At 42.0% G+C, this 69,841-nt stretch overlaps 10 protein-coding genes across 10 annotated transcripts; all 10 read left to right on the top strand.

Moving 5' to 3' along the window:
* The first annotated feature begins 4,910 nt into the window (after positions 1-4,910).
* On the top strand, positions 4,911-6,956 carry LOC116253937 (pectinesterase-like). The gene is made up of 2 exons (XM_031628938.2): positions 4,911-5,918; positions 6,043-6,956. Exons 1-2 carry the CDS (start codon positions 4,940-4,942, stop codon positions 6,711-6,713), a joined length of 1,650 nt encoding a protein of 549 aa, XP_031484798.1. The 5' UTR covers positions 4,911-4,939; the 3' UTR covers positions 6,714-6,956.
* Positions 6,957-10,202: 3,246 nt separating this feature from the next.
* LOC116253997 (pectinesterase-like) lies at positions 10,203-12,209 on the top strand. The gene is made up of 2 exons (XM_031629008.1): positions 10,203-11,275; positions 11,401-12,209. The coding sequence occupies exons 1-2, from the start codon at positions 10,297-10,299 to the stop codon at positions 12,069-12,071; spliced, it is 1,650 nt and encodes a 549-aa protein (XP_031484868.1). The 5' UTR covers positions 10,203-10,296; the 3' UTR covers positions 12,072-12,209.
* A 7,429-nt stretch (positions 12,210-19,638) lies between these two features.
* LOC116253916 (pectinesterase-like) lies at positions 19,639-21,675 on the top strand. Its single transcript, XM_031628909.1, has 2 exons — positions 19,639-20,653; positions 20,778-21,675. Exons 1-2 carry the CDS (start codon positions 19,675-19,677, stop codon positions 21,446-21,448), a joined length of 1,650 nt encoding a protein of 549 aa, XP_031484769.1. The 5' UTR covers positions 19,639-19,674; the 3' UTR covers positions 21,449-21,675.
* A 5,607-nt stretch (positions 21,676-27,282) lies between these two features.
* Positions 27,283-29,105, top strand: LOC116254530 (pectinesterase-like). Its single transcript, XM_031629973.1, has 2 exons — positions 27,283-28,281; positions 28,394-29,105. Exons 1-2 carry the CDS (start codon positions 27,303-27,305, stop codon positions 29,062-29,064), a joined length of 1,650 nt encoding a protein of 549 aa, XP_031485833.1. The 5' UTR covers positions 27,283-27,302; the 3' UTR covers positions 29,065-29,105.
* Positions 29,106-31,822: 2,717 nt separating this feature from the next.
* LOC116254531 (pectinesterase-like) lies at positions 31,823-33,800 on the top strand. The gene is made up of 2 exons (XM_031629974.1): positions 31,823-32,837; positions 32,956-33,800. The coding sequence occupies exons 1-2, from the start codon at positions 31,859-31,861 to the stop codon at positions 33,624-33,626; spliced, it is 1,650 nt and encodes a 549-aa protein (XP_031485834.1). The 5' UTR covers positions 31,823-31,858; the 3' UTR covers positions 33,627-33,800.
* Positions 33,801-37,012: 3,212 nt separating this feature from the next.
* LOC116254529 (pectinesterase-like) lies at positions 37,013-38,914 on the top strand. Its single transcript, XM_031629972.1, has 2 exons — positions 37,013-38,023; positions 38,145-38,914. Exons 1-2 carry the CDS (start codon positions 37,045-37,047, stop codon positions 38,813-38,815), a joined length of 1,650 nt encoding a protein of 549 aa, XP_031485832.1. The 5' UTR covers positions 37,013-37,044; the 3' UTR covers positions 38,816-38,914.
* Positions 38,915-42,513: 3,599 nt separating this feature from the next.
* On the top strand, positions 42,514-45,200 carry LOC116254091 (pectinesterase-like). Its single transcript, XM_031629169.1, has 2 exons — positions 42,514-43,489; positions 44,408-45,200. The coding sequence occupies exons 1-2, from the start codon at positions 42,538-42,540 to the stop codon at positions 45,088-45,090; spliced, it is 1,635 nt and encodes a 544-aa protein (XP_031485029.1). The 5' UTR covers positions 42,514-42,537; the 3' UTR covers positions 45,091-45,200.
* An 8,071-nt stretch (positions 45,201-53,271) lies between these two features.
* On the top strand, positions 53,272-55,331 carry LOC116253962 (pectinesterase-like). Its single transcript, XM_031628968.2, has 2 exons — positions 53,272-54,247; positions 54,355-55,331. Exons 1-2 carry the CDS (start codon positions 53,299-53,301, stop codon positions 55,032-55,034), a joined length of 1,629 nt encoding a protein of 542 aa, XP_031484828.1. The 5' UTR covers positions 53,272-53,298; the 3' UTR covers positions 55,035-55,331.
* Positions 55,332-57,600: 2,269 nt separating this feature from the next.
* LOC116254600 (pectinesterase-like) lies at positions 57,601-59,382 on the top strand. The gene is made up of 2 exons (XM_031630085.1): positions 57,601-58,561; positions 58,650-59,382. The coding sequence occupies exons 1-2, from the start codon at positions 57,619-57,621 to the stop codon at positions 59,324-59,326; spliced, it is 1,620 nt and encodes a 539-aa protein (XP_031485945.1). The 5' UTR covers positions 57,601-57,618; the 3' UTR covers positions 59,327-59,382.
* A 6,869-nt stretch (positions 59,383-66,251) lies between these two features.
* Positions 66,252-68,273, top strand: LOC116255149 (pectinesterase-like). The gene is made up of 2 exons (XM_031630914.2): positions 66,252-67,246; positions 67,333-68,273. Exons 1-2 carry the CDS (start codon positions 66,295-66,297, stop codon positions 68,010-68,012), a joined length of 1,632 nt encoding a protein of 543 aa, XP_031486774.1. The 5' UTR covers positions 66,252-66,294; the 3' UTR covers positions 68,013-68,273.
* Positions 68,274-69,841: the final 1,568 nt, after the last annotated feature.

The raw sequence follows: 69,841 nt of genomic DNA, 5'->3' as shown, positions 1-69,841 counted from the left end.
GATGTCTGGAGTTGTTCTAGATAGCCAAAGGGCTTGAGTAGAAAGCTGTCCTATATGGTGATCGAGAAGCGTATATATATATATACACACACACACAAAATACCCTAAATACAATTTTTGCTTGAATGAATAACTATGAACTATTTACTCGCATGTTTGACATCAGAAAAGTAATGAGAACGATTATTAAAGGTCAGTTTAAACATGTAAGTCTCTAAAAATAGCTAACCAACTAATTGCATAAATGAGAGAGAGGGTAAGGTGTACGAACTTAAGGATCAAGTAATTATAAGACTACGCCATCGTAACTATAGACTTTGTGAACAGGGAATATTTGATCATGTGCAAGTGGCAGTATGATGTTCATTTCTTCTACGACACCGAGTTATGAGAGACTTCCAACAATTTGATTGGTAGGATTCTGCCTTAATCCAAACCTACCCAAAAAGAAAAAAGGTAGCAACAACACATTGGCAAAAAAATGTTGAACAGGATGATAAACTTTAAGATTTTCTTATTGCCGCATCTGCTTTTGTAGTAAAAGGACTCAGCAAACTTACGTAATTAGTATTGACTACTTTCATCCCCTATGAAAACACTATATATTTGGGAGTACAACAGTACTTGCCACTTGGTGAAACCCGACCTATACATTATTATGCTACTACTGATAACGAGGAAGGGACCATATACGTACCTTTCTTTCTGTCATATATAATATCTAAGATATAAAGAATCTCAAAAGATTTAGAATAAAATCAATTAATAATACAAGGCGTGCTTGCTTTCCCACTGCTCCCATTCTCATGGTCTCATGCAAATTGGGTTGCTAAGTAGAGCCCACACCAGCTCCTGAAAATCTTATATTGTGATTAAGTTAGATTTAGGTTCAGCCTCATGTGGTGCTTACACGGACTTGACTCAGTGCCCTCCAATCACTCATTCTCTTAAGTGAGAGATAAATTAGTGCCCCTCAATCAAAATTTTCTGACTCCACCACAACTACTGATACTGAAAACTGAAAAGGCTTTCCATATGAATCAGTAGCAGGGGGAGTGAATTGTTAGGCTCGTAATTCTCAAAGAATGTTCAAGGATATTTCAGTTATGGGTTCTAAGTTTTTTAACTACCAAGATATGTGTGAAATTGGTGCCTTTCTTTGTGGACAATGACTAATTAGTACAAAAGGAGAGGGAGAGAGAGAGAGAAGAGAGAGAAAGAGATGAGGGGAAGGGGATTGTAACCCCTCCTCACAATTCTCAATGCCATCCGCATAGTAGTATCCATGTTAATCAAACAAGACACATGTTCAAATATGCGTTGCTTTCTTGACCAGCTACGCTACATGCTATTTGGTCATAGAGATTCCGATGAAACTTCAAATTCAGATTTCGAGCTCGTTCTTGGGCCAAATCGAGCGTTCTTGGGCTCGTTTTGCTCAGAATTTCCTCAGCAATCTTCTGATTCATCAATCAACACATTTTGAACCTGCTGTAGGCTGGATTGCTCGCTGGAACACCTTGTGGTTGCAGAAAAGGAAGATGACCATGTCTGACTCTGATACCATAAAAGGGAAAGAGGCAAAACACCAAGACACAGAGAGTTTTAACGTGGTTCGACTCAGGATCGAGTCTACGTCCACGAACAAGAGGTTTCTCTCTCACACGCCTCAATCATTTGTGTGAAAGGTTCCATTAACATTTAAAGGAATACATGGGTCATTCATTTCCTGATTTCTAGGATCTTGATTGGCATCAATATCTTGAAGATATTGTTGGTTACACCTTTGATTTTCTTTCCTAATCTTTTGATCAACAGAAACAACAATACTAAAAAGGTGTCTGATTTAGTCACCAAACCAATCTTCAGTTGCATGGAGAAACCGTCGCTAAAGAGAAGAGACGGAAGTCATCATTCACTGACATAAGAGACCCTGATTAACCACCTTCAGGACCCGGATTATGTCTTCGGGTTTTAAACAATAATATGATTTGATCCGGTTCAAAAATTTCCTGTTCGGATTCAGTTCGTTCAAAAGTAGCAAACAGTGCTGGTCCGAGACCGGCATCATCCTTACGTGAACGAAGCTTGGACTCGGGCTGAGTCTTCAAATTGGATCTGGGTCCAGATTTGAATTGGGCGAGATAAGATGACATTGACATTCACTTGAACTTATTGCCTCCAACTACTTGAAATTCCTAGGCATCGTTTGTTTCCTCATGGGAAAATGAGAGAGAGGGTGGCTGGTGTTCGCGGTCAAACGGATGTCTTTTGGATCCAAACCCCTTGAAAACAGGCTTAGGACTTTGTAGGGTGTATTTTGGTCATTTGGCGCCCGAACACATAACAGGCAGTTCCAACAAGCTTCCAATTTCTGGGTTCTATTTTCTTCATGAGATAATGTTTTCCAGGTCTTCTTTCTTCCTATCTTTTTTTTTTTTTTTTTTAAAAGAAAAATCCGTGACTTGAAACAGCGACTAAGAAATTACATAGCTGATTCTACAAGCTGGTGCTGATAATGATGGATCGATATTGACACCTACCGGAACTGGGAAATACGATGCATTGCTTCCTCCTACTTCTATTGCAAGTAACCGTGGACATGATCAACACCAACCGCATGCTGCAAGATCACCAACCCGCCAAATGTTTTGACAAGCTTCTCTTTGATCAAGCATTCCTTATCCACTACGTTTGATTTTAGATTCTTTCATCTCATGTTTGGTTGTACATGGATAAGACATACCCGATTATGGATCCAATTTTGATCTGCTTAGCGCGGACCTGATGAAGAAATTCAGATTCGATTGCTGATTACATACAAGAAGGGCATACAGAACCAAATCTAAATCCAAATATGGGGCACATGTAAACGTGGTATCACATCAAACGAGGGACACAGAGAACCAGTGGGGCCGCCCTTACTTTTCATGCGTTCCTAGTTATGTATCTCTGTCTCTGCTCACGGAAATAGTGTACCAGAACGCCATAAAAAAATTCAGTTTGAGTTCTGGCGGCTAGAGTCGTAACGTATCATTTGCGCGTCATGTGAAAAGTCATCTCACGGAATGCGGCGGAACCCGAAGCCAATATGGATCACATTAAACAGTAACATGCCAATCAGGAACATTTGACCCTTCTAATGAAAGGGTCCACAGTATGTATATATATATATATATAAAAGGGATATATCGGCTCTGTATATGATCGACTTAGATTGCAGGACCAAGTCGTTGCTGACTAAGAGAAAGGAACAGCGTCTGACTATTAGCGCTTCGCATTCGACAGGCAAGGAAACTTGTGCATGCGGCAACTTCCTTCGTCTCTTCCATGGTGAAGGAGACTGAAGCCTATAGTCAAAGGTATCTCATATATTTGTATATAAAATCGTAAAGTCCACTTGATCTGCATATTTTATTATGTTCATTTTATTGAAAAGTATTAGATTGCTTTAACGACAGTGAAAGAGAAGTTTGCACACGCTAGGTAGGATTACTTGTTCAAACGTCGTGTGGTTCGACTCCTGTACCTGTTCTAATTCAGTGGTACTGCTAGCTCTATCGGCTACGTCTCCATGAGAAACATAACCTTCGCCATGCATGCTTATGGACTAACCCCACTTGTGAACACAAAATCCTGCTTAAGATCAACTCTCTCTCTCTCTCTCTCTCTATATATATATATATATATATATATATATATATATATATGTATATATATATATATATATATATCAAATATCTGATTTGATCATATTGAAATCAAAAGAATCACGGTTCGAATCAATTTCGCCAGTAAGAATGTGAGTTTCTCATGCACAACATAAAGCTTCCACAAAAAAGAATCACTTGCTTTTCAGCTGTGAATAAATTAATTTGCAATTACAAAGGACCAAAAAAGTCTAAAGTAACGAGAAAGTAAAAAGGGATGCAAGTGAAAAACTCAATTTCTATACCATATAAAATGAATTCCAAATTAATTAGCTAGCTTTCAGGCCTCATATTTGGACCCAAGTTTGGATCTACTGGAGTTTGACCCGCTGAGGACCGGAGCAACAAAATCCGCGACTTCACGAAACGTCATCCCGTCATCGTCGTTCATGACCATTATAACGTCATTTTCTTTGCTAACTCTACTTTAAATTCAACTTCCGTTACATCATCTTGATATTTCTGATGATTTTATCGCGACGTTGACCGCATCCGTATAAGTTCGACGTGTGTTTGGCATCTGAAGGGTGACGTCGCGGAACATTCTGTAACTTTTTCAAAGAAAGAAAAAACAATGCAAAAAAGTCAAAAGGTAACAAACGTCCACTTTCTGTATAAAAGTTTTCAAAAATGCACGCACCGCTTTCGAAAAATACCTGTAGCATCACACAACTCAATTCCGATTGAATCGGAGTCACATATTCGAATTAAAATACAAATAAAAAAGAAATAAATTATATGTACTTGAATTCAACTCTTAATTAATTCAAAATACGAATCCGGTCTTAATCCCGCTTTTATTTTTACATTTGAATTTCATGCAACTTTTAGATAATCGTATCTGCAGCACCCAAGTAATGACTCCAACATATAATCAGATTTGGCTGGTTGATTATCAACAAGTCATCTTTCCACAGGGTCGAGGAAAGTCCTTTCTAACATTAATTTCCATTGGAACTGATTAACGTTCAAAACCCATACTTTCCTGGTCGCTACATGGCTGTCTATCTTCAAGAACTTTCTTGCATTTGGATCTTTTGACTGCTCATTCGAAATAGGGATTTTGACCACTGAATATTATTGTCGACTGCTACTGGTCAAACTATAATCTTCAACTTGGCGGCGCCCGCCATGCAAATCGTTTATATAAATAGAGGTGCCTTCTCACCATCCCATCTCACCAACACAAGAGCATTGGATAGCTAATACAAGCTAAAACACCAACCAAGATGGTGGCCTCTGCAACGACCTTTACCATGAGTTTCATCCCTCTCATCTTCTTCACCCTCACCCTCCTCTTTCCTTCCTCCATTTCTCAAAACTTCAGCGCACCAGGCCCCGTCACTCCTGATCATGCCTGCACCTTTACTACCGATCCTTCCTTCTGTCAGTCCCTCTTGCCGAGTGAATCCCTATCCAACTTCTATGGCTACGGTCAGTACCTTATCAAGAAGTCCCTACAGCAGTCAGCCACATTCTCTTCTCTCATAAACGAGACCATAAGAGATAAGGCAGCCCTCAGCCCACGAGCAGCAGCGGCTCTCGAAGATTGCCTGCTACTCTCCGAACTCACCACCGATTTCTTGGTTAACTCCCTCTCCACCCTCGACTCCTGCGACTCCACCACCCTGGCCGAGGACCAGGCAGACCTGGTCCATACCCTCATGAGTGGCATCGTCACCAACCAGCGCACTTGCTTAGATGCCCTCTCCCAGGCGTCCTTCTTGCAGCGCGGTCATAAGTTGTATGCTCCGCTGATGAATGGGTCTCAGCTCTACAGTGTGTCGCTCGCCATGCTCACCAACTCCTGGGCATTCAAGCACAAGAAGGCAGTCGACCCTGGCAGGAAGTTGTTGGACGACCTGAGAGTCGGCAGCGATGGTGCCCCTCATTGGGTGAACCGGAATATCTTCCATTTCGCCGCCGGAAGGAGGATGGCGCTGCAGACAGTGGGCAGCGTGGTGGTGGCTCAGGATGGCAGCGGCAACTACCGCACCATCAGTGAAGCCATTGCTGCTGCTCCGGCCAACGACGGGAGCAAGGGTTACTATGTGATCAACGTGAAGGCAGGAGTCTACCAGGAATACGTCACCATACCCAAGACCAAGAAGTACATAATGATGGTCGGTGATGGAATGGGCAAGACCATCATCACCGGCAACCGTAACGTGGTCGATGGATCAACCACCTTCAATTCTGCAACCCTAGGTAGGATTTTTTTTATCTGAACCGACTAAATATAGGCTACAGAGCCCTTTCCACCTTCTTTAATTTGGTACGCTTATTATAATAAGCAGTGTTTTGATATGTTCAAATCTTTTCTTTGCCACAGCTGTACTTGGTGATGGTTTCGTGGCCACGGGAATCACGGTTAGGAACACGGCAGGGGCAGCCAAACAGCAGGCGGTCGCCATGAGAAGCGGTGCCGACCTCTCCACTTTTTACCAATGCAGCTTTGAAGGGTACCAAGACACTCTCTACACATACTCCATGCGTCAGTTCTTCAGAAACTGCAACATCTACGGCACCGTGGACTTCATCTTCGGGGACGCTGCCGTCGTCTTTCAAAGCTGCAACATGTACGTGAGGCAGCCGTCTTCTGGGCAGTTCAACACTGTCACGGCTCAAGGGAGAAGTGACCCCAACGAGAACACGGGCACCTCCATCATCAACTGCAACATCTTGGCTGCTTCTGCTCTCGGCGGTGCTAAGACTTATCTGGGCAGGCCATGGAGGCAGTACTCGAGGACCGTCGTGATGCAATCTAACCTTGGCAGCCTGATAGACCCTGCTGGTTGGGCGCCTTGGTCCGGCACTTTTGCTCTCAGCACTCTGTACTACGGGGAGTACAGCAACAGCGGTCCGGGCGCAGCCACCGGCGGCAGGGTGAAGTGGGCCGGCTTCCATTTGATGAGCGCAAGTGATGCTAGCCGCTTCACTGTTTCCAATTTCGTACAAGGAGGCAATTGGCTGCCGAAGACAGGCGTGCCATTCACAAAGTGATTGATTTTTGTTTGAGCCTGATATTTGCAGGCAATGGAGTGTTTAGTTAGGGTGTCAACATCTTCAGTTATTTCATTTTTTAGGATTTTGCATTAAGCCATGATACTCTTCATTTATTTATTCATCTGTATCTAAGAGGCAGTTGGCCTTCCTAAATCTAGGTAGCTTGCTCTTTCCGCATGGTACATAACTACATAAGCGATGGGCTTCTAAATATTGTACTACACATTCTGGATCTTGACAAAGTATATAAGAAAGTTCTGGTTCTTATTTTTTTAGTTTGTCTAATTCCTGCTTGAATATATTAAAGTTTGTATTTCCGTTCCCTTATTTTTGTTTAATTGCCATTCTTCGGATGGTAGGAAATAATGTAAGCGAGATTTTTCTCCACCAAATTGAAAGGGACGTGCACTTACCTTGAGCTCTGAGTCGGTACCCGTGACAAGCAGCCGTTCTGTGGGGAAAGTTTTAATTTCAATTAAACCAAGAAGTAACATGTCATGCATTTATCTCATATGTGGATCTTTCATATTAAATTTCATGAGATATATCAATTAATCAAACAAAGTGCAACTAATTTGACATTTCTCTGCATTTTTTAATCGGTCTAACGTTTTTCTTGTAATAGCACCGGTAGTATCATCTCCACTGACGCTTGCTTTTCATCTTTGAAAGCTTTTGTGACATCCTTTTCTCTGACGTTCAAGCTCGTATCATTGAAACGTCAGTAAGGACCCTCTTTTTCTCGCGACTCTCCAATTGAGCCTCAATAACAACAATTTTTTTTTTATAATAATCAGGATATTCTATTCCAAAAAATTAATACTACTTAAATTCAAGGTATGCAAACCTGAGACAAGCATGATCCGACAAAACTTTTACATATGCTTGGAAGAGGAAGCTCTGAGGCAGTGGCGGAGCCAGGACAGTCCAACCTCTGGATCCAGGTAGGGCCAAACTGAATTTAAATCTAAGATGGGTGACAGCAAGTTTGATCAGAAGATCCACACGCTGAAGGGAGAATACAAACTGGGTATGAGAAACTGATGCCCGATCCAAATCCGGACGGTCTGAAAATGTTTAACTGGTTCCAAGACGAACATATGGATCTAACCCGTGTACACATTACCAAACCCTGCCAAAGTTCAAAAGTGTTACTATGTGAACATATTAATTTGAAGCAGTTCAAAAGTGGGCTCTTCAATGTGTGGGTTGAGTGGAGGTAACTTGTACGCCTTCTTTGGGTTCAAACCAAACTGCGACAGCGTACCAAACGCTGCCAAAGCCCATTGAATCCAAGTTGATGCCTTAAGAGACGGGTCATGGCAGCCCTTTCGTAGTAGATGGACTAAAATCGACTCTAGAAAGAAGAAGATTCAAAAGAAAAGCACTTGCTCTCACTCACCCTTCATCTTTTTCCTTCCTGTTGGTTGATCTTAAGAGAAAAAAGAGTTCAAAATCAAGTCCTAAAATCAGAGTTCGATGACTTGACAGAGGGAGAACGACTCGATGGGAATTAGTCCTGGCAGGATAAGAACCTGGCGACTCCATCAGTGTTTCATTAGTGGTTGCTCAAGACCGCTGCTAAAGCTGAAATTTGCGACCAGAAAGGGTTTGGACTCACAAATATATTATTTATCCCTTCCTATCCACCAACTAAACAGTCCTCTACAAGAAAGCTGACAGTGATATGTATATATGAAAGAGATGCTCATGTATTGAATGTTTTTTAGTACAAACTGTTTAAATATTAGCCACCCTGAATCGGCACTTGGCAGGATTGGATAGATATATATACATATACAACAACTGAAATCTGTCACATGCAGATGTTACTTGATGACTAAAAATTAAAAACTAATATCATTGTAGTTTTATTGCATGTTTACAGAAAGACTATCAATTGTTATATATATGTAGGATACCAACATTGGCAATAGTTCAACCTGGGCGACCAACGTCTGTGTAGGTTACTTGCACGTCTAAGATACTGGTAGCTAACCTTTTAGGTGACCAACTTAGATCGATGCTTGAAAATTTTCAACATGCACACATTCCGCCTACTTTATCTAGCTAGTCGCAACATGTGACCAACTTAATTTTCGTCTTCATAAATCTGATTTAGACATGCATGAGAATACCGTTATTTCGCTCACATAGTTTTGGACGTCATGCCGCGTCTATTAATTATGCCAATGATTTTGACGTGGGGATCGCTACCAAACACAGAAAATTTTTTTGTTTAATTTCAACCAATATCATGATTTAATTTGAACCTATTGAAAAAAAAAAAGGATCACGGTTCAATCCAATTGAGCAAAGTAGGGCCTGTTACGGGCAGGGGCGGAGTCAAAGTAGGGCCCGCACTAGTCGCCTCGGGCTTCACATGGGCATTTCTGTCTTTCTCTAAAAAGTATTTCTTTTACTTTTAAAATTTTGTTTTCATAAAGGGGTTGTTATTATTTTTCTACATTACTAATAAGAATTAATAAGAATCATATGCTTTTCCACGGTCAATAAATTGAATTCCAATAACAATAACGAACAAAGTATAAATTAATGAGAGAGTAATACGCGATGGGGGTGAATTAAATTAAATTAAATTTACTACAGACTCTTAATATTACAAATATATACGCCAATTAAATTAATGTAACTTTAGAGTTGATTCAGCTATATATATATGAGAAAGAAAGAGAATTCAATTCCTTGTCCCCGTGACACGATATAAGTGGAAAAAAAGTTCAAAACGGAGTATTTTGATATAAGAATTCAATGATGGCTTCTGAGACACCTGATCAATAATTGATGCAGAAACTTAATTCACAATCATATTCGTCCAAACGTGGCCTGAGAATTTGATTCCTTTTCTAAATAGCAACTACCCAAAAGGCGGTTCGGTTTCAATCTAGAAAACTCTTATCCGGTGCCAAAATGGACCACTGTTCAACTTCAGATCAAGAGACACTCCATATACACATATACAACTGGTTACGTCATGCTTTACAAAAAAACTTTGTTCATCGAAGGCTTTCATATATTTTTCCATAAGAATTTTAGATAATGCATTTGCGACCGGTATCTCTCCCATTCGCATCCTTAGCACCACATTAACTACTGGAAATTATAATCAAATTTGGCTGGTTGACTATCAATAAATCGTCTTTCCCGCATGGTCGCGGAAAGTGGGTGTTTGGGGACAAATTCCTCTCTAACTCTTTCCATGGGAACTGACTCAAGTTCAAAACCCATACTTTCCTGGTGCCTGCATGGCCGTTTACCTGTAACAACTTTCATGCACTTGGATTACGACGCCAGCTATCGAATCCGAAAAGGGGAGAAAAGAGAAAGAGAGAGGATCTTTTGACAGATTATTCAAAATTGGGATTTTGACTACTGAATTCTTGTCGACTGCTACTGGTCAGACTATAATGTTCTTCAAATTGGCAGCGCCAACGTCCGGCCTGCCATGCCATGCAGATCGTTTATATATAGGGGCGCCTTCTCAGTTCTCACCATTCCATATCACCAATACAAGATCTTTGGATTGCTAAGGGCGTCACAAGCTAAAACACCAACGGAGATGGTGCCTCCTGCAACGACCATGACGATGAATTTCATCCCTCTCATCTTCCTCACCTTCACACTCTTCTTCCCTTCCTCCATCTCTCAAAGCTTCAGTGCACCAAGCCCCGTCACTCCAGACCATGCCTGCACCTTCACTACCGACCCTTCCTTCTGTCAGTCCCTTTTGCCGCGTGAGTCCCTCTCCAACTTTTATGGCTACGGCCAGTACCTTATCAAGAAGTCCTTACAGCAATCAGCCACCTTCTCTTCCCTCGTAAACGAGACCATAAGAGATAAGGCAGCCCTCACCCCACGAGCGGCAGCGGCTCTCGAAGATTGCCTGCTGCTCTCCGAACTCACCACCGATTTCTTGGTTAACTCCCTCTCCACCCTCGACTCCTGCGACTCCACCAGCCTCGCCCAAGACCAGGCAGACCTGGTCCATACCCTCGTGAGCGGCATCGTCACCAACCAGCGCACTTGCTTGGATGCCCTCACCCAGGCGTCCTTCTTGCAGCGCGGTCATAAGTTGTATGCTCCGTTGATGAATGGGTCTCAGCTCTACAGTGTGTCGCTCGCCATGCTCACCAACTCCTGGGCATTCAAGCACAAGAAGGCAGTCGACCCTGGCAGGAAGTTGCTGGACGACCTGAGAGTAGGCAGCGACGGCGCTCCTCATTGGGTGAACCGAAACATCTTTCATTTCGCCGCCGGAAGGAGGATGGCGCTGCAGACGGTGGGCAGCGTGGTGGTGGCTCAGGATGGCAGCGGCAATTACCGCACCATCAGTGAAGCCATTGCCGCTGCTCCAGCCAACGATGGAAGCAAGGGGTACTACGTGATCAATGTGAAGGTAGGAGTGTACCAGGAGTACGTCACAATACCCAAGACCAAGAAGTTCATAATGATGGTAGGTGATGGAATGGGTAAAACCATCATCACCGGCAACCGTAACGTCGTCGACGGATATACCACTTTCAATTCTGCAACCCTAGGTGAGATTTTTTTTTTTTCCTGAAACTAACTACATATAAGCTGCAAAGTACATAGCACCTTGATTAATTGGGTAGATTTATATTGAACAATGTTTTCATCTGATCAAATCCTGCCACTGTCGCAGCTGTACTTGGGGATGGCTTTGTGGCGACCGGAATCACGGTTAGGAACACAGCGGGGGCTGCTAAGCATCAGGCAGTGGCCATGAGAAGCGGCGCCGACCTCTCCACGTTCTACCAGTGCAGTTTTGAAGGGTACCAAGACACTCTCTACACACACTCAATGCGTCAGTTCTTCAGAAATTGCAACATCTACGGCACCGTGGACTTCATCTTCGGAGACGCCGCTGTCGTCTTTCAAAACTGCAATATGTACGTCAGGCAGCCTGGCCCCGGACAGTTCAACACTGTCACAGCTCAAGGGAGAAGCGACCCCAATGAAAACACGGGCACCTCCATCATCAACTGCAATATCTTGCCTGCTTCAGCCCTCAGTGGTGTGAAGACTTATCTGGGCAGGCCATGGCAGCAGTACTCGAGGACGGTAGTGATGCAATCTAACCTTGGCAGCCTGATAGACCCTGCTGGTTGGGCTCCTTGGTCTGGCACTTTTGCTCTCAGCACTCTGTACTACGGCGAATACAGTAACAGCGGCCCGGGTGCGGCCACCGGTGGCAGGGTGAAGTGGGCCGGCTTTCATCTGATGAGTGCAAGCGATGCCAGCCGCTTCACTGTGTCCAATTTCGTACAAGGAGGCAATTGGCTGCCGAAGACGGGCGTCCCATTCACAGCGTGATTATTTTTCGTTTGAACCAGATCTGTGATTTTCTTAGTTTGAGTTTTGATATCTTCAATTCTTTTCCTTCTACGGTCAGGTCATGGTATTCTTCATTTGTTCATTCATCTGTATTTAAGAGGCAGTTAGCCTTTGTAAATTTAGAATGCTTGTTCTTTTCGCATAGTACTTAAGCGATGTGCTTCGAAGTATTGTACTCGACTTGCAACATCCGGAAAAAAAATATTCAGAAAGTTGTGATTCTTATTTTCTTAGTTTGTCTAATTTCTGATTGATTTTTTTTTTAAATTATATTTTTTCCGATTCTTGTTGTTGTGGTTTGTTGGACGTTAGTGTCACTATTTGGATGGTTGCCAATAATGTTACTGAGATTTTTCTCGAAAGGGACGTGCCCTCACCTTGTACTCGAAGAAGGTACCCGTGACAATCTGCCGTTTTGTTGGAAATTTATTTTATTTTAGTTAGACTTAAAAAGAAATAGCACGAAATGTGCACTTTAAAATTTGTATTTTCCGTTACCTTTCATATTAAATTTCTAATTAATAGTATTCATATTTTATGAAGATATTTCAATTAATCAAGCACACATGACATGCTGTATCTTCCATGACATGGAGGCCGGCCGGCCCGACACGGGCCGGGTTCGGGTCAAATATTTTCCTCACTGGGCTCAACTCAAGTGATCTCCATCGGGCCCGAGATCTTAACGGGTCGAACCGGTTATTATTCTCTAGTTCTGTCCCGGCCCATTAAGCCTTCTTTCCTCCGTCCCCTTTTGTATTTTTCCGTTCGTCGTCATTGAACTGCGTTGGTCTTTTCCATGGCTGCCGTCAAAGGCGTCGTCGGCAACAAACCCGCCGAAGAACAAGCCCACCAAAGCCATCTGTCCTCTTTCTCTTTTTCTTCTTGGTCTCTCTATCCATCTGCCTCCGTAGCCCTTCGCCCTTCCTCTACTGTTTACGATGGCTCGCACCAAGCAAAGAAGGCCCTCAGGAAGCAATTGGCCACCAAGGCCGCCCGAAAGTCGGTGCCGGCGACCGGAGGAGTCTAGAAGCCTCACAAGTTCAGGCTTGGAACCGTCGCCCTGAGGTAAATCGGCAAGTACCAGAAGAGTACCGAGCTTCTCATCTGAAAGCTACCCTTCCTCCGTCTCGTCCATGTGATCACTCAGGATTTTAAGACCGGTCTAAGGTTTCAGAGCTGCGCCGTTGCAGCACTTCTGGACACCAATCTGTGCGCCATCCATGCCAAGAGGGTGACGATCATGCTGAATGATATCCAATTGGCAAGGCGCATTAGGGGCGAGCGCTCGCTCTTGATCGCTTACATGAGAAACATATTGGTGCCTGGCGAAGATTACTTTTGCTAGGGTTTCGCGTCCTTTCTTTCTGTTTTGCGTTTTGGGGTTGGAAATGGCAGAAGATGGCATTAATCACACTTTGTTGCTGCACGGGAGAGCCACACTGAAAATCTCATGGTCGCCGTCTAGAAACAGAGGGAAGCGGATGGGGTCGTTGGCAGGGCAGAGAGCCCACGGGAGGAGACAGAGACGATCGTATGGGCATCGAGCAGACCCGGCAAGACCTAGCCTGTCAGTTAAAAAAAACGGGCCGGGCTGGGTCTGGGTCTCGGGCATGGTCGACCAGGCTCGGTACCTAGCTCGGCCCGACCCTTGGGCCCGATGGGCCGACCTGATGCCCAGGCCTATGGACATGTCATTGTGCCATTACTTACACGACTTTTTCCGTTGATGAAAAGCAAATACCGGTACCCCCTCCATGTCTTGCGTGACATTTTTTTTCGTGTTTATTTAACATGAAAATAGCGTCAGTAATAGCCATCCCCACTTACAATGGCCTTTCACCGATACTATTTACGAAAAGTTGTGCAACTGTATGTATAATGGCCAAAGTACTACTGTAGGAAAAAAAAAAAAAAGATAAAAAGGACTATGAAAAGGTTAAAAGTCTAAAAATGTACCAAAAATTGTAATTTAGAAAGCGTTTGCGTCCTTAGAGGAAAATAACATCTTTAATTTCTGGGCGAAGGGGGACAAGTGGAGCCAGGGTCGTGGGTGTGCCGGGCCAAACACACGCCTCACATGTCCAGAACATCTCACAAGTGGCCCCATGGATTGACAGCGGTATTTTTGTCTTTTTAAAAGCATGTCTTTTACTTTTATAATGTTATTTTGATAAAAGGGTCTATTTTTTCCCCTCCTTTTTAAAGGTATTCTGGTCATTTGATCACCCAAAAGCCGGATTCCTTTTTGGAGCATGAACTACCGAGTTGAAAGCTGACGTTCCCATGTCTCTTGAGTCATACAGCGTAGACATCCGATTACGTGATCAAATATAAGTGTAGAAATTGTTCAAACACAAGATTGACATAAGAATTCAATTTTATATATATATATATAGAAAGAGAGAGGGAGGGAGAGAATTCAACTGATTGTCACTAGCATAACTGATGGGGGGCCGTGAAAATTTAAGTGATCAGTTCAATTTCCACGGCTGTAATCAGTGGATACTTGACATTTTAGTGAACTAGAGTGCCGCTCTCCACCCAAAACCCAAAGCAACCTTAGCCCTAAGAACAAGACTAAAGGGGGCAGTTTGAAGCTTCACCCGATCAATAATTCATGTTGAATTTTAAATGAAGTCAGATTCCATCAAGCTGGGGCCAAGAATTTGATTCTTTTTCTAGAAGGCAACTACCCAGAAGTGAAATGAGGGTGCCCTTGACAGCGTGATTCATTTTGGTTTGAACCAATTAAATATAGGACTTTCAAATTATAGCCTTAGAGTGGACATCTTTAGTCATTTCTTTGTAGGGTTTTTAGATTAGGTCAAGTTCTTGGTTCGTTTATTTATTTATTTATACACAAAGTACGTAAACTTAAATGACACAAATAGCACTGATGAGAAAATGCAAGGACACAATTTTATGGGAAAAAGGTGACAAAGGAGAAAAGAAAAGAACTTTGAAAAGAGAGAGAGAAAAAAAAAGTTAACTTAGAAATAGCATGCGTTTGGAGCGTCTAAGACATACTGCCGCAAGCCAGCAATACTGCTAGCTATCGGGATTGGCTTCGACTTGGTTAGGAGAAAAACCGCCGCTATACTTGCAGCAATCTGTGACTGAATAGCGTTATTAATTCGAAGCAGTTCAAACTTGGACTCTTCCATGTAGGTAACTTGCACGTCTAAGATAGCCTACCTTCTTTGGGTTCAAAACGAACTAGCCGCAGAGGATCAAAGCTTGACAGACTCCATTGGCTCCAAATTGACGTCCCATGAGACCAGTCGTATTGGCAGAATTTTCTGGAAGCGAATGGACTAAACCCACTTGCCCATATATATATATATATATATATATATAGAGAGAGAGAGAGAGAGAGAGAGAGAGAGAGAGATCAAAGTTCAATGCAAACACGAGATGTGCCCTTCAGCATCACCAAAAAATGCCTGTTTAGCGGAGCAAGACAATCCCGTCATTGAGTAAATTAGTTTTTTTTATTGGACGATGCCTTTCAATGATCCATTTGGGATTACCATGTCAATTACATCAACCAGCAGTCCACTGTTTGTGATTTAGTGACATGTTTTGACATAAGGAGTTAAAAAGGTGTCCGATTTAGTCACCAAACCAGTCTTCAGTTGCGTGGAGAAACTGTTGCTAAAGAGTAGAGGCGGAAGTCTTCTTTCACTAACACGAGTCGTTATGCCAGCGACATTTGTTCATCATTCACTGACATAAGAGAGAGAGAGAGAGAGAGTAGAAGCTTTGGAAAAAAAATCAAAAGAATTAAATATTCTAGGTTAGAGGTTGATGAGTGGTAGGGTATTGGGCAACAAGGTGGTTCAAATCTTATAAAGACTCGTGTTCGAATCTTGTAGTGGTCACTATCACGTTTCAGTTTGCTTTACATCTGGACCATAAAAAGTTTCGAAACATACTTTGTAAAGCTAGGGAAGTGGGCACAAGGGGTCGAGTGGCCTTTTTTAAGAACGGTGGAATGAACCACTCACTAAAAAAAAAAAAAAACGCTTAACAGTTTGGCCAATCCAATTATAAAATTAACATTTTAGAGAAAGGGATATGTTTGGATGACTTGGCGTTATTGTTTAGAATTTATTTGAGGCCGTGGAAAGGGCGAGAACAACTTGATTTTGACGTGGAGATGGCCACCAAACACGGAAAGGGAGGGCTGAGGATAGACTTCAGGACCCGGATTTTGTCTTCGGGTTTTAACCAATAATGTGATTTGATCCGGTTCAAAAGTTCGCTGTTCGGATTCAATTCGTTCAAAATTAGCAAACAATGTTGGTCCGACACCGGCTGAATCTTCACATTGGATCAGGGTCCAGATTTGAATTGAACGAGTCAATATGACATTGACATTGACTTGAACTTATTGTCTCCTTCTACTTGAAATTCCTAGGCATCGTTTGTTTCCTCATGGGCAAATGACATAGTGGGTGGCTGGTGTTCGCCGTCAAACAGATGCCTTTTGGGTCCAGACCCCCTGGAAGCAGCCGCAGGACTTTGTAGGTGGTTCTCCTTTTACTTTTTATTCATTTGGCTCTCAAACACATAACAGGCAGTTCCAACATGCTTTCAATTTCTGGGTTCCATTTTCTCCATGAGATAATGTTTCCCAAGTAAAAATTCAACCCCGTATTGAAACAAACGTAGAATCCGCAATCCCAGAAGGCAATAACTTGGCACCAAGTGGCCAGGTCTTCTTCTTCTTCTCCTTTTTTTTCTTTTTTTTGTTTAAAAAAAAATCGGCGACTTGAAACAACGACTAAGAAATTACATAACTGATTCTACAAGTAATTGCAAGCTGGTCCGGATAATGATGGATCGATATTGACACTTACCGGAACTGGGAAATACGATGCATTACTTCCTCCTACAGTCCTACTTGTATTGCAAGTAACCATGGACTTCTACACCTCATGGCTTAGACCTCCATGATCAACACCAACCCGCCAAATGTTTTGACAAGCTTCTCTTTGATCAAGCATTCCTTATCCACTAAGTTACCAGAACACCATACAAAATTCAGTTTGAGTTCTGGCGGCTACAATGGAAACATATCATTTGCTCGTCATGTGAAAGGTCATCTCACGGAATGCGGCGGAACCGGAAGCCAATATGGATCACATTAAACAGTAACATGCCAATTAGGAACATTTGACCCTTCCAATGAAAGGGTCCACCAGTATATATATATATATATATATATATGGATAGACCGGCTTTGTATATGATCGAGTTAGATTACAGGACCAGGTTGCTGCTGACTAAGAGAAAGGAACCGCAATCTTCATGCTGTCGCCTGTATATAATACTATTTGACTATTCGCTCTTCGCATTCGACAAGTTGTGCATGCGGCAACTTCTTCTTCCCTTCCATGGAAGGAGACTGAAGGCTATAGTCAAAGGTTTCTCATATATTTATATATAAAATCGTAAAGTCTACTTCATCTACATATTTTATTGTGTTCATTTATTGAAAAGTATGACATTGCTTTAACGATAGTGGAAGAGAAGTTTGCACACGCTAGGTAGGATTACATGTTCAAACGTCGTGTGGTTCTTCGAGGAAACCAGGGAGAGAACTTGAGATGTATTTTGACAATTGAATTTTGACTCCTCTGCTAATTCAGTGCTATTGCCAGCTCGACCGGCTACGTCTCCTCCATGAGGAACAGACCCTTCGTTATGCGTGCAGGAAACTGCGAAATTGAGGTGCCATGAGACGAGCCATGGCAGCTCTTTGGAAGCAGATGGACTAAACCCACTTGTGAACTCAAAATCCTACTTAAAATCAACTCTCTCTCTCTCTCTCTCTCTCTCTCTCTATATATATATATATATATATATATATATATATATATATATATATGTATGTATTTTCTTCCCTTGCTATTTCTCTCTTATCCATCATTTTATTAGTCTTTTCTCTGTGTCTAACGCTGTATTTTGTCATATATGAGAGAAAGACAGAGGGGGGATTAAATGCTTGACTTGTTAATTAAACTTAATACTCTAAAGAAAGGGATATCTGCGATGACTTGACTTTATTGTTTACAGTTTATTTATGATGTGGCCGACGAAAAGCGAGAACAACTCGATTTTACATGGAGATCGCTCCCAAACACAGAAAGGGATGGCTGAGTTCACCTACATATATATATTTTTAAATTTTAACCAAATATATGATTTGATCATATATATATAGAAAACAACAGAATCACGGTTCGAATCAATTTGGCCATTAAGAACGTGAGTTTCTCATGCACACCAGCTTGACCAGCTACCCTGACATATGTAAAGCTTCCATAAAATAGAATCACTTGCTTTTCAGCTGTGAATAAACTAGTTTCCAATAACAAAGGACGAACAAAGTCTAAATCAATGAGAAACTAAAAAGGGATGCAAGTGAAAACTCAGTTTCTATACCATAAAAAGAATTTCAAATTAATTAGCTAGCTTTCAGGCCTCCTATTTGGACCCAAGTTTGGATCTACTCCAGGTTGACCCGGTGAGGACCGGAGCAACAAAATCCACGACCTCACAAAACGTCATCCAGTCATCGTCGTTCATGACCATTATAACGTCATTTTCTTTGCTAACTCTACTTTAAATTCAACTTCCGTTACATCATTTTGACATTTTTAGTGATTTTATGGCGACATTGACCGCATACGTATAAATTTGACGTGTGTTCGGCATCTGAAGGGAGACATGGCGGAACATTCTGTAACTTTTTAAAAGACATGCAAAAAAAAAAAATTTTGAAAAAGTCTTAAAGGTCCACTTTCTGTATAAAACTTTTCAAAAATGCATCCACCGCTTTTGATGAATACTTGTAGCATTCCCACCTTGATGTACACAACTCAATTGGTCTAGTGTGGCTTTAGCGAGGGCAATCAGTGGATTGGTTTGAATGAGACTTATCTTCTACTATAACGGTAAATTTCACATAATTGAATTCAAATATGAATGAAAGAAAATTATATCTACTTGAATCCAACTTTTAATTAATTCGTGATGCGAATCAGGTCGTAATCCCGCTTTTATTTTTACATTTGAAAAAATTTCATGCAACTTTTAGATAATCGTATCTGCAGCACCCCGGTAACGACTCGAACGTATAATGAGATTTGGCTGGTTGACTATCAATAAGTCATCTTTCCACAAGGTCGAGGAAAGTGGGTGGTTAGGGACAACTTCCTCTCTAACATTAATTTCCATTGGAACTGATTAACGTTCAAAACTCCATACTTTCCTGGTTACTGCATGGCCGTCCGTCTTTAAGAACTTTCTTGCACTTGGATTACGACGCGACCAAATCAAAATAGGGGAGAGAGATTGGGAGAAAGTGGATCTTTTGACTGCTTATTCGAAATAGGGATTTTGACCACTGAATATTATTGTCGACTGCTATAATCTTCAAGTTTGCGGCTCCAACGCCCGCCCGCCCCCCATGCAGATCGTCTATATATATACACAGATGTGCCTTCTCACCATCCCATCTCACCAATACAAGAGGTTTGGATAGCTAATACAAGCTAACACAGCAACCAAGATGGTGCCCTCTGCAACGACCATTACCATGACTTTCGTCCCTCTCATCTTCCTCACCCTCACCCTCCTTTTCCCTTCCTCCATCTCTCAAAGCTTCGGTGCTCCTGGCCCCGTCACTCCAGACCACGCCTGCAACTTCACGACCGATCCTTCCTTCTGTCAGTTCCTCTTGCCGAGTGAGTCCCTCTCCAATTTCTATGGCTACGCCCAGTACCTTATCAAGAAGTCCCTACAGCAGTCGGCCACCTTCTCTTCCCTCATAAACGAGACCATAAGAGATAAGGCTGCCCTCACCCCACGAGCGGCAGCGGCTCTCGAGGATTGCCTGCTGCTCTCCGAACTCACCACCGATTTCTTGGTTAACTCCCTCTCCACCCTCGACTCCTGCGACTCCACCACCCTGGCCGAGGACCAGGCAGACCTGGTCCATACCCTCATGAGTGGCATCATCACCAACCAGCGCACTTGCTTGGATGCCCTCACCCAGGCGTCCTTCTTGCAGCGCGGTCATAAGTTGTATGCTCCGTTGATGAATGGCTCTCAGCTCTACAGTGTGTCGCTCGCCATGCTCACCAACTCCTGGGCATTCAAGCACAAGAAGGCAGTCGACCCTGGCAGGAAGTTGCTGGACGACCTGAGAGTAGGCAGCGACGGCGCTCCTCATTGGGTGAACCGGAACATCTTTCATTTCGCCGTCGGAAGGAGGATGGCGCTGCAGACGGTGGGCAGCGTGGTGGTGGCTCAGGATGGCAGCGGCAATTACCGCACCATCAGTGAAGCCGTTGCTGCTGCTCCAGCCAACGACGGAAGCAAGGGGTACTACGTCATCAACGTGAAGGCAGGAGTGTACCAGGAATACGTCACCATTCCAAAGACCAAGAAGTACATAATGATGGTTGGTGACGGAATGGGCAAGACCGTCATCACCGGCAACCGTAACGTCGTCGACGGATCTACCACCTTCAATTCCGCAACCTTAGGTGAGATTTCTTTTCCTCAAACTAACTTCGTATAAGCTGCAAAGTACTTTGCACGTTGATTAATTTGGTAGTCTTATGATAAGCAGCAGTGTGTTGATATGATTAAATCTTGCCATTATCGCAGCTGTACTTGGTGATGGGTTCGTGGCAACGGGAATCACGGTTAGGAACACGGCGGGGGCTGTCAAGCACCAGGCAGTCGCCATGAGAAGCGGCGCCGACCTCTCCACTTTCTACCAGTGCAGCTTCGAAGGGTACCAAGACACTCTCTACACCTACTCCATGCGTCAGTTCTTCAGAGACTGCAACATCTACGGCACAGTGGATTTCATCTTCGGCGACGCTGCCGTCGTCTTCCAAAACTGTAACATGTACGTCAGGCAGCCGTCTTCAGGGCAGTTCAACACGGTCACTGCTCAGGGGAGAAGCGACCCCAACGAGAACACGGGCACCTCCATCATCAACTGTAACATCTTGGCTGCATCCGCTCTCGGCGGTGCAAAGACTTATTTGGGCAGGCCATGGAGGCAGTACTCGAGGACCGTGGTGATGCAATCTAACCTTGGCAGCTTGATAGACCCTACTGGTTGGGCTCCTTGGTCCGGCACTTTTGCTCTCAGCACTCTGTACTACGGTGAGTACAGCAATAGCGGCCCGGGCGCAGCCACCGGTGGCAGGGTGAAGTGGGCCGGCTTCCATCTGATGAGCGCAAGTGATGCCAGTCGCTTCACCGTGTCCAATTTCGTACAAGGAAGCAATTGGCTGCCGAAGACGGGCGTGCCGTTCACTGCGTGATTCATTGTTTTTTAACCACACAAAATATGCAAGTCTTACATATACGAGTGCTAAATTTAGCCTTTCGCAATAGGCCATGTTCTTCATTCGTTTATTTATTTAGTTTGTAGTAGGACCCGTTAAATTTAGTTTGTTCTTTACCCAAAGTACATAAACCATGTGCTTGGCGGTAATGTATTCCATATGCAGGATTCAGAAAAATATACATGATTCTCATTGTTTTGTTAGTTTTTCTTCCTTGTACTGTCAGTGATTTTTTTTGACATTTAAATTCTTGGTCTCTTTATTTTGCTGGCCGATCACTTTAATTTGTTGGCATGTTATTACCATTCTCAGGATGGTCGGGAATAATACAAGTAACCAGATATCTTGCCTTGACAAAATTGAAATGGACGTGCTCGTTTCTTTTATTTTATTCAAATCGGATACGGGTGCCAAGCTTCGATTTTGTATGCAAATACAGTTTTTAATCCAAAGAAAGTAAAAAATCCCACGAAAAATACAAGGCAGGAATCATGATCGCCAGTTCACCACCCTTTGGCTAATTGTATCTATCGTCCAGCGGCACTTATCTTGGCAACAGTCCCAGAAAACTGAAATGACAAATTACTCCTGAGGAGAAAAAGCAAGCACTCCCTTCTTAAGCAGGGTGGGCATCCGGCCGGCCCGGCCCGCTAAGACCCGGCCTGGTCGACCTGCTAAGACCCGGCCTGGGTCGGCCCATTAGGCCTGAAGCCCGTGCCCGGCCTGATAATATTGCTGGGCCGAGTACCGGGCCCGGCACGCCGCGGAGAGGGAGACGAGACGGGAAGGGAGAGCTGGAGAGGGGGAGAGGAGGAGGAAGAGCGGAGAGGGAGACGGGAAGGGAGAGGGGGAGCGGACAGGGAGAGGGAGACGGAACCAGAGAGGGAGAGGGGGAGTGAGCGGGGAATGGAGGCGGAGAGGGACACGGGAAGGGAGAGGGAGGGGAGCAAGTGCCGGAGGCCGCCCGAGGGCGGGAGTCGGGCTACTTTTAAGGATACAAAAGGAGAAAAAAAAATCAAAAGTGAAAAAAATTAAGTACTTAAAAATACCACGGGTTTGGAGTGTCTAAGATAATATGGATATGGGTCCATTCCGTTTACTGCAGCAAGCCAGTAATACTGCTAGCTAACATGATTAGATACATCTTGCTTAGGAACAAAACCGCCACTGCGCATGCAGCAATCTGTGACTGAATAGCGTTATTATATCAACCATATTAATTGGACGCAGTGCAAATTCTGGACTCTTCTATGTATGCGGGTGTAGGTAACTTGTACGTCTAATATCTCCTACGGCCTTCTTTGGGTTCAAACCAATTTGCGGCAGAGTAGCAAACCGTGTCCATCGAGTCCAAATTGATGTCTCATGAGAGAGAGAGAGAGAGAAACAGAGAAGAGGATCAAACTTCAATGCAAACACGAGATGTGCACTTCCATCACTACAAGATGCCTTTTATGGCAGCATCAGTTCCCAAGTGCAGTTCCTCTCAAGGCCACTCTTCTTCTTAGTTTTGTGTCGTTCTTCTTAGTTTTGCGACACAAGTAGGAGCAAGAAATCCCGTTCTTGAATGATGCTTTTTTTTTTTTAGTAGACGACGCCCACCAACGATTCATTACGGATTTCCATGTCAATTACGTCAACCAGCATTCCCCTGTTTGTCATTTATTGACATATTTTGACATAAGGAGTTGAAAGGTTGTCCCTTTTACTCACCAAACAATGCAGGGTGACCAAACCACCGCTAAAGATAAGAGGGCGTCACACCAGCGAGATTTTATCCGCTATGCATCATGCATCGGTGAAGTTCAGACAAGGATGCATCCGGAATACGTTACTGAAGTAATAATCAGTGACGTGTCCATTGCGTCATGTTCAACCTTTGTTGGGGTTCTTTTTCATCATTTCTACGCCTGTGAATATTCTTTTCAAAAGAACTTCACTTGTAGGAAAGCACGTCATATATACACATAAAGAATAATTTTCAGAATGCATGAATCCAACCAAGTGATGTACTGATCCGAATTATAGGTGGAAAAATTCTATCTGGCAGATCGTTTAATCGGATCCGCTTTTTATTCGATGGATATTGAGTTGATCGATCTGACTGCTATCAAAAGTACTTAATAATGGAACCAAATTACTGACAATTCTTGTGTTGCGTACTGTTGATCATATGCTGTGCAGAGAAAGTGAAGGAGTTCAGTGTTATGGTCAGCATGGGCAATAGTTCGAACTTGGAAAATTAATGTTACAGTAGCTTCCGTGCACGCCTAAGAGACTGCCAACTGACCTCCTACAACACCAACTTATGTCACGGCTTGAAACGATTGATCAACAACCACAAATGGATTCCTTACACTTCATCTTGGGATAAAATGGCTGTTAGTCAGCATTTTCAACAACTTTCAAGTTGTTCTTCACAAACGCCACCCATTAGTAGGCGTACAATTATGTCAACAACTATTCAATTCAAAACAACAAATTATGAAAGTGAGACTTTGGGATCAAATGGTGCAGGAAATTCAATATTATGCCTTTAATTTTCAGCTTAAAGCATCTAATCAGTTAAACTTTCTGCTGCCATTAATTCATTAGTCATACGCGTTTGGAAGATTATGCACCTAGATGCCATTGTTGAATGCAACATTTTATGTCAAGAGAGAGAGCGAGAGAGAGAAGCTTGACAAAATTGAATAAAATCAATATTCTAGAGAAAAGGATAAAGAGATTTGCAGTTTTGACTAAAATTAATATTCTAGAGAAAGGGATATGCTTGGGATGACTTGACTTTACTGTTTAGAATTTATTTGTGGCCGTGGGGAGGGCGAGAACAACTAACAACTTGATTTTGACGTGGAGATGGCCACCAAACACAGGAAGGGAGGGCTGACCTTAGTACAGACTTCACGACCTGGATTTTTTTCTTCGGGTTTTAACCAATAATATAATTTGATCCGGTTCAAAATTTCCCCGATCGGATTCAATTCGGCCAATCCTATGAATCGATTTTGATAACCGATTCGATACACAATCCCGATTTAGAAAACAGTGTGGGTCCGTCACTGGCATCATCCTAGAAGGTCCAACCCGGGCAGTATCTTCAAATTGGATCAGGATTCAGATTTGAATGAATTGGACAAGTTAAGATGACATTGACATTCACTTAAACTTATTGTCTTCTTCTCTTCCAAATTCCTATGCCTTGTTTGTGTCCTCATGGGAAAATGACAACTTTTTTGGGCCTTTGCAAGCAGCCACAAGACTTTGTAAGGACATTTTTGTCCTTTGAAAAGACTTCCATGTCCCCTTATTAACTGGCACGTGCTTTTTTTACTTAAGGGTATTTTGGTCATTAGGTATTGAAACACATAACCAGCAGCACAAACATGCTTCCAATTTCTGGGTCCTATTTTTTCTAGAGAAAAATCCAATGTGGAGTCCGTAATCCGAGATGGCATTCATTGAGTGCTGGATGAGGGAGCGGCTACAAAAATTTTTCATTAAAGTTTTTAAATTTTGATTACGGCCAAAATATCATTTTATAAAATTTTTATATAAAACAAGTAAAATGTTTTAAAATTTACATATAAATTAAACTAAACGGAATTGAAGGTCAAACACACGTTGCAAGCGGCCACAAGACTTTGTGAAGACATTTTTGTGCATTGAAAAGACTTCCATGTCTTCTTTCTTAGTTGGGCTTACTTTTTTTATTAAGGGTATTTTGGTCATTAAGCATAGCCGCAGCACAAACATGCTTCCAATTTCTGGGTCCTACTTTCCCCATAAGATCCCGTTTTCCACAGAAAAATTCAATCCGGTATTAAGACAAACGCAGAGTCGGTAATCGGATATGGCATTCGTTGGGCGCTGGACCAGGAATTTCTGTCTCCCCCATTGGATGGCCGGGAACCTTTCAATACCCACGTCTAATTCTTCTTCTTCTTCTTTTCTCTTTTTAATGCAAATACATGCCGTGACTTGAAACAGCAATTAAGAAAACTAGCGAGAAATTAATTGCAAGATCCTGATAAGAACGGATAGATATTGATGCCTTGCTTCCTCTTACTTGTATTGCAAGTCACCATGGACTTCTACACCTCATGGTTTAGACCTCCCGATCAACACCAACTGCAAGCAGTAGTACGATAACCAACCCGCCAAATCTTTTGACGAGCTTCGCTTTAATCAAGCATCCCTTATCCACTAAGTTTGATTTTACGTTCCTTGAATTTATGCTGGGTTTCTTCATGGATAAGATATACCCGGTTCTATACGGATTCAACTTCGATCTGTTTAGCTGGACTTGATAAGGAAATTCAGATTCGATTGCTAATTGCACACAAAAAGAGTATACAGATCCAAATATGAGTTGGATATCCGACTGGGGCCGATAGTTCACCGGAGACCTCTGCTGCTTGCAGTTTTATTGAATTCGTTGTTGCCAAATGATAGAAAAAAGGAGCACATGTGCACTGCAGTTAGATAAGGTTCTTCTGGATCAAACATGACAAGTCTTCTAGAAGGCTTATCTGCTATATATAGACTCAAATGCATGCTTTTGAGCTTTAAGCATTTATGAAGAATCTACGTGGAAGCAGATGGCGTGCATGTAAAGGTAGTCTTAAATTGATATATAAAATTCAGTCTGGATTCTGGGGCACAGAAGTAGTGGGTATCAGGTCAAAGACTTGACCCTAGAATTGCGTAAGTGTGAAGGTAGTCTTAACTTAATACATAAGAATCCAGTTTCGATTCCGGCGGCCGGAATGTGCTTTTGCGCGTCCTGTGAAAAGTCATCCCACAGAACGCGCCGGGTGAGAACCGACGAACAGAAAGGGTGGATATTGCTGCGTGTACCGGGAGCCAATATAGACCACATAACTGTAACATGCCAATGATGAACATTGCACCCATCTAATCTAAGGGTCCACCAGCCATCTCTTATTAAATGGCAAAAATCCAACCTGCCCTGCCTTCTACGTGGGTCAGCATATATATATATATACAAGAGAGAGAGAGAGAGAATTCAACACCGTGAAACGGTATAAGTGAACAAAAATTCAGAACAGAGACGGTTGATATAAAAATTCAATTATAGAAGCACCTGATCAATAATATACAATGAAACTTAATTGACAGTCATATTCTGTCAAGCGTAGCCAAGGATTTTGATTCAATTTGTAAATGGTAACTACCCAAAAGGCAGTTCGATTACGACCTAGAAAGCATGGCGAAGGAACGAATCCTAGCTAGTCAAGAAAAGTGTTATCCGGTGCCAAAATATGCCAATAAATTTTAACTTCAGATCAACATACACTGCATATAAACATCTACACAGACTCCCTCTAAATTGGGGGAATCAAATGAAACGGCACCACAATAACGACACGAACTTAGAATCAGATTTGGCTGGTCGACTATCAATATGTCCTCTTTCCAGAATGGTCGTGGAAAGTGGGTGTTTGGGAACAAGTTCCTCTCTAACTCTTTCCGTGGGAACCGATTAAAGCTCAAACCCATAATTTCCAGGTTGCTCCATGGCCGTTTAGCTTAAGAACTTTCATGCACTTGGATGACGACCTGAGCTATCGAATCTGAAAAGGGGAGAAAGAGAGAGAGAGGTTTTTTTGACTGATTATTCAAAATTGAGAATTTGACCACTGAATAGTTGTGGACTGCAACTGGTAAGTCTATAATCTTCAAGTTGGCAGCGCCAGCGTCCGCCCGCCATGCAAATCGTTTATATAAATAGAGGTGCCTTCTCACCATTCCATCTCACCAATACAAGAGCGTTGGATAGCTAATACAAGCTAAAACACCAACCAAAATGGTGGCCTCTGCTACAACCTTTACCATGAAATTCATCCCTCTCATCTTCTTCACCCTCACCCTCCTCTTTCCTTCCTCCATTTCTCAAAACTTCAGCGCACCAGGCCCCGTCACTCCTGATCATGCCTGCTCCTTTACTACCGATCCTTCCTTCTGTCAGTCCCTCTTGCCGAGTGAATCCCTATCCAACTTCTATGGCTACGGTCAGTACCTTATCAAGAAGTCCCTACAGCAGTCAGCCACCTTCTCTTCTCTCATAAACGAGACCATAAAAGATAAGGCAGCCCTCAGCCCACGAGCAGCAGCGGCTCTCGAAGATTGCCTGCTACTCTCCGAACTCACCACCGATTTCTTGGTTAACTCTCTCTCCACCCTCGACTCCTGTGACTCCACCAGCCTGGCCGAAGATCAGGCAGACCTTGTCCATACCCTCATGAGTGGCATCGTCACCAACCAACGCACTTGCTTGGACGCCCTCACCCAGGCGTCCTTCTTGCAACGCGGTCACAAGCTGTATGCTCCGCTGATGAATGGGTCTCAGCTGTACAGTGTATCGCTCGCCATGCTCACCAACTCCTGGGCATTCAAGCACAGGAAAGCCGTCGACCCTGGGAGGAAGCTGCTGGATGACCTGAGAGTAGGTAGCGATGGTGCTCCTCATTGGGTGAACCGGAACATCTTCCATTTCGCGGCCGGAAGGAGGATGGCTCTGCAGACAGTGGGCAGCGTGGTGGTAGCTCAGGATGGCAGCGGCAATTACCGCACCATCAGCGAGGCCATTGCCGCTGCTCCAGCCAACGATGGAAGCAACGGTTACTACGTGATCAACGTGAAGGCAGGAGTGTACCAAGAATACGTCACAATACCCAAGACTAAGAAGTACATAATGATGGTCGGTGATGGAATGGGCAAGACCATCATCACAGGCAACCGTAATGTGGTCGATGGATCTACCACCTTCAATTCTGCTACCCTAGGTAAGAATTTTTTTTATCGACTAAATATAGGCTACAAAGTACTTTCCACCTTCTTTAATTTGGTACGCTTATTGCAGTGTTTTGATATGTCCAAATCTTTGCTTTGACGCAGCTGTACTTGGTGATGGCTTTGTGGCAACGGGAATCACGGTCAGGAACACGGCTGGTGCAGCCAAGCAACAGGCGGTTGCCATGAGAAGCGGCGCTGACTTCTCCACTTTCTACCAGTGCAGCTTCGAAGGGTACCAGGACACTCTCTACACATACTCAATGCGTCAGTTCTTCAGAAACTGCAACATCTATGGTACCGTGGACTTTATCTTCGGCGACGCCGCCGTCGTCTTCCAAAGCTGCAACATGTACGTGAGGCAGCCTGCTTCAGGGCAGTTCAACACTGTCACGGCTCAAGGGAGAAGCGACCCCAACGAGAACACGGGCACTTCCATCATCAACTGCAACATCTTGGCCGCATCCGGCCTCGGCGGTGCGAAGACTTATCTGGGCAGGCCATGGAGGCAGTACTCGAGGACCGTGGTGATGCAATCTAACCTTGGCAGCCTGATAGACCCTGCTGGCTGGGCACCTTGGTCCGGCACTTTCGCTCTCAGCACTCTATACTATGGCGAGTACAGCAACAGCGGCCCGGGGGCGGCCACCGGCGGCAGGGTGAATTGGGCTGGCTTCCATGTGATGAGCGCAAGCGATGCCAGCCGCTTCACTGTGTCCAATTTCGTGCAAGGAGGCAATTGGCTGCCCAAGACGGGCGTGCCGTTCACAGCCTGATCAATCTGTTTGGACCTCGTAAAATATGCATGTATTATATATGTGGGACTACTAAGCTATAGCCGTAGAGTGAACATCTTTAGTCATTTCTTTGTAGGGTTTTCTTATAGGCCCTGCTCTTCATTCGTTTATTTATTTATCAGAATCTAATGGAAAGGGGATGTAGGACTTCTTTTGATTAGTTTGTCCTCTACCCAAAGTACATAAACTATGTACTTTTAAGAAATGTATTCCATTTGCAGGATTTGGAAAATATACAGAATATTTTGATTCTCATTGTTTTGTCAGTTTCTCTTCCTTCTAGTACTGTTAGGGTTAGTTTCAGTTTTTCTTCCTTCTAGTACTGTATTCCCCTTTTCAATTTTGTCTTTAAAAAAGGGCTCCTCCAGGGCGCATATGTTCCCTCCAGTTGGATATGGTCCTTCTGGATCAAATTTTGACAAGTCTTATAAATGGCTTATCCGTCATATATAGACTGAAATAAATATTTTTGAGATTTAAGCATTTACGAGGAATTTTGAGTTGGTACCTTTTGCACTGGAATCAGATGATTCGTGAATTGGAACCTCTAAAATCAACGTCCATCAAATCCGTCAGTAAAAGAGAGAAAAAGAAGAACTGCATTCGATGGACTCTACAAGTCATGTTTCGATTTCTGATATTCTTTCTTATTTACACTAGGCTTGACGTTATTCATCATTTGGATAATTAAAAAGAAATTGTCCTTTATTTCAGATGGTTTTCTGTTTTTAAACCAAGTTCTGAATTTGTCATCCCAGGTCGATTTTGTAGAAAATTTGGATATAGTTTCAACTTTCAAATTCTAGAAGTATACACTTGTGCCTTTGTATACTACGTAAACTAATAGACCAGTTCATATCTTTCTCCAATCAAACGAACTAATGGAATATTTTCGAACATCATGAGGTGGTGATAGTTGCCCACACACCTCACATCCAACAAGGGACACAGAGAATAAGTGGGGCCACCTCTACTTTTCATGCGGTCCCTACTTATGGATCTGTCTCTGGTCGTGGAACTAGTGCACCAGAACACCTCGTCCTGGACAATACGGACCACATCACAGTAGACAGCAACATGGCAATTATACATTGAGCCCATCCAATCTAAGGTCCCAGTCATCTCTTACTAACGGACAAAACTCCATCAATAATTCCTGTTGAATTTTAAATGATAGTCAAATTTGATCAAGCGTGCCCAAGATTTTGATTGGAGAAAGATATGAACTGGTCTATTGTTGCCATAAAGACTAGAAGGCATACGAGGAAACAAATTGTTGCTAGTGAAAAAAAAAGAATTAATTTCCAGGGACAAAAATGGACCAGTAAGTTCTACCTCAGATCAAGAGAGACTTCATATCATAAGCCCGGCATCGAGTTTTTTTGCTATTAATAAATTAATTTCCAATAATAAAAAACCAACAAAGGCTAAATTAATGAGAAACTAAGAAGCGAAGCGAGTGAAAAACTCAATTTCTATACCATAAAATGAGTTCCAAATTAATTAGCTAGCTTTTTCCCTATGAATTTGAACCATGTCCTGACATGGCCTCCTAGATGGACCCAAGTCCCAATCTACTCGAGTCTTGCCCGGTGATGACCGGAGCAACAAAATCTGCGACTTCACAAAACGCTATCCAGTCATATTCGTTCATGACCATTATAACGTCATTTTATTCAGCAAAGGAAACTTGACTTTAAATTCAACTTCCATTAGATCATTGGATATCTTTAATGATTTTATGAAGACGCTGGCTGTTGGCTGCATACGTGTAAATTTCACGTGTGTTTGGCATCTGAAGGTAACAAAAGTATTCATGTGATTTTTCTTCTAAAATATATACTCAATTAAATTAATTTAAGAGTTGAACCCTCCTGCTAATAAGTGAGTGAGAGAGATATAATTCAATTCCTAATTGTCCCTGTGCCACGATATAAGTGAAAAAAAGTTCAAAACAGAATGTGTTTATATAAGAATTTTGGGTACCGAGGCACCTGATCAATTAATTTATGTTGAAGCTTAATTAACAGTCACGTTCGATCAAGCGTGGCCCAAGAATTTGATTCCTTTCCAAATGGCAACTACCCAAAAGGCAACAAACACTTCACATACACAAAAAGAATTGTTTATGGAAGGCTTTGCATCAAACTTTTGTTCATATAAGGCTTTCATATATTTTTCATGTGAATGCTAGATAATGTTTCGGTTTTGCACAGGCAAACCCCCTCTATATTGGAGGAATCAAACGAACCGGCCGGCGGCGAACGACATCTCTCCCAGTCGCGTATGCAGCACCACATTAACGACTCGAACTAATAATCAGATTTGGATGGTTGACTATCAATAGTAAGTCATCTTTCTAGCATGGTCGTAGAAAGTGGGTGTTTGGGGAAAATTTATTCTCTATCTCTTTCCGTGGGAACTGACTCAACTTCAAAACCCATACTTTCCTGGTGCCTGCATGGCCGTTTACCGTAAGCACTTTCATGCACTTGGATTACGACGCCAGCTATCGAATCCGAAAAGGGAAGAAAAGAGAAAGAGAGAGGATCTTTTGACTGATTATTCAAAATTGGGATTTTGACTACTGAAGAATTCTTGTCGACTGCGACTGGTCAGACTATAATCTTCAAGTTGGCAGCGCCAACGTCCGCCTGCCATGCCATGCAGATCGTTTATATATAGGGGCGCCTTCTCAGTTCTCACCATTCCATATCACCAATACAAGAGCGTTGGATTGCTAAGGGCGTCACAAGCTAAAACACCAACGAAGATGGTGCCCCCTGCAACGACCTCGACCATGAATTTCATCTCCCTCCTCTTCCTCACCCTCACGCTCTTCTTCCCGTCCTCCATCTCTCAAAGCTTTGGTGCTCCAGTCCCCGTCACTCCAGACCACGCCTGCACCTTCACTACCGACCCTTCCTTCTGTCAGTCCCTTTTGCCGCGTGAGTCCCTCTCCAACTTTTATGGCTACGGCCAGTACCTTATCAAGAAGTCCTTACAGCAATCAGCCACCTTCTCTTCCCTCATAAACGAGACCATAGGAGATAAGGCAGCCCTCACCCCACAAGCGGCAGCGGCTCTCGAAGATTGCCTGCTGCTCTCCGAACTCACTACCGATTTCTTGGTTAACTCCCTCTCCACCCTCGACTCCTGCGACTCCACCAGCCTCGCCCAAGACCAGGCAGACCTGGTCCATACCCTCATGAGCGGCATCGTCACCAACCAGCGCACCTGCTTGGATGCCCTAACCCAGGCGTCCTTCTTGCAGCATGGCCATAAGCTGTATGCTCCGCTGATGAATGGGTCTCAGCTCTACAGTGTGTCGCTTGCCATGCTCACCAACTCATGGGCATTCAAGCACAGGAAGGCCGTCGACCCTGGGAGGAAGCTGCTGGATGACCTGAGGGTAGGTAGCGATGGTGCTCCTCATTGGGTGAACCGAAACATCTTCCATTTCGCCGCCGAAAGGAGGATGGCTCTGCAGACAGTGGGCAGCGTGGTGGTGGCTCAGGATGGCAGCGGCAATTACCGCACCATCAGTGAGGCCATTGCCGCTGCTCCAGCCAACGATGGAAGCAAGGGTTACTACGTGATCAATGTCAAGGCAGGAGTGTACCAGGAATACGTCACCATACCCAAGACCAAGAAGTACATAATGATGGTCGGCGACGGAATGGGCAAGACAATCATCACCGGCAACCGTAACGTCGTCGATGGATATACCACCTTCAATTCCGCAACTCTAGGTGAGATTTTTTGTCCTGAACCAACTAAAATAGGCTACAAAGTGCTTTGAACCTGATTAATTTGGCTGATTTACAATAAACAATATTTTGACATGACGATGACTTGCTATTGTCGCAGCTGTACTTGGTGATGGTTTCGTTGCAACGGGAATCACGGTTAGGAACACGGCGGGGGCAGCCAAACAGCAGGCGGTTGCCATGAGAAGCGGCGCCGACCTCTCCACTTTCTACCAGTGCAGCTTTGAAGGGTATCAAGACACTCTCTACACATACTCCATGCGTCAGTTCTTCAGAAACTGCGACATCTATGGCACCGTGGACTTCATCTTCGGCGATGCAGCCGTGGTCTTCCAAAGCTGCAACATGTACGTCAGGCAGCCGTCTTCAGGGCAGTTCAACACGGTCACGGCTCAAGGGAGGAGTGACCCCAACGAGAACACCGGCACCTCCATCATCAACTGTAACATCTTGGCTGCATCTGCACTGGGCGGTGCTAAGACTTATCTGGGCAGGCCATGGAGGCAGTACTCGAGGACTGTGGTGATGCAATCTAACCTTGGCAGCCTGATAGACCCTGCTGGTTGGGCTCCATGGTCCGGCACTTTCGCTCTCAGCACTCTGTACTACGGTGAGTACAGCAACAGCGGTCCGGGTGCGGCCACCAGCGGCAGGGTGAACTGGGCCGGCTTCCATCTGATGAGCGCAAGCGATGCTAGCCGCTTCACTGTTTCCAATTTCGTACAAGGAGGCAATTGGCTTCCGAAGACAGGCGTGCCATTCACAGCGTGATTATTTTTTTGTTTGAGCCTGAGATTTACAGGGAAAGGAGTGTTTAGTTAGTTAGAGTGTCAACATCTTCAGTTGTTTTCATTTTAGGATTTTGCATTAAGCCATTATACTCTTCATTTATTTATTCATCTGTATCTAAGAGGCAGTCAGCCTTCCTAAAGTTAGGTAGCTTGTTCTTTCCGCATGGTAAATAATTACATAAGCGATGTGCTTCTAAATATTGTACTACACATTCTGGATCTTCACAAAGTATATAAGAAAGTTCTGGTTCTTATTTTCTTAGTTTGTCTAATTCCTGCTTGAATATATTAAAATTTGTATTTCCGTTTCCTTATTTTCGTTTGTTGGCACTTTATTGTCATTCTTTGGATGGTAGCGAATAATGTAAGCGACATTTTTCTCCACCAAATTGAAAGGGACGTGCACTTACCTTGAGCTCCAAGTGGATACCCGTCACAAACAGCCGTTTTGTTGGATTTTTTTTTATTTTAATTGACTCAGACAGAAACATCATGAATATGTGTACTTCACCAGGCACGTATGTAACATGTCACATTCTTGCCTTTCAGATTCAATTTCTAATTGATCGCATGTATAAAAATGCAGATTAGAATATTCCCCCACTACCTTCCGTGACATTTCAACATGAAAATAGCATCAGTGACATCCTTTTCTCTGCCGTTCCAGCTTGCATCAATAGAAACATCATTAAAGACCCTTTCTCTATGTGAGATCTCCAATTGAGTTTCAACTCAACAATTGTGTAAAAAATTAATTTGTACAATCTAATAAAAAAATTCATACAAGTTAAATTCAAAATATGCACACCAGTGGCATGCATGAATTGATCCCTTAAAGCTTTATATATGTTCGGAGCCGAACAGGAAGGTCAGTAGTAAAGTAAAGTACATATTATATGAAAGCCTCACCACAATGTAATGTAAAAAAAGTTTGAAAAGATCTAAACACCAGAGCGTCTAAGGCTTATGAATATAGATGTAACCCGTGTGGTGCCGTAATCCAGTGGCATTGCTACGTCTCGAGTAGGAACATAACCGTCGTTATGCATGCAGGAATGTGCGACTGAATAGTAGTGCGGTAAGTAGGAACATAATCGTCGCTATGCATGCAGGAATGCGTGACTGAATAGTGTCACTATGTGAACATCTTAATTTGAAGCAGTTCAAAAGTGGATTCTTCAATGTGTGACTTGGGTGGAGGTAACTTGTACGTCTGGGATTGCCTATGGCCTTCTTTGGGTTCAATCCAAACGGCGGCAGAGTATTCAAACCCGGCATGCCAAAGTCCATTGGGTCCAAATTGGTGCCTGAAGATGGACTGAACCCAGTGCTAGTAAGTAGAAGGCTGAAAAGACGAGCACCTCGAAAATCTGATCCACCAAAATTGGTTTTACTCATTCCTTGTTATATATGTATATAGAGAATTGAGTTAAAAATATTACTTGCACTTTTACTCAATACCCTTCATTTCTTTATTCCGTTCTTTCTTCTTGTTGGTTGATCTTAAAGGGAAAAAGAGAATTCAAAATCAAGTCCTAAATTCTTGAGATTGACTCTTGGCAGAATCAGAGTTGGAAGACTTGACAGAGGGAGAAGGATTGGAGAGGAACTACTCTCGGCAGGATAAGAATCAGGCGACTTCATCTGTGTTCCATTAGTGGTTGCTCAAGACCGCTGCTAAAGCTCAGATTTGCGGCCAAAAAGGGACGGGAAAACAACATCTGGTTTGGACTCACTAATCTTATTATTCATCCCCTCCTATCCATTAACTAAACTGTCCTATGCAAGAAAGCTGACATGTGTACATATGAAAGAGATGTTAATGTACCGACTGATTTTAATCGCGGTTATATACATATAGGATACTTAAAATCTGCCACATAAGCTAGATGTTGCTGAATGATTAAAAATTAAAACTACGTCGCAATTTTATTGTATGTCTCGGTAAAGACTATCAGTCGTTATGTGTAGAAAACAGAAAGTCTGAAGTTCTATGATCAACGTCGGCAACAGTTCAACCAAGGCGATCAATGTCTGGGCAGGTTACTTGCACGTCTAAGATACTGGTAACTAACCCTTTTAGGTGACCAACTACTTCGATCGATGATTGAAAATTTTCAACATCTAATCCCAATCGCATTCCGCCCACTTTATCTTGCTAGTCGCAACATGTGACCAACTTAATTTTCGTCCTCATAAATCTAGTTTAGCCATGCATGAGAATACTATTCGTTCTCTCACATAGTTTTGGACGTCATGTGCTATATATATATATATATATATATATATATATCTGAGAGAGAGAGAGAGAGAGTGTGTGAGAGAGAGAGAGAAAGAGAGAGAATTCAATTCTTTTTCCCTGTGACAGGATATAAGTGGAAAAAAGGTTCAAAACAGAGTCTGTTGACATAAGAATTCAATTATGGGTACTGAGGCACCTGATAAATAATTCATGTTGACAGTCATATTCGATCAAGCGTGGTCCAAGAATTTGATTCCTTTACTAAATGGCAACTACCCAAAGTGTGGCTTGGTTACCAACAAGAAAGCAAGATGAAGAAAAGAACTCTAGCTAGTCAAGAAAAGTGTTATCCGGTGCCAAAATATAAATGCAACTTATTTTAAAGAAGCACTTCAAGTACACATAAATGCTTGTTTACGTAATGCCTTATATCAAACTTTTGTTCATATTATGCTATTAAAGATAACGCCAGGAGTTGAGCTAAAAATTTTTGTTTATGGGACGTTAAATATATAGTTAACAAAATTTCAATTGATCTTGAAGAGCAGTATCTATATAATTGGAGGGATCAAATGAACCAGCACAAACAACCCACTAATGTCGATATCTCTCCCAATATATAATTTTCTACCTTCATTCTTTGTTCATTGATTTTTTCCTTAATAAAAGGAGGCATAACCTCGGGAGTCGGCAGGCCGATTATCTGATCCATAACTCTCCAAATCGCATCTGCAGCACCACATTAACGACTCGAACTAAGAATCAGATTTGGATGGTTGACTATCAATAGCAAGTCAGATTTCCAGCATGGTCGTAGAAAGTGGTTGTTTGGGGAAATTTCCTCTCCAACTCTTTCCGTGAGAACTGATTCACGTTCAAAAGCCCTACTTTCCTGGTGCCTTCATGCACTTGGATTACGACGAGCTATCGAAACCAAAAGGGGAGAGGGGGAGCGAGAGGATCTTTTGACTGATTATTCAAACTAGGGGTTTTGACTACTGAGTTATTGTGGACTGCTACAGAATCTACGCGTATGCCAACGCCCGCCCGCCATGCAGATCGTTTATATATATAGAGGTACCTTCTCACCATCCCTTCTCACCAATACAAAAGCATTGCATAGCTAAAGGCGTCACAAGCTAAAACACCAACGAAGATGGTGCCCCCTGCAACGACCTCGACCATGAATTTCATCCCCCTCCTCTTCCTCACCCTCACGCTCTTCTTCCCGTCCTCCATCTCTCAAAGCTTTGGTGCTCCAGTCCCCGTCACTCCAGGCCACGCCTGCACCTTCACTACCGACCCTTCCTTCTGTCAGTCCCTTTTGCCGCGTGAGTCCCTCTCCAACTTTTATGGCTACGGCCAGTACCTTATCAAGAAGTCCTTACAGCAATCAGCCACCTTCTCTTCCCTCATAAACGAGACCATAAGAGATAAGGCAGTCCTCACCCCACGAGCGGCAGCGGCTCTCGAAGATTGCCTGCTGCTCTCCGAACTCACCACCGATTTCTTGGTTAACTCCCTCTCCACCCTCGACTCCTGCGACTCCACCACCCTGGCCGAAGATCAGGCAGACCTGGTCCATACCCTCATGAGTGGCATCGTCACCAATCAACGCACTTGCTTGGACGCCCTCACCCAGGCGTCCTTCTTGCAACGCGGTCACAAGCTGTATGCTCCGCTGATGAATGGGTCTCAGCTCTACAGTGTGTCTCTCGCCATGCTCACCAACTCCTGGGCATTCAAGCACAGGAAGGCAGTCGTCCCTGCCAGGAAGCTGCTGGACGACCTGAGAGTGGGTAGCGATGGTGCTCCTCATTGGGTGAATCGGAACATCTTCCATTTCGCTGCCGGAAGGAGGATGGCGCTGCAGACAGTGGGCAGCGTTGTGGTAGCTCAGGATGGTAGCGGCAATTACCGCACCATCAGTGAAGCCATTGCCGCAGCTCCAGCCAACGATGGAAGCAAGGGGTACTACGTGATCAACGTGAAGGCAGGAGTGTACCAGGAATACGTCACAATACCCAAGACTAAGAAGTACATAATGATGGTCGGTGATGGAATTGGCAAGACCATCATCACCGGCAACCGTAACGTCGTCGATGGGTATACCACCTTCAATTCTGCTACCCTAGGTAAGAATTTTTATATCTGAACCAACTAAATATAGACTACAAAGTACTTTGCACCTTGATTAATTTGGATGACTTATAATGAGCAGTGTTTTGATATGACCAAATATTGCTATTATCGCAGCTGTACTTGGTGATGGCTTCGTGGCAACCGGAATCACGGTTAGGAACACGGCGGGGGCTGTCAAGCACCAGGCAGTCGCCATGAGAAGCGGCTCCGACCTCTCCACTTTCTACCAATGTAGCTTCGAAGGGTACCAGGACACTTTGTATACCTACTCCATGCGTCAGTTCTTCAGAAACTGCGACATCTATGGGACTGTAGACTTCATCTTCGGTGACGCTGCCGTCGTCTTTCAAAGCTGCAACATGTACGTGAGGCAGCCGGCTTCAGGGCAGTTCAACACTGTCACTGCTCAAGGGAGAAGCGACCCCAACGAAAACACAGGCACTTCCATCATCAACTGCAACATTTTGGCTGCATCCGCCCTTGGAGGTGCGAAGACTTATCTGGGCAGGCCATGGAGGCAGTACTCGAGGACCGTGGTGATGCAATCTAACCTTGGCAGCCTGATAGACCCTGCTGGTTGGGCTCCTTGGTCCGGCACTTTTGCTCTCAGCACACTATACTACGGCGAGTACAGCAATAGTGGCCCGGGCGCGGCCACCAGTGGCAGGGTGAAGTGGGCCGGCTTCCATCTGATGAGCGCAAGCGATGCGAGTCGCTTCACCGTGTCCAATTTTGTACAAGGAGGCAGTTGGCTGCCGAAGACGGGCGTGCCGTTCACAGCGTGATTCATTTTTTTTTTAACCACAGAAAATATGCAAGTCTTATATATAGGACTACTAAAGTATATTCTTTCAGTGATCTTTATTAGTCTTTTCTTTGTAGGGTTTTCGCAGTAGGCCATGTTCTTCATTCGTTTATTATTTAATTCGTACCTAAGGGTATGTAGTAGGACTTCCTATTTGTAATTTGTTCTTTACCCAAAGTACATAAACTATGTGCTCCCAAGTTGTCTATTCCATATGCTGGATTCGGAAAAGTATACAGAATCTAATGATTCTCATTGTTTTGTTAGTTCTTTTCCTTGTACAGTTATATTCCGATTTGTTTTTTGAAATTTGAATTTTCTGTCTCTTCATTTTGCTCGCCGGTCATTAGAGAAGAGGGACGGTCTTCGAAGTGAAAACAGTTCAGACATGAAAATTTGCGCACATCGCGTTGGTAATCATGCAAGGGTGCGTCCGGATTACATCACTGAAGTAATAATCATCGGTGTTCTTCTCATCGTTGCGCCTGTGAATATTCTTTTCAGATGAACTTAACATATATACAAATAATCACCCGGCTTTTCCATCCATCTGAAGTTGTTTGGTGGAAAATTTCATCTGCAAGTTCGTTTAATCCGATCCGCTTTTTATTCGATCAAGATTGAGTTAGTCGATCTTCCTGATATCGCAAGTACTTAGATTATGGAACCAATAACTGAGAATGCTTGTGCGATGACCTATACAGTTCATCACATGCAGCAAACTGAATGACTAAAAGTGTTATGATCAACATCGACAATAGTTCAAACTTGTCAATCAATGTTACAGTAGACCACCAACTTATGACATAAAATGCATTCCTTACACATCATCTAGGCATAAAATGGTTGCTAGCCAGTCTGTTCAAGTTGTTCTTCATAAACGGAACCCGTGAATAGGCGCAGAATTATGCCAAGACCTATTGTATTCTTGAACAAAAAATTGTGAAAATGAGATTTGTGGATCAAATGGTGCAGGAGTTCCAACACTAAGCATTTAATTTTCGGCTTATAGAATCTAATTCACTAGACATCCTGCTACCATTAATTCATTAGCAATATGCTTTTGGACATTATGCACATATATGCCATTGCTGGATGCAATTTTTCATGCCATATAAGGGAGAGATAGAGAGGGAGAGTAGAAGCTTGGAAAAATTCAATAAAATTAATATTCTAGTGAAAAGGATAAAGAGATTAGCGTTTGACTAATCCAATTATGAAGTTAATATTCTTAGCGAAAAGGGATATATTTGGATGACTTGACTTTCTTGTTTAAAATTTATGTGTGGCCGTGGGGAGGGCGAGAACAACTTGACTTTGCCGAGGAGATGGCAACCAAACACAGAAACGGAGGTCTGAGTGCAGACGTCACGACTCGGATTTTGTGTCCCGTTTTTAACAAATAATACGATTGATCCGGTTCAAAATTTCCCAGTCCGATTCAATTCGCCAATCGTCTTAATTGTTTTGAAAACCAATTGGATGCACAAGCCCGATTTGGAAAACTGTATCGGTCCGTCTCAGGCATCATCCTTACGTAGAGGAAGGTTGGACTCGGGCTGAAACTTCAAAATTTGGATCAGGGCCTAGATTTGAGTGGTACGAGTTAAGATGATATTGACATTCACTTAAATTTTTGTCTTCTTCTACTTGAAATTTTTAGGCCTTGTTTGTTTTCTCATGGGAAAATGATAAGTTTTCTGGGTCAGGGAGGGTGGCGCGTGTTCGGGGTCAAACACACGCCTTTTGTGTCCAGACTTCTCATAATTCGCTGCGCTGCAGGACTTTCCTGAAAGGTGAGGACTAATTGCAATTGTATGCCATTAGTACTAATTTTAACAAAAATTGTATGTCATTAGTATTCACTATACCAAAAAATGTCATTAGTGTTTACCATAATCGTGAGTCGAGATGACTTTTTTGATATGGGAGCAGGTTATGTACATGCATGAAATTTCCGTGCATCAGTATGGTTAATAATGGAAATCATGCTCCTGGTTGATATTGAAAAAATACTTTTTGTAAGGACAAAATAAATAGAATGTCAAAAAATAAAAAGACTGAAAAGGATATATCTTTTTTCAATTACTTTCTAAAATACCTTCATTTTTTTTCTGGTGCACCAAGCGACGAACACAACCCAGTCCCCATTGAATGTACAGGAACCTTTCGATGCGCAGGTCATGTTCTTCCTCTCCCTTTTTTTTTTTTGTTTAAAGAAAAATCAGTGACCTGAAACAACGACTAAGAAATTACATAGCTGATTCTACAAGTAATTGCAAGCTGGTCAAGATAATGATGGATCGATATTGACACTTACCAGAACTGGGAAATATACGATGCGTTGCTTAACCATGGACTTCTACACCTCATGGTTTAGACCTACAAGATCAACACCAACCGCATGCAACTAGATCACCAATCCGCCAAATGTTTTGACAAGCTTCTCTCTGAACACCAACACCAACTCAGAGCGCAGGAAAAAAAAATTATATTGAAAAAATCAAATTTTTTTAGTTTGGCCCGACCCGCCGCTCTTCTTGGACCGACCTTTCGCTCCTCTTGGCCCGACCCGTGGACCATTTGGCCCATCCCTGAAAAAAAAAAACCTGACTCCACCCCTGCTTATCTACTAAGTTTGATTTTAGATCTTTCATCTTATGTTTGGTTATACATGGATAAGATATACCCGTCCATCAAATCCGTCTGATTTTTAAAAGAAATAAAAAGTAAAGAAAAAAAAAAAGGAATGAAGTTCGGTGGACATTACAGGTCCAGCGTATTAGGTCGAGGACTTGTCCGAGAATCTACGAGCATGCAGTTTAAGGGCATGACAATGTAGTTTTAAATTCGTACATAAAAGTTTCTGTTTGAATTCAGGTTATATTTATCATATTAGTGCATGAAATTTTGTGTGTTAATTCGGTTAATTACCTCTAATTCATACTGGAAAGAAAACTTTTTGTACAAATAAAAATAGAAATAAAAAAAGTAAAAAGACTAATAAAAACATTTTTCTTTAAAAAATACCAAAATATCCCATCCGCTCTTAAGGCGCACATAAGTTGCATGCGCAACGTCGCGCACAATATAAAAAGGGATCGATATTGCTGCCTGTAAGAAAAGCCCATGTGGACCAAAGCACAGTAACATGCCAGTTGTGAACATTGCACCCATCCAACATAACGGTCCAGCAGCCATCTTTGATTAAAGGACAAAAACCCAATCTGCTTTTATATATATATATATATATATATATATATATATATATATATAATTAGCTGAATAGTGATATTTAATTTATTATAACATTAATAGACATTAAAATCAAATGAGTCAGATTAATTCTCTTCTTTAAATAGAGTTTCAACAGTTTATTTTTATATAAAACAAGTAAATTTTTTAATTTGAATGTATTTTTTATTTTTATGTTTAGTTTTTTAGAAGGAGCCAACCCTTCCGGGTTCCGTGCGCGGACTGAGGGCAAGGACAACGGAGGAGCCTTGCCCGCTCTTCACACTTTGAATCTAGAGAGAAGGGCTGGCCGCTTATTCAAAATAGGGATTTTGACTACCGAATTATTGTGGTGCCCGCCGAGTGGCCGACGTCCGCACGCCATGCAGATCGTTTATAAATAGAGCTGCCTTCTCGCCATCCAATGAAACACCAACCAAGATGGTGGCTTCTGCAACGACCTTTACCATGAGTTTCATCCCTCTCATCTTCCTCACCCTCACCCTCCTCTTCCCTTCTTCCATCTCTCAAAACTTCAGTGCTCCTGCCCCCGTCAGTCCAGACCACGCTTGCAACTTCACTACCGATCCTTCCTTCTGTCAGTCCCTCTTGCCCAGTCAGTCCCTCTCCAACTTCTATGGCTATGCCCAGTACCTTATCAACAAGTCCTTACAGCAGTCAGCCACCTTCTCTTCCCTCATAAACGAGACCATAAGAGATAAGGCTGCCCTCACCCCACGAGCGGCAGCGGCTCTCGAGGATTGCCTGCTGCTCTCCGAACTCACCACCGATTTCTTGGTTAACTCCCTCTCCACCCTCGACTCCTGCGACTCCACCACCCTGGCCGAGGACCAGGCAGACCTGGTCCATACCCTCATGAGTGGCATCATCACCAACCAGCGCACTTGCTTGGATGCCCTCACCCAGGCGTCCTTCTTGCAGCGCGGTCATAAGTTGTATGCTCCGTTGATGAATGGCTCTCAGCTCTACAGTGTGTCGCTCGCCATGCTCACCAACTCCTGGCCCTTCAAGCACAAGAAGGCAGTCGACCCTGGCAGGAAGTTGCTGGACGACCTGAGAGTAGGCAGCGATGGCGCTCCTCATTGGGTGAACCGGAACATCTTTCATTTCGCCGCCGGAAGGAGGATGGCGCTGCAGACGGTGGGCAGCGTGGTGGTGGCTCAGGATGGCAGCGGCAATTACCGCACCATTAGTGAAGCGATTGCTGCTGCTCCGGCCAACGACGGGAGCAAGGGTTACTATGTGATCAACGTGAAGGCAGGAGTGTACCGGGAATACGTCACCATACCCACGACTATGAAGTACATAATGATCGTTGGTGACGGAATCGGCAAGACCATCATCACTGGCAACCGTAACGTCGTCGACGGATCTACCACTTTCAACTCTGCAACTCTCGGTGAGGTTTCATGTCCCTGCTGCTTGGTGCATATTTTATAGGTTTATCGATGAAGTTCTCACCGTATACCCCGTTACAAAATTAATTTTCCTCAGTTTCTTCAAATATATTTTGTTGATTCTGATAACCTTTATTTTTTTATATTCTTTGATAAGGAATCCTTCAAATCCCACACCATTGGGAGTAACATGAGCATCAAAAAGTGCCAATTGTACTGCTGAATTAACAATGCTACTCCTAACTTAAGAAATATTTTGAATATGAATAAACAAATGGATGTTCGATAATGAAGCATAAAAAGATAGAAGACCGTTTCTTAATAAAAGTAAGCACATAGATCAGTTTCCAGGTCAGAAACCCTCAGAATCCTGATGTTTTATATGGATTTAAAATGTGAATGTACACCCAAAAATTTCTCGTTGCATAGAAATCCAGTTCGACGAGGAACTTTTTTCAGATGATAGAATTCTGGTTATCCGTGCCAAAAAATCATTGTTTTTATATACAATTCCCAAGACTTCGAGACATGAAGTTTGGACGAATGTGATCTGGTTTATGGAAAACTTCCTGTATATCATAAAAACACACATTTGTCAACCGTTAAAGTGCGTGCCAGAACAAAAGAAACATCTTTACCAAATGCTCAAAGGCATGATAATATTAAGAATCTAAAGTAAGCTGCACATACAGTTGGAAGTATGGTATGAAATTAAATTTACTAACATTATATATATATATATATATATATATATATATATATACGTTAGGACCTTAGAATTTATCATTGACTCCATCTACGCGTACGCTCAGGTCAAAGCTTGCGTGGTGAAGCTTGTAGCCAGTCCATTTAAGAAATATTGCCATAGTCAGTTTGACGACGTAGAAAAGCGATTTCTTATGTAGCCACCATTGTTGCAGCTGTGCTGGGCCAAGGCTTCGTAGCGATCGGTATCACCGTCAGGAACACGGCGGGGCGAACCAAGGGCCAAGCGGTTGCTGTTCGAAATGGTGGCGACCTCTCCGCTTTCTACCGCTGCAGCTTCGAGGGCTACCAAGATACTCTCTACGCCCTTTCCCTCCGTCAGTTCTACAGAGACTGCGACGTCTACGGCACCGTAGACTTCATCTTCGGCAACGCGGCAGCCGTCTTCCAGAACTGCAACCTCTACGCCCGACTCCCTAACGGAAATGTCAATACCGTCACGGCTCAAGGGAGGTCCGACCCCAATCAGAACACCGGCACCTCCTTCATCAACTGCAATGTCCTGGCTGCTCCTGAATTATCCGGGAAATCCGTCATAACTTTTCTTGGCCGGCCATGGAGGCAGTACTCAAGAGTAGTGTTCATGAAGTCTAACCTTGGTAGCTTGATTGATCCAGCTGGTTGGTCTGCTTGGACCGGAAATTTTGCGCTCGATACGTTGTATTATGGGGAGTACGACAACCGAGGCCCTGGTTCCGCCACTGCTGGAAGGGTTAAGTGGCCCGGATTCCATGTGATGGCTGCCAATGATGCCAAACGTTTCACTGTGTCTAGTTTTGTGCAGGGTGGTGCTTGGTTGCCTAGAACGATTGTGCCATTCACAGCTGGGCTGCTTTAGATCAGTAGAAATCCTGCTTGCTTGTCTTTCATTCGTTTGATTGTTGATGTAGGTGTGAGTTAGAAGAAGGGGCAAAGATATTTGCAAGTTGGATTTGAAGATGGAATTGTTTGCACACGTTTAAATAAACAAATCTTTCCCTCGAGTGGATTTTTTTATGGTAGTGAGCATTTGGATGTTCTTTATGAAAATAAGGCAGGGGAAAAAGAAAACAACATCATACACATATGTTATATACATTCCTAAAGGGTTTACTTAAGAAATGCTACAATTTTTCATTTTTCAGGTGACAATGGAGAAGACTATAACCATCAAAAAGTGCCTGAAGGCACCCCGCTCTTTTCCTTGTATCCAGGGTTAAGAGTTGCATTGGGAACTAGGGTGAAGTAAGAGCATCTTTAGCTTGATGTCGCGCCCCACTTGATTGTGGCCCATCACATTAACATTCATGACAATATAGAACTGGCGACTTGAGATTTCCACATCACGGGTCTAACCAGCTGTGTTGGTAAGACCACTGTGTTATGTCCCTTAACATCAAACTTAAAGTATATAGTTTAGATGCGCCAATTTTTCATTTAGCACAAAACGGTAAAATCAAAGATAGGTAAACTAGTAGTGATCCACATTTCTCATAATGCTAATTTGATGAAATAAATAGTGAAAAGGAGGTCCACCTGACTACCATGTCATGAACAAGCTGCCCACAGAAACGAACATGTCCTTATATAATTTTTTAGACACACATAAACATATAGACTAAAATGCCTAAAGAAACTTAATTGATTTTTAAATTTATATATGTATGTAATTGATATCTTTGTACTGATCCCAAAGCTATATAATCAGTAATGCCCTTGATTTTCAAACCCTTATCCATAAAAATTTTAGATTAATTTTCCTATATCTCAATGGGAATATATTTAAAAGTATATAAAAGGTAAATTTTTAAGAAACAGAACCATGCATGTTTAATTTGATGGAATAATGAAAGCATGCATAAGTTTTATTTTTTTTCCTTGGTTCCTTAAAGCATAACAACAACGTTTCCCTTTTGTCAACCAGCATTCCACTGTTTGTGATTTACTGACATATTTTAACATAATGACTTAAAGAGGAGTCCGGTTTATTAATCAAACTAATGTTCAGTTGCGTTAAGAAACCGCCGCTAAAGAGAAGAGGCGGCCGTCGTCTTCCACTGACACGAGTTGTTGACATAAAAAGAGGTATTGTCCGCTACGCATGCTTCAGTGAAGAAGGACGGTACCGGATTACTTCACTGAAGTAATAATCGGCGACCTTTCCCCTGCGTCATCTTCAACCTTCATTGGTGTTCTTTTCATCCTTGCACTTGTGAATATTCTTTTCAGATGAACTTAACATACAGTTAAACACGTCATATGTGCACATAATTTCTTAGAATGTTCTTTAAAACTTTGTTTCCATTGGTGTCACCCGGCTTTTCCAGTCATCTAAAGTCATTTTGGGTGCATAATTTTATCTGCAAGATCTTTTAATCGGACGCGCATTTTATTCGATGAATATAATTGATCTTACTGCTATCAAAGATACTTAAAAAGTGTGGAACCATTAACTAACAATATTGTGTTACACGCTACACTGTTCATGACTTGTAGCAAAGTGACAGACTTTAGTGTTACGACCAAAACTTTGACAATAGTTCAAAATTGGGCAATCAATGTTACAGTAGGTTTCTTGCTCGTCTAAAAGACTGATAACTGTCCGCTTAGAAGACCAACTAAAGTCCATGCTTGAGCATTTTCAATAACCACTACTGCAACATTCCTTGCACTTCATCTAGACATAAAATGGCTGGTAGTCAGTCTTTGGAACAACTTTCAAGTCGTTCTTCACAAACGCAACCCGTAAGTTGGTTTAGAATTATGTCAAGAACTATTGAATTCAAACAAGTTATAAAAGTGAGATTTGTGAATCAAATGGTGCAGGAGTTTCACTATTTATGCACCTATATGCCATTGATGAATGCAAAATTTTATGTCATACAAGAGACAGAGAGAGAGAGAGAGAGAGAGAGAGAGAGAGAGAGCTCCAACATCCTTCCCATCTCTGGGTCCTATGTTCATGTGATCACATTTTCCACATAAAAATTCATTCCCGCGTTAAAACAAACGTGGAGTCGGCAGTGCGAGATGGCTTTCATTTCGCACTTGTCCAGAAATTTCAGTCTCCCCCGACGTTGGATGACAAGGGACCTTCCAACGCCCAGGCCTTCTTCTTCTTTTATTTTTTCCAAAGAAAAATCCGTGACTTGGATGGAACGATATTGACATGTACCAGAACTGGGAAATATGATGCATTGCTTCCTCCTACAGCAACATGCAAGTCGCCATGGACTTCTACACAGATCTTCATCTGCCACCCACCCGCCAAACATGCTTGTCTCCGATCTACTTTGATCAAGCATCCCTTATAAACCATGTTTGAGTTTATATATTTTGATCTTATGTTGGGTTGTATATGGATAAGATATACCCCGATTATAGATCCAACTTTGTTCTATTTAGCTGGACCTGTTAAAGAAGTCCACATTCGATTCTTAATTGCACCCGAAAAGAGTATACAGATCCAAAACTAAATCCAAATAACGATATTTGACTGCAAACGATACTTGAGTAGATTTATTTAGACCTTTGATGCATGCTGATTAGTTTCGAATTAATAGATGAAAATTCAGGCTGAACCCTGGGGACATAATGGACATATCGTACGTTTGAGAAAATTTTTTAAAAAGAAGCGACGTATCATTTGCGCGTCATGTGAAAAGTCATAGCACATAATCCGGCGGAAGAGAACGGACGGTGGATACGGCGGCGTGCAAGTCAATATGTGTCACATTACAGTAACATGCCTATGATGAACATTTTATATATATATATATATATATATATATATATATATATATATATATAGATGAAGAGGCTCCCCGACAGAGGAGAGAGAAAGAGAAAGACGAGGTGGAACAATTTTTTACTTTAGTAATTTGGTTAAATTAATTTGTATCTTATCAGCACGCGTTTGTTTCTCGTGGAAAATTTTTTGTTGTTATTGAAGCTGAATTGCCTAGGTAGAAACGTCGGTAAAGACCCTCTGTTTCTCGTGACCCTCCAGTTGAGCTTCAATTACAACAAAAAAATTTTAAATAATCGGGACATTCAACTCCAATTTTTTCATACTACTTAAATTCAGACTACGAAAACTTGAAACAAGCAAGACCCGCACAGCTTTTATATATGTTCGCGGCCGAACAGGAAGGTCTGAAGTAAAGTAGATAGGACATGCAAGCTTCACCACCATGGGTGAAAACGAGTTTGAGAAGATCTACACACAGAATGGTGAGAGAATACAAACGGGGCAGTGCAAGAGTGGGCTCTTTGAATGTGTTCGTTGGGTGGAGGTAACTTGTACGTCTAAGATTGCCTATGTCCATGGACTGCGGCAGAGTATCAAACCTGCATGCCAAAGTCCATCGAGTCAAAATTGATGCCTCAAGAGACAGATCATGGCAGCCCTTTGGAAGCCAGCAGATGGACAAAACCTAAAGCTAGCAAGTAGAAGACCGAAAAGAAAAGCGCCCTGAAAAATCCGATTCCCCAACATTGGTTTTACTCATTCCTTATAATATATGTGTATAGAGAACGAGTTCAAAAATATCACTTGCTCTTCGTCACATACCCTTCATTTTTTTTTTCTACTTGTTGGTAGGTCTTAAGAGAAAAGGAAATTCAAAATCAACTTCTAAAATCATGAGTCCATGGCATTGAGTCCAGACAGAATCAGAGTTGGAAGACTTTTGACAGAGGGAGAACGATTCGATGGGAATTACTCTACGCAGGAAATATAAGAATCTGGGGACTTCATCTGTGTGGTTGCGCAAGACCGCTGTTGCGACCAAAAAGAAAGAGGGAATAAATATTTGGTTTGGTATCATATCCTTCCTATCCACTAACTAAACCTTCTTCTACAAGAAAGCTGACATGCTCATCCTATATATATATATATATATATATATATATATATATATATATATATATATACTATGTGATGGCTAAGAATTAAAACTATAACATTATTTGTGTTATCGTAATTTTATCGATGTTTTCAAATTAAAGGACTACCTATTACTACATGTAGAAATTTGAAAGTCTCAAGCGGTATTAACAACATTGGCAATAGATTCTACGGACATGGGAGATTTGTATTTTTTGTTTCTTTATATTGCTCGCTGTTTCCTTTAATTTCTTGGCATGTTATTATCATTTTTTATATTACCTCTCTCTTTCTACTGCGCTTGTCACTAGGCTAAGGACCCTAAATATTGTGTAACTTAGATTTTTTTCAAGTTTGTATAGCATTAAATACAAGAAATTTTACCATGCATTTTTCATTGAATTTGGAAAAAATTCCTACACAAAAAAGTCAGACTTCTTTAAGTGCGACTTTTTTCATTGAATTTGGAAAAATTTCCTATACAAAAAAGTCAGACTTCTTTAAGTGCGACTTTTTTAGACAATTTTTTTTCTTCCGTACACTTTTCTAGAATTTCTTTTTTGAACATTTTTCCATGCAAAAAACTTTTTATGCATCAAACCGGAGCTAAAAGACAGGATGTACCTCTTGAAAAAAAAAGTTCAGAAATAACAATAATACCCCCAAAGACAAAAAGCAAGGACGTCCTTTTAAGAGAAAAATGTGTTCCATTTTGATTCATTGACTACAACATTTTGTCCACTGTTCAATGATTCAATTTGGGATTACCATGTCAATTATGCCAACCAGGTTCGTGATTTACTGACATTTTTTGACAATAAGGATTTAAAAAGGTGTTCGTTTTATTCACCAACCAAGGGACCGCCGTTAAAGGGCAGAAAGCGGGCGCCACCTTTCACTGACGTGAGCTGTGATGTCGGTGAGATTTCGCTTTTCATCCTCGCCTCTGCGAATATTATTTTTCAGATGAACCTAACATATAGTTAAGCACGTCATGTGCACACATTTGCTTGTGTTATGTTATATACTGTTCATGACATGCAGCAAACGGGAAAACCTTTGTGCTCGTTCTTCTCAAACGGAACCCGTGAATAGGCGTGGAATTATGACAAGAACGATTGCATTCAGAACAAGAAATTATGAAAGTGAGATTTGTGGAACAAATGGTGCAGCAGTTTCAATCTTAAGACTTTAATTTTCCGCTTATAAAATCTAATTCATTAGACATCCTGCTACCATTAATTCTTTAGTAATATGCATTTGGACATTATGCACATATACGACATTGATGTATTCAATATTTCATGTCAGATAAGAGAGAGAGAGAGAGAGAGAGAGATTGAAAGAATTCAATGAAATTAATATTCTAGCGAAAAGGATAAGGAGATTAGCAGTTTGACTAATCCAATTATGAATTTAATATTCTAGAGAAAGGCATATATTTGGAATGACTTGACTTTATTATTTAGAATTCATTTGTGGCCGTGCGAGGGCCGACAACTACTTGACGTGCCAATAAACGACAACTCCTTGACGTGAGCATTGCCGCCCAACACAGAACGGAAGGGCTGAGTCAATCACCTGGAACGTTTTCAAAAGAATTCGATGAAGAATTCCGATTTAGCAAACAGTATCGGTCCGTCACCGGCGTCATCCTCTCGTGAAAGAAGGTCGGAGTCGGGCTCTTACCTTTCAAATTGGATCTGGGTTTGGATTTGAGTTGGACGAGGTAAGATGATATTGATGTACACATGACGTCGGAGTCGGGCTCTTATATTAAAATTTTTATCATTTTTTTTCTTTCTATCCAAACAAGCTTTATAATGACCTCTTTCCTTTACATTTGATTCCTTTCTCATTCCTTTTCATTCCCTTTCATTCATTTTCCTTCCATCCAAACATTGTGTTAAACTAGAGTCTTCTTGTGCTTAAAATTCCTAGGCCACATTTGTTTTCTCAAGGGAAAATGACAAGTTTTTTGGGCAAGTGCCGCAAATGGGGGTTTTGGGTTCCGACCCCTTGTAAGCAGCTACTCTTCTTCTTCTTAATGGTATTTTGATCATTTGAGACACAAACACGTCACAAGCTGCTCCACCAAACTTTCAATTTCTGGTCCTACTTTCCCCACGAGATCACATTTTCCACATAAAAAATTCAATCCCGAATTCAAACAAAAACGTGCTCGGTAATCCAAGATGGCATTCAATTGGAAGTTAGCCGGAAATTTCCGTCCACCACATTGCATGGCCAGAACCTTTCAATGCCTAGGACTTCTTCTTCTTCTTTTTTAAAGAAAAATCCATGACTTGAAACAGCCACTAGGAAGATTGGCTGATTTCTAGAATTAATTGGAAGATCCTGATAATGATGGATGGATATTGACACCTACCAGAACTGGGAAATACGATGCATGGCTTCCTCCTACTTGTATTCTAAGTAACCGTGGACTTCTACACCTCATGGTTCAGTAGACCTGCATGATCAACACCAACCCGCCAAATGTTTTGACAAGCTTCCCTCTGTTCTTCTTTGATCAAGCATCCCTTATCAACTAGGTTTGATTTTAGATTCTTTCATCATGTGTTTGGTTGTACATGGATAAGATATACCCGATTATGGATCCAATTTTGATCTCTTTAGCATGGACCTTATAAAGAAATTCAGATTCGATTGCTGATTACACACAAGAAGGGCATACAGATCCAAAACTAAATCCAAATATGAGTCGAATATTAGACCATCGATGCATGCAGTTCATGGAATTTGGTATTGCCAAATGATAGAAAAATGGGGCACATGTGCAGTCCACTTGCATAAGGACCTTCTAGATCAGACTTTGACAAGTCTTCTACAAGGCTTATCTGTTAAGTACTGGAATAAATACTTTGGACCCTTGAGCACTTCTAAAGAATGAGCATATTCGTGAATTGGAACCTCTAAAATCAATCATGTACGTCCATTAAATCCGTCGCATTTTTAAAAGAAAAAGAAAAAAAAAAGAACAAAGTTCGATGGATTCTACAACTGATGGGGCGACCCTTACTCTTCATGCGTTCATGCTCATGGATCTGTCCCGGACTACGGTTGATTTGTTCCAGCAATCAAACATACCCTCGCTGTCCAGCACATCAGGTAGAAGACTTGACCGAGAATCAACGAGTGTGCAGATTGCGTGCATGGCAAGGTGGTTTTAAATTAATACATGAAAATCCAGTTTCAATTCCGGCGACATTAAATAGCTTTCGCGTGTCACGTAAAAAGTCCCCTCACAGAAACCGGCGGACGAGCTAACATGGACCACATAACAGTAACATGCCAATTATGAACATGGTACCCATGCAATGGTCAGACCATTTATATATATATATATATATATATATATATATATATATATATATATATATATATATATATAAAATTTATTCTGACCAAAACTCTATAAGGGTCCACCAGCCATCTCGTATTAAAGGACTACGTGGGTCAGGACCGTTTATATTTCAAAATTTAATAGCATTAGATACAAAATATTTGTTTGAAAATGAATGACGTGGAAGACATATGTATACCTGAATCCGAATCCAATCAAATGTCATTTATTAAATCTGAATCCAATCCAATTTCTTAATCAAATTGAAAGTTGTTTCCATATCAAATTTTTTCAGATCGAATGGGTCAGATGTCCGATTTAAATCGGATATATTAATATTCCTAACCGCTTCCCATTCTACGGTCAATGAAACTTGTACATACGACAACTTCCACCTTCCCTTCCAAGGAAGTATATATATATATATATATATATATATATATATATATATATATATATATATATATATATATATATATATATATATATATATATATATATATATATATATAACACTAATGTTCACTTAATCTACTTATTTTATTAAGTCCATCTCATTGAAAAGTATAGCATTGCTTTAACGACAGTGAAAGAGATGTTTGCACACGCTAGATCGGATTACAAGTTCAAACGTCATATAGTTCTATTTATGACTCCTATGCTTCAGAAGAAGAAACTGGAACGCTTAATTTGAGATTGCCACTTAGGAAGAAGCCATGCAGATGGTTGTATAAATTGCCCTCTCCCCTTACTCCTCTTCCCACACACCAACCTGCAAACGGCAAATTACCAGCAGGGAAAGTTCACCAACCATGTCCGTCATCCCTTTCATCTTCGTCCTCACCATCCTCTTCCCTTCCTCCATCTCCCTAAACTTGAGTGCTATTGGCCCCGTTACTCCAGACCACGCCTGCACCTTCACCACCGATCCCGACTTCTGTCAGTCCCTCTTGCCTAGTGACTCCCTCAACAACTTCTATGGCTACGGCCAACACCTTATCAAGAAGTCCTTACAGCAGTCCTACGCTTTTTCCTCCCTCATAAACGAGACCATAAGAGATAAGGCCAACCTCACCCCTCTGGCAGCGGCCGCTCTGAACGATTGCCTGCTGCTCTCGGAGCTCACCACCGATTTCTTGGTGTCGTCCATATCCACCCTTGACTCCTGCGACTCCACCACCCTTGCCGAAGACCAGGCAGACCTGGTCCAAACCCTCTTGAGTGGCATCATCACCAACCGGCGCACTTGCTTGGATGGCCTCACCCAGGCGTCCTTCTTGCAGCGCGGACACAAGCTCTATGCGCCACTGATGAACGGGTCTCTGCTCTACAGTGTGTCGCTGGCCATGCTCGCCAACTCTCGGGCATTCAAGCACAGGAAGACCATGAACCCTGGCAGGAAGCTGCTGGAAGACCTGAGAGTAGGCAGAGATGGTGCCCCTCGGTGGGTGAACCGAAACATCTTCCACTTCGCCAGTGGAAGGAGGATGGCTCTGCAGACCATGGGCAGCGTGGTGGTGGCTCAGGATGGCACCGGTAACTACCGCACCATTAGTGAAGCCATTGCTGCGGCTCCTGCAAACGGCGGAACCAAAGGGTACTACGTCATCAACGTGAAGGCAGGAGTGTACAAGGAGTATGTGACCATACCCAAGTCCAAGAAGTACATAATGATGGTTGGAGACGGTATCGGCAAGACCATAATTACCGGTAGCCGTAATGTCGTCGACGGTTACACCACTTTCAACTCTGCAACTTTCGGTAGGTTTTGAAACTGAACCGTGAACATTCATGGTACTAAAAGACGATCCAGTTTTGTTGGTATCTGAAGCTTAGGGAGTTTGTCTAAAATTTTTGCGATCTTGCAGCTGTGCTTGGCGAAGGCTTCGTAGCAATCGGAATTACGGTGAGGAACACAGCCGGTCCGGCCAAGCATCAGGCAGTGGCTGTTAGAAACGGCGCCGACCTGTCAACCTTCTATAAGTGCAGCTTCGAGGGATACAAAGATACGCTGTACACCTACTCCATGCGTCAGTTCTTCCGCGAGTGCGATATCTACGGCACGGTAGACTTCATCTTCGGCAATGCGGCCGTCGTCTTTCAAAACTGCAACATGTACGTGAGGCTGCCTTCTTCCGGTCAATTCAACACGGTTACGGCTCAGGGGAGAAGCGACCGGAACCAGAACACGGGCACCTCCATCATCAACTGCAACGTTGCGGCCACCTCTGACCTCGCAGGCCATTCCAACGTGAGGACTTACTTGGGCCGGCCATGGAGGCAGTACTCCAGAACAGTGTTCATGCAGTCCAACCTTGGTAGCTTGATCAACCCAGCAGGGTGGTCCCCATGGTCCGGTAGCTTTGCCCTCAGCACTCTATACTATGGAGAGTACGCCAACAGCGGCCCAGGTGCAGCTACCGGCGGCAGGGTCAAATGGCCTGGGTTCCATATCATGAGTTCTAGTGATGCTCGCCGGTTCACAGTGTCCAATTTCATACAGGGAGGAAACTGGCTGCCCAAGACTACTGTGCCATTCACCGGTTGATCGGGTCGAACCCCAATATATTCAATCTGCTAGAAGAAGAAGCAATCTTTTCGGTTGTTGAAATTGATGTCGTTAATTAATTTGTTTAATTCCTCTGCAATTAGATTCTGTCCATTTGTTGTAAACCTGAAAGGATTAGGGCACATCACGTAGAGCCCGCTTTCCTGCTACAAAAGTGTGAATAGCTAGATATCTTATACGGTCAATGCAATCGTTAAATTTGTGTTTGTTTTTTCATTGCTCCTTTATCTTTGTACTTGTATTTAATTAATAAAACTGTCTGGATTCCGTAGCTTACTTGACTTCCATTAAAGCTTATTATATTACTTGTATATATATGCGTAAAATTGCACGCAATTCAATTGAAAGTAAACTCGATGTGGATGAAGAACCATGAATCGGTTCGGCGGCTCAATTCTAGGCGGTTGGGAAACAAGCTAGCCTCCATGTATGTGACCTTTCACTTGTTACGTAACTTGTTATCTAATTACGATGGGCAATCGGATCCTGTTTGTTACTAATGTTAAACAGTCCTTTAAGTTTCTTGGGATCCGGTTGGGGGAAAGACAAACCAGAAACATGATTGGTGATCTGAAAGTCCTTCATTATAAAAGAGACAGTAGGCAAAGAAACCATTTTCCAAAGCATGCGGGTCTTCAGCATAAAGATAAGTTTTTGTTACACGTATGCTTTAATAAGATAGCCGAATAACGACATCAAAATAATTTTTTTTTTTTAATTCAAATCCGGTTAATGAAAGCCACCTACCTAAGTTTGAAACGTGGTGCTGTCATTTGCTGCTACGGTCTTTTCCACAACTAACAAGCTTTGAGGAGCAAGCGGTTTTTTCGCATCGTTTAGAGAGAAATCAAGCACAATCTTATACGCTAAAGATGAAAAGGTCCCATTTCAATATTAAGTTGGCACTGAACGTTATTGTTCTACAGTCTTTACAACAGTTGAAACTTGGCGCTTGAAATATAAATAAGAAATTAGAAGAGTACATGACTTGGACGTATAAAATAGTGCCAGTTACAAGTCCTTCTTGGGTCCAAGTAATAAGATCTTGTCGTGAAAAAGACGATGTGCATCGATTTCAACTCAAAGTCAGAACCGACCACAGAGTTCATGAGTTACGGACTCAGGCATAATTGGTAGGTTTGAGAGTTCACACAAGCTAAACTTATATTCAGTTCAAATGATATGGTGGTTTTGGGCATAGTCGTTTCAGAGTTTTAAACAGTCAGGTTTTATCGGTATAATATGGTGGAAAAAAAAAAGAAAAAATACGATAAATTTTTAAAAACTTAAAAAAACTAAAAATGAAGGAAAAATAAAATACGTGAGAAAATAACAACACAAACACCAAAAACAAGTAAATTTGCAACAAATAAAAAATAGAAAATAAAAAAAAGACGGTTGGCATTAAAAAATAAAAAAGTGAAAATAATGCGAAAAAATGCTTTAGAAACATATTTTTTTCATTTTTAACTTTTAAGCGGCATTTAATTTTCTTGCGTTTATTTCTTTTTTTTTTTTAAATAACTCATTTTTTGTGACTGTTTTTAGCTCAGATTTCACATCGAGCTTCGTGAGCTTGTTTAGGCACCAACATAATATGGGCTTTGGATTTGGATTTCACGAGAACCTTATACTAGTAACATGGTTATTTTAAAAACCGTAGTGAAGCCAGAAATTTCCAATTGTAGGGAGCAAATACTTCAAATTATAACTTATAAGATACAACACTAATGTACATAAGTAAATGGGTGCAAGATGCTTATGAGCAAGGAATTTATGTGGGACTACATGCGCAACAGGTCACAAAAGGTACAACCACTGACCTGAAGACTCCAGCACATTCACCAGCGCCCTGTCGATCATGGCAATTTTGTAGCTGTATGGGACATGCACATATATACATGCAGCATGCACGTTCATGACTACCTACCAATTGCCCAAGAAAAGAGGACGCGGAGGAAATGCCGGAGCATCGCCGGCGTTCTACCGTGGAGGGGGGACGAGGAACATACAAGGAAAGACAACGCACGTCAGACAGTGGGTGGGTGAACAACCGGGCACAAAGGAAAAACAGGAACCAGGGAAAGAATCAAGTCGCAGTCTCTACCAGGTGCCAAAATGGACCCGTAACGTTTCCAAGATAGAACGGTGGGAGTGGGTCGAATTTGCAGTAACACACAACCAAACCTGCCGATAATCATTATATATATATAATGATTTGGATATTTGGTACATGATTTGACTATTTGGACGTCAGAATCTATGGTCCATACATGAAGGGAATGTTGCTTATGTGTAAAATATTAGTTGAGCCAAAGGTTTCTTGTTGGCCTGATCCTCTTTATGATAGCAAGGCTGATAGAGAGGCGTGTTGCTATAATTTGACTAATGACTTCTTGACTCTTTTGCAAAGCGAATTTTAGAAACAACTTCAATGAGACACGTGAAGCAGCCAAGCAGACATTCTATAAATAGGCCTTCTTCCTCCTCGTTTCACACCAAAACACAAGCTAGAGATAGCTGGCAAACTACCAAGATGGTGCTTTCTGCCAAAACCTTTAGCATGACGATCATGCCTCTCTTCTTCGTCCTCACACTCCTCTTCCCTTCCTCCTTCTCCCAAAACTACAGTTCTGGCCCTGTTGCTCCGGACCATGCCTGCACCTTCACTACCGATCCTTCCTTCTGTCAGTCTCTCTTGCCTAGCGAGTCCCTCTCCAACTTTTATGGCTACGGCCAATACCTTATCAAGAAGTCCTTACAGCAGTCCTACGCCTTCTCTTCCCTCATTAATGAGACCATAAGAGATAATGCCACCCTCACCCCTCAAGCAGCAGCTGCCCTCAACGATTGTCTGCTTCTCTCTGAACTAACAACGGACTTCTTGAGCTCCTCCCTCTCCACCCTTGACTCCTGTGACACCACCAGTCTGGCCGAAGACCAGGCGGACCTGGTCCATACCCTCATGAGTGGCATCGTCACCAACCAGCGCACTTGTTTGGATGCCCTCACCCAGGCGTCCTTCTTGCGGAGGGGCCACAAGCTGTATGCTCCGCTGATGAATGGGTCTCAGCTCTACAGTGTCTCCCTGGCCATGCTCACCAATTCCTGGGCCTTCAAGCACAAGAATGCTAACCCCGGACGGCAATTGCTTGACGGGACCAGAGTTGGTGAACATGGTGTGCCTCACTGGGTTAACAGGAAGATCTTCCGCTCCGGCTTCGGCCGGAGGATGGCTCTGCAGACCGTGGGTAGCGTTGTGGTGGCTCATGATGGCAGCGGCAATTACCGCACCATCGGTGATGCCATTACAGCGGCTCCGGCCAACGACGGGAGCAAGGGATACTACGTGATCAACGTAAAGGCAGGAGTGTACCAGGAGTATGTGACCATACCCAAGGCCAAGAAGTACATCATGATGGTAGGAGACGGAATTGGCAACACCATCATCACCGGAAGCCGTAACGTCGTCGACGGTTATACCACCTTCAACTCTGCCACTCTCTGTAAGTTTCGAAATTGAATACACCAATTTTATGAGTCTAGTATCTGAAGTTTCAAACATTGATCTCTAATCTTCGAATTTGTTCGCAGCTGTACTTGGTGATGGGTTCGTAGCAATCGGAATTACGGTGAGGAACACGGCCGGTCCGGCCAAGCACCAGGCTGTGGCTGTTAGAAACGGCGCGGACCTGTCAACCTTCTATAAGTGCAGCTTCGAGGGATACCAAGACACCCTCTATACCTACTCCATGCGTCAGTTCTTCCGAGAGTGCGACATCTACGGCACCGTCGACTTCATCTTTGGCAACGCTGCGGTCGTCTTCCAAAACTGCAACATGTATGTGAGGCTGCCGTCTTCTGGGCAATTCAACACGGTCACAGCTCAGGGGAGAAGCGATCCCAACCAGAACACTGGCACCTCGATCATCAACTGCAACGTTGCGGCAACCTCCGACCTCGCCGGCCACTCCAACGTGAATACCTACCTAGGCAGGCCATGGAGGCAGTACTCCAGGACAGTGTTCATGCAGTCCAACCTTGGTAGCTTGATCAACCCGGCGGGTTGGACTCCTTGGTCCGGCAGCTTTGCTCTCAGCACTCTATACTATGGAGAATACAACAACCGCGGTCCGGGTGCAGCTACCGGCGGCAGGGTCAAGTGGGCAGGGTTCCATACCATGAGCTCCAGTGATGCCAGCCGCTTCACAGTGTCCAACTTCGTACAAGGAGGAAATTGGCTTCCCAAGACAACCGTGCCATTCACCTGATCATGTTGGGCGACAAGATATTCAAACGGCTACAAAACATTATTTTATATTTTAGTTGATCGAAATCGATGTCTTTAATTAATTTGTTTAATTTATCTGTAATTAAAGAAAGCATAAGCTTTCGCGTATTTAATCAGTTAGTTAATTTGTTTCAATCTTGAAGAAAAATATTAAACAGATTGTGTGAACTATGTAGAAATGTATACACGGATTGCCCGTAATATATTGAATTTACTTTTTCCTCATTGAAGGATTATGTTCTCAGATTTAGTTACCAATCAAATTCTTTAGTTCGCTTGTGACATGTCTTCCATTTGTTCGATCACAACTTGGCAAGAATTATAGACCTCTAACATCTATAAATCTCATAACGAGAATTTGGAAGAGCATGTTCATTAACGTAAAGTTGAGACGCAGTTCAATTGGCCAAGATGCAAATAAATGAGATGCATGTGATTTTGAGGATCCATGGGACGGTCAAGAGGCCTCTACTACAAACTGCTAGTAAGAAAAACTACTGATTGCCAGACGCATGTGGCAAATCTCTTCTCTTCTGATGTATTATGTCTGATCCTCCTCCTATACATCCAATCTATATATCCTTAACTTATAATCTTAGCAGAACCGATTTTTTATCTTTTTTATGACAACAGGGTTGCAGTTAGCCTTTAAGAGGGGAGTGAATTTGATTTAAATCAGAATCGTTTGTGAATTGGAAGAACTTAAGTGCTGCAATTATGTATATCTTTTAAGATTCTAAAGGCAAACATTTTCGAAAGGTAGAGGGAATTTAAAATTTTAAAAGCAAAACAAGAAAACGAATAGTGTGTCACAGGCCAAAATAATTAAATATTGCTTAGTGATTTGAAGCGCCCCGTATTAGAAATGGGATGCATGATGGCATGCAAAACACAAAAAATGGACACTCCCCAAAAGAATGGCAACTATATGAGTTATGCACAGGCGCATTTTGCCTGAGTATATTATATTATATTATATTATACGGGTTTAATGAGGTAATAGAACTAGGATACCATGATCAAGTGATTCTTTCGGACATGGCATGAGATGATTAGGGTTGTCGCAAACAAAAAGCTTGAGCAAGAAGTACAAAGCAACTTGAGAGAGAAGTCTTCACCATACTACGTATCAGGGTGGAGTCAGGATTTTTTTTAGAGGCGGACCAAACCACGAAGTGCGACAAATGTTCAACCTGATCTGAACCAACAGTTCAAGCTTGGGCAAGAATAGTAGCGGGTTACTTGCACGCATAAGATATATTAAGATCCAATAAATGCTTGAGAAGCGACGACAATGTTACCTAATTAATTGTCTTGGCCGAAGTTAATGATCGGATCCAGCTTTATAGATTTTTTATATTATCTGTTGTATCTTCCTATTACGTGTATTATATATGTTTACACATTTATAATACCTAAATTCTTCTGTTATCTTAATTAATTAATAATACAAAAGCGCAACAACATGATCACAATTTTTACGAACACTTGCATAGGTCTATAAATTTGGTTACTTCATGTTTGGAGTACTGTATAGTTAAGCTAAGAAACATCTCGTCCATAACGTGTTCGACAACAATTCGCTCACCTGATTTATAAACATCTATGATGACCTGCATGCCGATGATCATTTAATCAGTATAAACATCTAATGTTAGTGATAGATTTGGCCACCAAGAAATAGGAACATTAGTGGCGATCAACGCCGACGCTTGAGCCAAGTGAATGTCAATTTTCGATATAATCACACAAACTCCAACTGTATCTTCATCTGCAACCTTATAACTTACGGAATTTAAAGTACGTTATTTGCAGCCTTAGTTAATTTGATAATGAACGCAATTATTCTACATGATCAAACTGGGGCTCCAATGTAAGAACTGATTCCCTTAAATGCACGTCAGAGTTTCTGATATTAGCCGTGTCCAGGACCAAGTACATTTGGTCCAAATCCAAAAGTCCTAGACGAGCCATAAAGCTGCGTCATATTCACATCCAATATATGGATTTTAAATCCAGGTTAATCAAGTAGCCTCTCTTTAGGATAAACTTGAAAAGGGTAAAAAAAGTCATTTTCCTGCCAAGAAAAAAAAAACTCGTAATGAAAGTGCGGAACTGGTTATATGTGCTGCCTGATGCACAATTTGTTTGTGCGCCAGTATGTTTTATGACTAAAATGCTTTCGGTTAATAAAAAAAGATAATATTTATGCCTTTTTATTAATAAAAAATATAACTTTTTGTAGAAATAAAAAGGAAAGTGGAAAAAAAAGTTCAAAAACTAAAAATGACGAATGAAAAAGATAAATTCACCAATTTTCTTTTTCAAAAATGACAACAATGTTCCGAGAAAGAATATGCAATGCTCACATACTAACACATACACCCCATCCACATATTGATTCTTGTGATAAGATTTCCATACGATTAATCATCAATTGACAAGAATTCTATACCTGTGACATCTATAAATCTCATGCACGCCTATTTGGAAGAGCATACTCATTAACTTACAGTCGAGATGCAATTGAATTGTCCAAGATCCAAATAAATGAGATGCCTGTGATTTTGAGGACACATGAGACGGTCTGAATTATATATATTCCCTTATAATGTCTTGTAGTTATATCTTAAATTGGACCCTCTTTCTATATATCGAATCTATATATCGTTAACTTATAATCTTACCAGAATCGATTTTTTTTTTTTTAATTACAGCAGCGTTGCTAGGCAAATAAAAATCAAAGTCAAGCTAACCTATAAGATGCTAGTGAATTGGATTCAAATCACAATCGTTTGTGAATTGGAAGAAATTAAGCGCCGTAATTCTAAGGGCAAAAATTTTCGAAAGATAGTGTATTAAAAATTTTAAACGTAAACAATAGAACGAACAAAGTGTCACACAAAAATGAACAAGTCCCAAAAAGAATGGCAACTAAACGTGTTACGGACAGGTCCATTTTGCTGGCTCGATTTTATGTAGACGCTGAGTATTTTATATTTATATCATATTATATTGTATCATATAGGTTCGCAACTCTCACATGGATGCGGGGTGCCGGTAAAGGGTGTAGGTGCAAATACTATAATTTTTCCAAAACAATTAAAGTGCAGGTGCAGTGATGATGTATATATATGTGTGTGAGTATATATATATATATATATATATATATATATATATATATATATATATATATATATATATATATATATATATATATATATATATATATATATATATATATATATATATGTTACATAGTTATTTAGCAATTTAGTAGCCTTATTTTTCTATATGTACATATATATATTTTTTTTGTAATAAAGATAGTTCAGTTATGTATACATTTAAAATGGTCAATTTTAGTTGTGTTCGATTTACCGAATTAGATGTGTTGTGTCGGAAAAGCACTAACAACAACATCGACATGAATGCGATACAGATGCATCAATTATTTAAAAGCACCTATGTGGCATAGTTCAACAACCTTCAAATAGTTTGTGTTGTGCATATATTTTAAATGATGCAACAAAACTTTATATTTTAATGATGCAACAGAACTGGGATATGAAAATATTCTAAAAAGCAGAACTTGCTTGGTCGAATGAGTGTCTCGGGCTTGGCATGAGATGATCAGGCTTTGAAGCTAAGTAAGTTGATGGTGTCATTTGCTCCACGGTCTTATCCTCAAGTAACAGTCTTGGTCATGCAGAAAGCAACTTGTGAGGCCTTCACCAACCTACTTATTACATGTGGCTTTGTTCGACATGTTTGGGAGCCTAAATGCGACACATGTTCAACCAACCTCATCTCGTCCAACAGTTCAAACTTGGGGTTTCCAATGTAGAAAGAGTGGGTTACTTGCACGTATAAGATATATGCAGATCCAATAAACGCTTGAGAAGGGAAGAAAGTGTTACCTAATGAATTGTCAGGCATGGCTGATGCTAATGATCGGATCTTGCTTTATACATTATTTGTTATACCTTGATGTTACGTTTATTATATATGTTTACATATGTTTACTCATTTAGAATACATAAATTCTTCTGTTCTCATCATAATAATACAAAAGCGCAATGACATGATCGAAATTTTCAAGAACACTTCCATTGATGTATAAATTTTGGTTTTACTTCGTGTTTGGAGCATTGTGTACTTAAGCTTGGACACATCTGGTCCAATTGAGAGGAGGTAAAGCCAAATTTTTCATAAGGAGAGCCGAATTATAGTTTTAGAATTTTGACAGAAGCTAAACTATCATTTTTTTTTTAAATTTATGTATAAATTTTTTAAAAAAAGCTTTTTTGAAGAAGGGCCAAAGCCATTGCCAGCCCCCTAGCTTCGCCCCTGCACTGGGGATGAACACGAGTAGAGTCGAGCCTGAGTTCAATCAGCTTGAGCTCGGCTCGAATAATGAAACCTCGAGCTCGAGAATAGATCGATGGAAGCAGCTCGAGCTTATCGTTACGTGTTGAGCTCGAGTTTGACTCAATTAAGGCTCGACAAACTTGTTTGAGCAGAATTGATATTCATCATTATGTCTTGAGCTTGAGCTCGCCTCGATGAAGGCTTGATAAACTCGTAAACTCGTTTGAACATATCGACTTGATTAAGACTTGAGCTTGATTCGACAGAGCTTGATTCGACAGTTACGTATTGAGCTCGAACTCAGCTCAATTATTTGAATGAGTCGACTCATGAACTCGAGCTCCTCAGCCCACTAATCTTCGCACGCTCCCAACATTATTAATTAGCTAAAAAAACTAATTTCGACAACATTTTCGGGCTTTTGAATAGTCTAGGAGTGAAAAGCAAATAGACACATATCTGCGGCCAAAAAAGGTTGTATAATCCGGCATCCTTGAGAGGGCGTTTCATAGCCTCGGCTTTGAAATCATGAGAATTTAATAACCGTTTTAAGATCAGACCGTCCCCCTCTGATCTTAAAATCCGATTCTTTTTCAATTCAAAGGAGTAAAACAAGGATAATAAAAAAAATGGATCTTAGATCTAACCTAACGTCCTTTGCCCGATGAAGCATGGATGTTACCATGAATCTTTTGCCATATCAACTCCAATTCACGGATTTCAAATTCGCGTAATTAAATGTCCCCTTAAGGATAAACATACAAAAGATAAAAAAATAATTTATTTTGGCAAGAACAAAAAAAAAAAATCCATAAAAGAATTGCGTGGTGGCATTAGATCGGTTAAACTTGTGAAGTGTGTGTTAGACCTAAGCGGGTTATGTGAATGAACCCTGTACATATTTTTGCGTGTGCACGAGGTGCAAAAGAGTGCCTCCAATCTAGGGATGTCAACGGATCAGATTCGGATCGGATACATCTACAACCATATCCGTTTTTTCGGATATTCATATCTTCAGATTCGAATTCGAATAAATCAAAGTCATATCCGAATCCGAATCCGAAATCTGATTTTACAATTCGAATCCGATCCGAATCCGTTTTTTATATTTATATCCGGATCCGAATCCGAATTTTGAACCGGATTTGCCATTTTTCAAGTATTAGATAGAAGATATTTGTCTAAAACTGAATCCGATCCGAATCCATATCCTAATCTGATCCGATATTCATTTACATTTGAATCCGAATCCGATCGGATGTCATTTATTAAATCCGAATCCGATCCGATTTCTTAATCGGATATTAAATTTTTATCCATATCCAATTTCTTCGGATCGGATCGATCGGATATCCGATTCAAATCGGATATATTGACATCACTACTCCATCTTTTAATGGCAAAACCCATCTTAAGGGCAAATAAATGTGAAATGAAAAAGTAATGAATTAAAAATTTTTCATGACCAATCTTGGTAGGGGCGAAGCCAGAAATTTAACATTTTTAAAATTTGTACAGAGTTCAAATAATATTTCAAATCAAAATTTTTACATAAGATATATATATATATTTTAAATATAACTATGATTTTTTTTTTCACAAAATATGAGGGAGGGCAATTGCCCATGCCGAGCCCCGTTGCTCCGCCTGGAGTTCTAATATAAGAACTAAGAAGGGTGCCTCCAATCTTTTTTCAATTCGAAGAAGTAAAACAAACATTTTAAAAGTGGATCATAAAATCACATGAATCTTACTTAAGATATGACGAACCATGAATTTTACTACAAACCTTTTGCCATATCATGCAATGCTCACATGGGCACATACACATACGCCCCTGCTAGCACGCAAAGATGTACACACACATGCGTTCATGGCAACGCATGCAACAAGAAACCTGCACTGCTTTATATTTAATTAATTTACATCAAATTACGGAGGCAGCAATAAGGAAGATGCCTAGAAATTTATGGAACCGTTATAACAGTGGGTGGGTGAGCTCGACCAGGCACAAAGGAAAAACAAAAACCAGAGAAAATAATTAGCCGTGTTTACCAGGTGCCAAAATAGACCGCCACCTTTGCACAGCGAATAAGCAAAGCCAAATATGAATGCTGGCACGAGTCGGGGATTCCCATATATATAAATATATATGGGGCCAGATGCTTATATGTATCTTTGGTATGCAGTTGACTATTAGAAGGTGACTTTCCAGGGTCAGCATACTTATAATTGAAGACAACTTCCCTTTATTGTGTACATGGGAAATAGAATATTAAAGCTTATATTATGTGTGAAATATTCAAAGGTGTTAGTTGATTCGGATGTGGCTTCTTGACCCGATCATCTTTCGACAGATAGAGGCGCCTGTAGATATAATTTGACTAACGAATTTTTTGACTTGGGCGCGTTCAAGAAGAAAGCAAAAAGAATACTGTGCAAATATTATAAACAACGGCTAAGAGTTACGTAAAGCAGCCATGCGTTACCAATCTATAAATAGGCCTTCTTCTTCCTCCTCCTTCACTACCACCAAAACACAAACAAGCACACCAACAAAGGAAGCAAAGCAACAAAATGAAGCGTTCTGCCATGTCCTTCTTCCCTCTCTTCTTCTTCACCCTTGCCCTCCTCCTCCCTTCGTCTATCTCTCTCATCGACCCCGTCACTCCAGACCACGCCTGCACCTTCACCACCGATCCCCACTTCTGCCAGTCCCTCTTGCCTAGTGCATCCCTGTCCAACTTCTATGGCTACGGCCAATACCTTATCAAGAAGTCCTTACAGCAGTCCTACGCCTTCTCCTCCCTCATAAACGAGACCATAAGAGATAAGGCCAACCTCACCCCTCAGGCAGCAGCTGCCCTTAACGATTGCCTGCTGCTCTCAGAACTCACCACCGATTTCTTGACTTCCTCCCTCTCCACCCTCGACTCCTGCGACGCCACCAGCCTAGCCGAAGACCAGGCAGACTTGGTCCAAACCCTCTTGAGTGCCATTGTCACCAACCGGCGCACTTGCTTGGATGGCCTCGCCCAGGCGTCATTCTTGCAGCACGGCCACAAGCTGTACGCTCCGCTGATGAATGGGTCTCAGCTCTACAGTGTGTCGCTCGCCATGCTGACCAACTCCTGGCCCTTCAAGCACAAGAAGGCCAACCCCGGCCGGCAATTGCTTGATGAGATGAGAGTAGGCAAGGATGGTGTGCCTGAATGGGTCAACCGGAAGATCTTCCACTCTGGCTCTGCCCGAAGGATGGCTCTGCAGACGGTAGGGAGCGTGGTTGTCGCCAAGGACGGCAGCGGCAAGTACCGCACCATTGGCGAAGCCATTGCTGCTGCTCCTGCCAACAGCGGAAGCAACGGGTACTACGTGATCAACGTGAAGGCGGGAGTGTACGAGGAGTACGTGTCCATACCCAAGAACAAGAAATACATAATGATGGTTGGAGACGGGATCGGCAAGACCATCATCACTGGACACCGTAACGTTGTTGACGGATCTACCACTTTCAACTCTGCAACTCTCGGTAAATTTCGAAACTGAGTCAACCCATTTTCTGAATTTGTTAACTGAAGCTTCAAAAATTAATCTTCAACCTTTGGGTTGTTTCAGCTGTACTTGGTGAGGGCTTCGTAGCAATCGGGATTACGGTGAGGAACACCGCCGGTCCAGCCAAGCATCAGGCCGTGGCCGTTAGAAACGGCGCCGACCTCTCGACCTTCTACAAGTGCAGCTTCGAGGGATACCAAGACACGCTCTACACCTACTCCATGCGTCAGTTCTTTCGGGAGTGCGATATCTACGGCACAGTGGACTTCATCTTCGGCAATGCCGCTGTCGTCTTTCAAAACTGCAACATATACGTGAGGCTGCCAGCTGCCAAACAGTTCAACACAGTCACAGCTCAAGGGAGAACCGACCCTAACCAGAACACTGGCATCTCCATCATCAACTGCAACATCGCGGCCGCCTCCGATCTCGCCGGCCACTCCGAGGTGAGGACATATCTAGGCAGGCCGTGGAAGCAGTACTCGAGGACAGTGTTCATCCAGTCCAACCTTGGTAGCTTGATCAACCCGGCGGGGTGGTCTCCATGGGCCGGTAGCTTTGCTCTCAGCACTCTATACTATGGAGAGTACAACAACCGTGGCCCAGGTGCAGCTACCGGTGGCAGGGTCAAATGGCCTGGGTTCCATATCATGAGTTCTAGCGATGCTAGCCGCTTCACCGTGTCCAGTTTCATACAAGGAGGAAATTGGCTGCCCAAGACAACCGTGCCATTCACGGCCTGATTATATTGATGAGAAGAAATGTGAACGAGTTCCACTGTAGCCTAAGCCTTTAGGTTATTCATTTTATTGATGTGTCGATTTTTTAATTTGTTTGTATTTTGGAGAGGGAGGGCACTTGCCCTCTCATATCTTATCTGTTTATTGATTTGGTGTACTTAAGAAGACATTGGTTGTAGCTCTATCTTTCAGATTGAACTGTAAAGAAGATCATCCGGATCTTTTACGCAATCAATATTGTAACTTTAATTGTAATAAACTTTCTCGACTTTGTCAAGTAATAATGTGTTGTGTTTGACAAGCAGGATCAAGGGTTTTGCTTGATGAAATCGTCGTAAGAGAATAATGCATTTTTTCTCTTGGTGCAGGAGCTGCTTCGTTTCACAAGTGTGGAGCAGTTGACGAACTTTCGATAAAACACGGTTGGAGTTGCTTGGTCGAGCAGTTATATAACAAAATTTTGACACGGCATGGCAATAAGAATGTATTTTCCACATGAAATAGGAGGAAGCACCGATATTGCCATATTTGTAAATTTTTAAATTACAAAAATTTCTTTGGCTGCTGAACTTCTTTGGCTGCGTGATTTTGGTTGCTCGGTAGCTCCATAAAGCTGAATAAAGTGGTATGCATCATAGTTTCCTTTCGGCGGCTGGGATGACAAACGAAGCAATATTGGTCGAGAGTCTAAAACGAATCGTGCATTCAGACATTATGGACGCTAAGTTGGTTAAAAATTAATCAAAAATTTATTACTAAAAAACAACCATTAGATGAGGATTAGTGATGATTATTTATGATATAGTGATGGTTCATGGCATTTCTAATTATCGGTTTTTAATTTTTAACCATCCAGCAACATCTTAAGTATACGGCGGCATAAAATTCTTGTTGAAGAAGTTATCCAAGTTGATTGACTTATATTACTTATAAATCTGATTAGCTTTATCTGGTTTGCCATTAAACCAAAGTTGGGTGCATTTTCTAACCGACAAGGAAACTTGATGGGGTTTAATTACCTACTACATTATGTGGTGCAATATTCTTTGGCTGATGATGCGTTGCGCTTTGAAATTGCAGGGGAGCAGGTGTATGATCCTTTTATCTTCAGAAGAAATTGGGTAGCTGCGGGATGAAGTCTGCACATTACGTAGGCGGTTAGAATTCAGGAAAAAATGCAAACATTAATGGATTTGACTTACTTGAATCCCTAGAAACACCAGGTTAGGTGTTGATCGGGTCCCAGTCAGATATTATACTTGAATTCAAATTTAATTATGAAACTGTTTACTAGATCTCAATCCGGTAAATCATCTGCAGATTTAAGTTTCTTTACCGAATCCAACTTCATGAAAATTGACAGTCAGTTCAGCGATCAGATCAAACTTGAGCGAGTCATTCCACACATGGTGTTAGGGATGTTAATATATCCGATTTGCATCTGATATTAGATCGATCCATTCCAAAAAATTGTTCATGGAAAAAGTTTTAATATCTAAGTAAGAAGTCAGATGGGATTCAGATTTAAAAAAATGACATCTGCAGATCTAGTTTTCAACAGATATCGTATTTCCAGCGCCTTACATTTTGAGAATCGGTCAGGCTATGTTGAAAATTCAGATTTGGACTTGGACATAAATATAAAAATCAGGTTTGGATCAGATTCAAATTGCGGAATTAGATTTCAGATCCAGAGATGACTTTTCTTTGTTCACATTCAAATCCAAATACGTGAACATCTAAAAAAAGGGAGAGTATATCCAATTTGAATCCAATCCATTTACATCCCTCGATACGGTCAAGTTCATCAATTTCTTGCAGTGTGGCCTTGA

The sequence above is a fragment of the Nymphaea colorata genome, chromosome 5 (genome assembly GCF_008831285.2).
Source record: "Nymphaea colorata isolate Beijing-Zhang1983 chromosome 5, ASM883128v2, whole genome shotgun sequence".
Classification (NCBI taxonomy): domain Eukaryota; kingdom Viridiplantae; phylum Streptophyta; class Magnoliopsida; order Nymphaeales; family Nymphaeaceae; genus Nymphaea; species Nymphaea colorata.
This window is presented reverse-complemented; position numbering and strand designations above follow the sequence as displayed.

What these genes read in the sequence shown, in the direction of transcription:
- LOC116253937 (XM_031628938.2), top strand. Translation starts at nt 4,940, where the DNA reads ATGGTGGCCTCTGCAACGACCTTTACCATGAGTTTCATCCCTCTCATC. An exon ending in CTTCAATTCTGCAACCCTAG is followed by an intron (nt 5,919 to 6,042) that starts GTAGGATTTTTT and finishes TCTTTGCCACAG; the next exon opens with CTGTACTTGGTGATGGTTTC.
- LOC116253997 (XM_031629008.1), top strand. Translation starts at nt 10,297, where the DNA reads ATGGTGCCTCCTGCAACGACCATGACGATGAATTTCATCCCTCTCATC. An exon ending in TTTCAATTCTGCAACCCTAG is followed by an intron (nt 11,276 to 11,400) that starts GTGAGATTTTTT and finishes CCACTGTCGCAG; the next exon opens with CTGTACTTGGGGATGGCTTT.
- LOC116253916 (XM_031628909.1), top strand. Translation starts at nt 19,675, where the DNA reads ATGGTGCCCTCTGCAACGACCATTACCATGACTTTCGTCCCTCTCATC. An exon ending in CTTCAATTCCGCAACCTTAG is followed by an intron (nt 20,654 to 20,777) that starts GTGAGATTTCTT and finishes CCATTATCGCAG; the next exon opens with CTGTACTTGGTGATGGGTTC.
- LOC116254530 (XM_031629973.1), top strand. Translation starts at nt 27,303, where the DNA reads ATGGTGGCCTCTGCTACAACCTTTACCATGAAATTCATCCCTCTCATC. An exon ending in CTTCAATTCTGCTACCCTAG is followed by an intron (nt 28,282 to 28,393) that starts GTAAGAATTTTT and finishes GCTTTGACGCAG; the next exon opens with CTGTACTTGGTGATGGCTTT.
- LOC116254531 (XM_031629974.1), top strand. Translation starts at nt 31,859, where the DNA reads ATGGTGCCCCCTGCAACGACCTCGACCATGAATTTCATCTCCCTCCTC. An exon ending in CTTCAATTCCGCAACTCTAG is followed by an intron (nt 32,838 to 32,955) that starts GTGAGATTTTTT and finishes CTATTGTCGCAG; the next exon opens with CTGTACTTGGTGATGGTTTC.
- LOC116254529 (XM_031629972.1), top strand. Translation starts at nt 37,045, where the DNA reads ATGGTGCCCCCTGCAACGACCTCGACCATGAATTTCATCCCCCTCCTC. An exon ending in CTTCAATTCTGCTACCCTAG is followed by an intron (nt 38,024 to 38,144) that starts GTAAGAATTTTT and finishes CTATTATCGCAG; the next exon opens with CTGTACTTGGTGATGGCTTC.
- LOC116254091 (XM_031629169.1), top strand. Translation starts at nt 42,538, where the DNA reads ATGAGTTTCATCCCTCTCATCTTCCTCACCCTCACCCTCCTCTTCCCT. An exon ending in TTTCAACTCTGCAACTCTCG is followed by an intron (nt 43,490 to 44,407) that starts GTGAGGTTTCAT and finishes CCATTGTTGCAG; the next exon opens with CTGTGCTGGGCCAAGGCTTC.
- LOC116253962 (XM_031628968.2), top strand. Translation starts at nt 53,299, where the DNA reads ATGTCCGTCATCCCTTTCATCTTCGTCCTCACCATCCTCTTCCCTTCC. An exon ending in TTTCAACTCTGCAACTTTCG is followed by an intron (nt 54,248 to 54,354) that starts GTAGGTTTTGAA and finishes GCGATCTTGCAG; the next exon opens with CTGTGCTTGGCGAAGGCTTC.
- LOC116254600 (XM_031630085.1), top strand. Translation starts at nt 57,619, where the DNA reads ATGACGATCATGCCTCTCTTCTTCGTCCTCACACTCCTCTTCCCTTCC. An exon ending in CTTCAACTCTGCCACTCTCT is followed by an intron (nt 58,562 to 58,649) that starts GTAAGTTTCGAA and finishes ATTTGTTCGCAG; the next exon opens with CTGTACTTGGTGATGGGTTC.
- LOC116255149 (XM_031630914.2), top strand. Translation starts at nt 66,295, where the DNA reads ATGAAGCGTTCTGCCATGTCCTTCTTCCCTCTCTTCTTCTTCACCCTT. An exon ending in TTTCAACTCTGCAACTCTCG is followed by an intron (nt 67,247 to 67,332) that starts GTAAATTTCGAA and finishes GGGTTGTTTCAG; the next exon opens with CTGTACTTGGTGAGGGCTTC.